Source organism: Pituophis catenifer, unplaced genomic scaffold, assembly GCF_029215685.1.
Source record: "Pituophis catenifer annectens isolate HBS135680 unplaced genomic scaffold, rPitCat1.0.hap2 SCAF_10, whole genome shotgun sequence".
Taxonomy (NCBI): Eukaryota; Metazoa; Chordata; class Lepidosauria; order Squamata; family Colubridae; genus Pituophis; species Pituophis catenifer.
Window position 1 is genome coordinate 10,150,707 of NW_027256890.1, and position 71,456 is coordinate 10,222,162.

The following is a 71,456-nucleotide window of genomic DNA, read 5'->3' on the forward strand; positions in this document are numbered from 1 at the left end:
CACTCAATTTTTTTTTTTCCTGGTGGGAAAGGCACCAATAAAAATATTTAAGAAGACATGACTGCTCGGGAATTGGGCAGGGAAATAAATATAAGAATAAACATTGCTAATGAAATAACCTTAATACATGATTTGGATTCTGCCTGATTAAAAGTTTTGGCATTTCCTTCATCACTTTGTTGACGAATCATTTTATAAGTAGTCTTTGACTTGCAACCATCCGTTTAGTGACTGTCCAACATTACAATGGCACTGGAAAAAATGTGATTTATATCTATTTTTCACACCTACGACCATTGCGGCATTCCCACGATCACATGATCAAAATTTGGATGCTTGGCAACTGTTTATATTTATACTGTTTATACTGTTCATATTTATGACGGTCACAGTGTCATCGGGGGGGAGTAGTGCGGTGGCCTAGAGATGGAGGTCTTGCCTCACAATCAGGAGGCTGTGAGTTCGATCCTAGGTAGAGGCAGATCTATCTCTCTGGGCACAATGAGAATTTATATGCTGAACAAAACTCCGCATTGGCGACAGGAAAGGTATCCGGCCATGAAAACACTCAGCTAGCTCTATTCAGTTGCCCAGACTCTACACCACAAGGGATTATGGGGTTGTTACATGAAGATGATGACAGTGTCATCGGAGGGTCAGGTGATCCCCTTGAGTGACCCTCCTGACAAGCATAGTCCACGGGGAAGCCGGATTCACTTAATGACCACTTGAACCAGTTAGTAATTTAACTTGTTGGTCGATTCAAAGCGATTCCTTCCCCTGCTTAAAGCGATTCGCTGCACCGCTGTGTCAAGAGAGGTCGTAAAACGGGTCAGAACTCACTTAACCACCGTCTCGCTTAAGCAACAAGAAATCTAGGTTCAACTACGGCCAAGTTGAGACGCATTAGAGACACTCTCTTTGAAATACGGGATTGGAACCTACACCCAGACAGCTTCTTTATTTATTTTTCTTTTTTTTTTCTGTAATAAAAAGCTTTATTTATTTATTTATTATTATTATTATTATTATTATTATTATTATTATTATTATTATTATTATTATTATTATTATTATTATTTGGTTAATCTTTAGTGAGATTCACAGCCTTTGATGCTGATTAATAGCTCAGCAGCTCGAGTCCTAACCAAGGACCTAGGAACTGTTAAGGTATTGTCGGAGGATGTTATTTTTAATATTTTTATTTTTATATTTTATTTTATTTTATTTTATTTTATTTTATTTTATTTTATTTTATTTTATTTTATTTTATTTTATTTTATTTTATTTTATTTTATTATTTTATTTTATTTATTTATTTTTATTTTATTTATTTTATTTAATATTTTTAATGTTGTTTTGTTGTTGTTGTTGTTGTTGTTGTTGTTATTATTATTATTATTATTATTATTTATTATTATTATTATTATTATTATTATTATTATTATTATTATTATGCTAGTTTTCATCCCGGCCAACGGGCGGTGGAAAGTCCTCGCGTGAACGACCTCAGGATTTCCCTCGCCTTCTGCTGTTACGACGGGAGGAGGAGCCAGAGAGAGAGAGAGAGAGAGAGAGAGAGAGAGAGAGAGAGAGAAGCTTCGATGGTCACGCCCACCGCCGCTGCCGCTGCGCGCGCCGCCTCCTTCGCCACGCGCCTATGCAAATGTAACCCCGCCCTCCTTCCCGGCTGATCCTCCTCCGCCCACCCCCCCGCTTCCCGGAGGCCGCTGATTGGCCGCGCGGCGGAGGGGGCGTGGCGCGGCGGCCGGGAGCGGCGGGGCGATGCGTCCGCCATCTTGCGAGCGGAGCTGCGGGCGGGCGGACCCCCCTCAGCGAGGCGGCGGCGGCGGCGGCTGAGGAGGCGGCTGAGGAGAAGGGGAGGAGGCGGCGGAGGCCTCGCGGGCTCCCCGAGGCGGCATCGTCGACGTCGTCGTTGTTATCGGCGGCCCTCCCCCTTTGTCTTCTCTCTCCCCCCCCCCCCGCCCCGTCCCGCGGGGTTTGATGTGGCTGCGCTGGGGGAGAAGGATGAACGGAGGATAAATGGTGCCCAAGGCGGACAGCGGCACCTTCCTCCTCCTCTTCCTCCTCGTGCTCAGCATCACCGAGCCGCTGCGGCCAGGTACGGTCGGTGGGGGGGGGGCGGGGGAAGAAGGTGGGTGGGGGGCATTGGGAAAGCCGGGAACTACATCGCCCATCATCCTCAGCTCTCAAGGGAGGCCATGAAGGAACAGCCCCCCCCCCCCACTCCCTTTGGATCTGTCCCCAGTCGCTGCCCTGAGGGGCTTTTGGGTGTTGGGGACCTCAGACGCGCTCTCCTGCCCTCCACAGCCCACTGTGTACTACATTGCCCATCATCTTCGGCTCGCCCAGTTGGCCTTTCCCTGAAGGACCCCCCCCCGTGTCACCCCTTTGGATCTGTCCCCAGCGCTCCCCTGAAGGGCGTTTTGGGTGTTGGGGACCCCAGATGCTCTCTCCTCTCCCTCAGACCACGTTGTACTACATTGCCCATCATCCTCAGGTCTCAAGGGAGGCCATGAAGGAACACCCCCCCCTACCCCCTTTGGATCTGTCCCCAGCCGCTGCCCTGAGGGGCTTTTTGGGTGTTGGGGACCCCAGATGCTCTCTCCTCTCCCTCAGACCACTTTGTACTACATTGCCCATCATCCTCAGCTCTCAAGGGAGGCCATGAAGGAACACCCCCTCCCACATCCCCTTTGGATCTGTCCCCAGCCGCTGCCCTGAGGGGCTTTTGGGTGTTGGGGACCCCAGACACTTTCTCCTGCCCTCCACAGCCCACTGTGTACTACATTGCCCATCATCCTCAGGTCTCAAGGGAGGCCAGCTGGCCTTTCCATGAAGGACCCCCCCCCCCCAACCACCACTTTGGATCTGTCTCATAATCTGCAGCCGCTCCCCTGAGGGGCTTTTGGGTGTTGGGGACCCCAGGTGCGCTCTCCTCCCACCCCACTTTGTATTACATTGCCCATAAGCCACCCCCTGCTTTTCAGATGAATCCTTGCTCTTTCTTATTACCCTGTAGAGAGTTAGGACTACATTGCCCACGCGCCCAAGGTCTTCCAGCTTCCTTGGTCCTTGTTTCCAGGGCCTCTCAGCGCTCCCCTGGGGGGGGGGCTTTTGGGTGTTGGGGACCCCAGATGCTCTCTCTCCTCCCCCCCCAGCCAACTTCGGATTACATTGCCCATAAGCCACTCCCTGCCGTTCAGATGGATCCTTGCTTCTATCAGCCTCTTGAAAGTTAGGACTACATTGCCCATGCGCCCAAGGTCCTCCAGTTTTGTTGGTCCTTGCTTCCAGTGCCTCCCACAATCCCCACAACTTGGGGGGGGCCTTCCAGATATTGGGGACCGCAGATGCTTTTTCCTCCCCCCACCCCACCTTGTATTACATTGTCCATAAGCCACCCCCTGTCCTTTGGATGGATCCTTGCTCCTATCGCCCTCTCTATAGAGAGGTAGGACTACATTGCCCATGCGTCCAAGGTCCTCCAGCTTCCTTGGTCCCTGTTTCCAGTGCCTCCCAGCGCTCCCCTGAGGGGCTTTTGGGTTTTTTGGGGGGGCACAGCTGTTGTCTCCATCTCCTCCCCCCCCCCCCACTTTGTATTACATTGCTCATAAGCCACCCTCCTGCCCTTCAAGATGGACCCTTGCTCCTATCACCCTCTAGAGAGGTAGGACTACATTGCCCATTCGTCCAAAGTCCCCCAGCTTCCTTGGTCCTTGCTTCTTCTCCCAGCTTCCATCCCCATTGATCCTCCCCCCCATTTATCCCCCCCCCCCCGCTTGGATAAGACAAGGGTCTCACTGGTAGGATCTAGATTAGGATCTAGATCTTGCTGAGGAAGGGTCTTTTCCGTAGAGACTTCAGGATAACGGGGACACATCAAGATGAGAAGATTGCCTGGAATCCAGTGGATTCTGCAGGCACTTGGAGTTTGGAGGACTTCCTTTGGGAGCATTTTTAATGGGATCACTTTTGGGGGTGACTCCTTTTGGGGTGCGAGAAGGACCTCTTCATCCTCCTAGAAGTGGGATGATGGGATGGTAAGATATATTTATTTTAACATATGGGGCCTGCACCAAGTAGCAACGGCATTGTCGTCTTCTACAAGGACCCGACGAATAAATATCTAGAACTTTTTTGCTGATCTTCTGGGAAAATCCTAACTTGTGTTTCCGTAGCGTGTGGTTATCCCGGCTCGCGAACAATTTTTGCAGCTCGGTTTTCGCACAACCTGCTAAGTTTTGGGTTGGGTTTTGTTCTGTTTAGCTAGCAAAGCAAATTGTGTGAAGCTGGAATCGTCTGGTTAATTTCCCGATGTGGTGTATTGTGCAAGGCTAGAAAATGTATTAATTCACTAAGCAGATTAAGGGTATGCAGGCCAGCTCTTGAGTATTTGGATTAAGGGGGCTGTCTTTAACCCTTTTCATAGTTTCCCCAGCAACTGTTGAAGTAAATTGCAAATATTTGGGCGATGGGGTTGTCCCAGTTGGCTTGAAACACTGAAGTAGAAATTCTCATTTGAGAATAGGAGCTGTTTGTGGCACCCTAGAAATTATTGAGCATTGCTTACTGGGGAAAAGACAGCTGGATTGTGCATCAAAGCTTTAGCAATGTGGGTGTGTTCCTGGGTTATTCAAAACCATCTCATTTGAGGCATTAGCATGTTTGAATCAGTCTTGCATCTATGGATCTTGCAAATAATTGGGCTTGCCCAGTTACCGAAACAATAGATGTGGTTTGCTATCTACAATGTTTGCAATTACAAGCTTTTGAAAAGAAGCTGGGAAGAAGTCCTTGAAAAGAAAATGTCTCCTTTTAAAAAAAACAAACAAACATAGGAAAAGGGGAAAGATTATCTTAAGGATTTTGAATATGTCAAGATTGGAACGTGTACCGAGAAATGTCAGCTTTCAACTGCCCAGATGAAGAGAGTTTCAGAAATTCAGTACTTGGGCCATAAAAATGGACGAAGAATTTTTTATGTAACGTAGGGGAAAAAAAAAAAAGAGAGAAGTTGATCTGGAAGATTTACAGTTCTTAAAAGAAAAGGAGAACTGAAATAACATTCAGGAATAAGAATAGAGAAGTCTTGGGAATGATTTTGAGGGCTTTGGGGATTGCTTAAAAAGAAAACTTTCCAGAAGTGTCCTTGAGTTAGGGAGAGGAAAGCAGCAACAAGTTGCCTAAGTTTTTTGTGATTTTGCGATTGTCTGTGTTTAACTTTCTGTTATCTTTTGGCTGCCGCAGGTTTCTTAGTGATTTCATTCTGAGAGATTTCTTATTGACCCCCTCAGGCCAAAAAATAAAAAATAATAATTGCCCTCACAGGGAGAAATGAGCCATGTGTTTGCTCTGTGTGTGTGTGTGTGTGTGTGTGTGTGTGTGTGTGTGTGTGTGTGTGTAGGTCATACTAACCCCTGTGGTAGAAGGTGTTCCTGTTCCTGATGCGTTGAGAGCGAGAGAGAGAGTCCAGAAAGCTCGTAATGATTTGTCTTCAAGCTGAGTCTCTCCAAGCCACCCATTTGTGTAAAGTCTCTGGGCGGCTTACAAGGATTAAAACAACAATATAAACAGTGTGGGAGAACACAGGCAGTGCTGTGTTGAGGGTGCGGGTAGGGGGAACATAATTATGAACAACAGTGCAGACAGATTTCAGTAGTGGCTTCATTGAATGCCCCGTTTCTAGTGTTTTAGGAAAGGTTTTGGCACTCTCTTGAAGAACGGTAGGATCAGACAGGTATGATGAATACGAGGATGGGGTTAGTATTGCTCTAGAGCTGGGGGTCTCCAAACTTGGCCACGTTAAGACTAGGGGACTTCAATTCCCCTGAATTCTCCAGCCATTCTGGGAGTTGAAGTCCACAGATCTTAAAAGTGGCCAAAGTTGGGACAACCATGCTGTAGAACCATGATGGCGAACCTATGGCACACGTGCCGGAAGTGGCACGCAGAGCCATCTCTCTGGGCACACGAGCTGTCGCCCGTTGCTCTTCTGGGTTATGGCGTGCTGGCCACCTATCTTCACGAGTGCGGGAACGCCGGAAACCGGAAGAGCAGCTACCCAGTGCGCATGCGCGCGTAGGGAAGGTGATCTTCCGGTTTCCGGTGCACACATGTGCACTGGCCACCTGGTCTTCTGGTTTCTGGGCCGCATGCGTGCGCAAAGACCAGCTGGCCAGTGTGCATGTGTGCCAGAAAATGGAAGATCATCTTCCCGGCATATGCATGCACACTAGGCGGCTGCTTTTCTGGTTTCCGGCATGCATGCGCTCCCGTTTCGGCACTCAGTGCCAAAAAGGTTCACCAACATTGCTCTAGAACTGTGATGGCGAACCTATGGCACGCGTGCCACAGTGGCACGCAGAGCCATATCAATAGGCACGCAAGCGTTGCCCTAGCTCAGCTCCGGCATGCACCAGCTGATTTTCGGGCTTTCTGGGCCCACCAGAAGTCGGGAAACAGGCTGTTTTCAGCCTCTGGAGGGCCTCCTGGGGGGTGGGGAATACCATTTTCGCCCTATCCAGGCTCCTAGAATGGCCCTGGAGCCTGGGGAGGGTGAAAAACAGGCCTAACGTGCCCACTGGGCCAAAAGCTATCCATCTATCCATCCATCCATCCATAATATCTATCTATCTATCTATCTATCTATCTATCTATCTATCTATCTATCTATCTATCCATCCATCCTCCACCCATCCTCTCTCTCTCGCTCATTCTCTCTCAAACCTTTTTTGTAATTAATTTACCAGTAGCACACACATTGGAATACGATAGGGCTGTGTCGTAAATGCATTTTTTGGCCTGATGGTGAACTTAAGGAAGTGGGAGGGAAGAAGAAAATCCAGAAGTTAAGGATAACTTTTTTTAAAAAAATCATCTGTTTTGTGAAACTATTTTTTGCCATATATATAACCTGGCTGCCAGTCGGATTTAACAGGACTGCAGCTCTCTTGTAAACAAGAATCCCGGATAGGATTTGAAGGATGAGCTTATCCAGAGCAAGTTGGCTCTTGTTGGTTGATGTAATCCTGTGCTTTTGTGTAACATTTAAGAACCTAATAGTAACATTAAACTTCTTTCCAACATGCCTTAGTTTGCTTTTGAAGATTATCTCAGAGTCTGCTATTACTGTTACATTGTTACCCGCTTCTTTTGTATCTTTCTTTTTGTTTTTGTTTGTTTTGAAAAGTTGATCTTTTTTAAAAAAACAACAACACCTTTTGCACAAGAAACCTTGTAGTTAGAAACTTTAATAAGGAGAGCAACCAAAACAAACGAGAGAGAGCTATTTGAGGACCTGTGGTTGCAAAGAGCTTAATTCAAATTCAAACCTGATTGAATTTGGGGGACATTCATCATCCTACAGAATTTCCCATTTTCACTTTGTTTTTGTTTTTAATCCAATTTTTTTAAATTTTATTTTGATTCAGACATCATCTTCCATTAAACAGTGTGTCATCTGGGTACAAATATTTTGTGCAAATGTTTTATTACAATAACAAGTCATATTATTTTATCTATTCTTAACTTAATACTAATAGTAATATATACCATACCTAATTACTATAACAGTCCTCTTCTTAACTTATTTAACTTTATTAAAATATTTTCTCTATTCCACTCCTCTGGTTTTTCCACTTTTCATATTTATTCTCTAACCATTGATAAAATAATTCCCATATGTTATAATAATCAAATTGTTCCTTCTCTTTAATTTCAAGTGTTAACCTATTCATTTCTGCACATTCTAATATTTTCCTGATCACATTCTCATCCGTAGGGATCTCTTCACTTTTCCAAATTTGTGCAAATACAATCCTAGCTGCAATTACTTGGAAGAGGCTGTAATATATTGTCATTGTACATCATATACATCATATATACAACGAAATTGGTTATCCACTGGGAATCCACTTGCCTGTTTGGCAGGGCCAGCGATGAAATTGCCACCTCCTAGTCACCTGCTCAGTTTCTAGGCGTGTTGTACATATATGTAAAATAGAGAAGATCCTTATCTAACGGATGAAATTAAATGGAAAAACCAGTGCTTTGAATTTGTTTATGTGATTGGTTCCTATGACATCCTGTTCCGCATGGATTTATTTCTCAGTCGAGCTTGGAAATTGCTAAAGGGAAGCCCCAGCGAGGTCCAAGAACGAAGTCTTTCCCGTACAAGTAGTCCTTGACTTAACGACCAGTGAAAGATTTGCTAAGTGAATTTTGCCCTGCTTTACGACCTTCTGTGCCACAGTTGTTAAGTGAATCACCGCAGATGTTAAGTTGCTAACATGGTTGTTGAGTGAATCTAGCTTCCCCATTGACTTTGCTTGTAAGGCAGTTGCAAAAGGGGATCGTGCGACCTGAGACACTGCAGCCGTCATAAATATGTTTCATTTCCATCATAAATATGTATCAGTTGCCGTGTTTTTTGATCACATAACCACGGGGATACCACGTGTGAAAAATGGTCATAAGTCCCTTTTTTCAATGTCATTGTAACTTTGAACCATCACTAAATGAACTGTTGTAAGTCAAGGACTACCTGTATTGTATTTTTTTTCCCCCCTCTGGACTTTCTTAAAAAACAAAATCCCAACCCTAACTTTTAAACCTGTTCCCTCGTTCCTCCGTGCCTCTTTTTAATCACGCGTTCCCAAACTTGGTTGGGTTGCAAAAATGAAAAAAAAAAACAAAACACCTTGGCCTCTGTCCATAGAGCTATGATGGTGAGCCTATGGCATGTGTGCCGGAAGTGGCACGCAGAGCCATCTCTCTGGGTACACCAGCCATCGCCTGTTGCTCTTCCGGTGCAGCTGGTCTTTGCGCGCGCAGGAGCTCTGGAAACCGAAAGAGCAGCTCCATAGTGTGCATGTGCACGCCAGGAAGCTGAGTTTCTAGTTTCCGGCATGTGTGCCGGTCAGCTGTTCTTTGTGCACACATGCGCGCCAGAAACCAGAAGACCAGGTGACCGGCGTTCCCGCATGTGCGCACCAGGGAGCTGGCTCTTCCAATTTCCGGCGTTTTCCCTCGCGCACTCCCATTTTGGCACTCGGTGCCGAAAAGCTTCGCCAACACTGCTATAGAGATTCTCTGTCATCAGAAATTATTAGGAAAATGTTGGATTGTGCCAAAATGAGTAAATTGATATTTGAAATAAGAGAGCAGGAAGGAAAAACGATATTATTTGATATGGGATTTATTTTATCCTTGGGTAGGTAATAAAAAATGGTGATATGGAAGTAAATGTTGAAATACTTTAAATGATGATACCAACTGATATATTTTATATAGGAATTAAGTTTTGGATATGTAGTGATATTGTGAAGAGAGGAGAGGGCACTAGGGATGCAAACCGACCGATGTACTGTCTGTACTTGATTGAATGAATGATGTTTGTATCATTCTTTTTTTTTTTGTTTTAAAATAAAAAATGATTTTGAAAAAAAAAAAAAGAGAGATTCTCTGTCATACAAATCATGGTTGTCCCAAAGGTGCTTTTTCCCAAGAGGCAGGTGGACTTTCTGGCTTCTCTTCAAAGACGGTTATTTATTTATTTATTTTTGCTTTAATTTATATGCCGCCCTTCTCCGGAGACTCAGGGCGGCTTACAATGCGTTAAGCAATTGCCTTCATACTTCTGTATATTTATACAAAGTCAGTTTATTGCCCCCACAATCTGGGTCCTCATTTCACCTACCTTTGAAAGGATGGAAGGCGGAATCAACCTTGAGCCTGGTGAGATTTGAACTTGCAGTAATTGCAAGCAGCAGATGTTAATCACAGTGCTTTAGTCCACTGTACTACAGGCTCCTTTGCTTCTCATCCAAGAGCTGAAGAAGCTTCTTGGATGAGAAGGGAAACGTCTTCCAAGAAAAACCAGAGAAAGTCCACTTGCCTCTTGGGGGAAAAACAAAAAAAAAAGGACCTTTGGGACAATTTTGGCCTCTGATTTCTTGAACCAAAACACTCTTTCTCTGCTTTATCTGGGCAGTTCAGTGCAGATATTAATTAACTGTATCCCAAAAGGCTCAAAGCTTTTTTTTGTTGTTGTTGTTGTCCTGGCAGTGGTTTTGTAACTGAACCGCTTGAAGGACATTTAGAACAAAAATGTTGTGATTTATTCAGTTTATCTTTCGCCTCTCTTCAGAGGTCCAAGGCAGCACGCAGAATATTATTCCCTCTCGATGGGGCCAAGGGAGAGAGACTGGTCCAAGGGCGGAGAATCTGGGCCTCCCTGGTGCCAGCCTGATAAACAATCATTCATTTACTGACCGTGAAAAAAGTGATTTACAAGCGTATTTTCAGACTTATGACCATTGCAGCATCCCTCTGGTCAGTAACAGTAACAGAGTTGGAAGGGACCTTGGAGGTCATCTAGTCCAACCCCCTGTTCATGCTGGAGACCTGTACTAGGGATTCGAACCGCCTTACTGCCGACCTTTCCGATCGACAAGCTCAGCGTCTTAGCCACCTAAGCCACCACCTAATCAAAATTGTGACGCATGGCAACGGATTCCTATTTATGACGGCCGCAGCATCCCGGGGTCACACGGTCCCCTTTTGCGACCTTCTGACAAGGCGAGTCAACGGGGAGACCAGGTTCACTTTAAGAACCATGTTCTGCGGTGATTCGCTTAACAACCATGGCAAGAAAGGTCGTAAAACGGGGCAAAAGTCACCACAGCTGTCGCGCTTAGCAACAGAAATTCGGGTCTCCGTTACGGTCATAAGTCGAGGACAGCCTGTACTTAGCTTCTGCCCTGCTCAATTGATGGCCCCATCCTCTTCTCTGTGCATCCAGATGCTCCCCCTAGGACGTGATCTCTCAGACACGAAGGGACACAGCTTGTTACAGGACGTGTGAGAGAATGCCAGGCAGAAGGAAATATTTCAGCGGTGGCAGAATTGAAAGATAAGACACCCAAGTAAGAGGGAGATTTATCCTTGAATGAGGAATCTTTGAGATCTCTTTCCCCGAGTCCCAAAACAATTAGCTGGCTTTTTTGTGAGTGCGGAGTTGCCTCCTGGGATGCGTATTAAGTGAAATAACAAATCAAAGCCAAACTGAGAATGCACGAAAAGCAGAACGATATTAGAGTGATGAAAGTCTGTATTTTGTTATGCTAATAAAACCAGGCAAGGAGAAGAGAGATTTATACTCTTAGTTGTGTGTTTTTTTTTTAATATTATGATGATGATGATGATCTTTAGTGTCTGTCCCTGGATGGTAGGAAATCTACCAAATGGGATTTCTCATCCCCTCTTTCACCCTGGGGCATTAGGAACCCACAATGGGCACCGATGGGCACATTTGGGAGGTCTGATGGCCTCATTTGGAATTTTGAGGCCATGTTGTCACAAAGTCCTGCACGTCCCATCCGCCTGTCCTTTTGCGAGAAAGGAAAACGCTTCTCGCCGCTTCCGCCACCCAAGGATCCCCTCTGCCACGTATCACCTTATTTTGATGCTTTCCCTCCCTCCCTTCCTTGTCCAAATTTCCTGGGAATGACATCAACCTCAAGTTGATGTTAAAACCCTGACATTTTGCTTTGATACGTGTTTATTCATTGTGTCCCTATTTCCTTTTTTCTATTCACCTGGCATGGCCTCGCCGTCTTGAGCAAGCCTGTCTTTTCCTTCCCTATGTGATTTCCCCCTCAAATGATTGCGAGCAGTCCTCGACTTACAAACAGTTCATTTAGTGACCGCTGAAAAAAAAAGCGACTGATGAGCCTTTTTTCACACTTAACGACCTTTGCAGCATCCCCATGGTCACATGATTTACATTTGTAAGTTTGACAGCTAGTTCATATTTATGATGGTGGCAGTGTTCTGGGGTGTGTGTGTGTCCCCTTTTGCAACCTTCCGGCAGGTAAAGTCAACAGGGAAGCTAGGAGATAAGGTAAGGTAAGGTAAGGTAAGGTAGGGTACGGTAGGGTAGGGTAGGGTAGGGTAGGGTTGAATTGAATTGAATTGAATTGAATTGAATTCTTTATTGGCCAAGTGTGATTGGACACACAAGGAATTTGTCTTTGATGCATGTGCTCTCAATGTACATAGAAAGAAAAGATACATTCGTCAAGAATCATAAGGTACAACACTTAATGATAGTCATAGGGTACAAATAAGCAAGCAAATCATACTAGGAAACAATATAAATCTTGAGAATGCAAGCAACAAAATTACAGTCATACACATAAGTGGAAGGAGATGGGTGATGGGAACGATAAGAAGATTAATAGTAATGCAGACTTAGTGAATAGTTTGACAGTGTTGAGGGAATTATTTGTTTAGCAGAGTGATGGCATTTCGGAAAAAACTGTCCTTGTGTCTAGTTGTTCCGGTGTGCAGTGCTCTATAGCGTCATTTTGAGGGTAGGAGTTGAAACAGTTTATGTCCAGGATGTGAGGGGTCTGTAGATATTTTCACAGCCCTCTTTTTGACTCGTGCAGTATACAGGTCCTCAATGGGAAGGCAGGTTGGTAGCCATGGTTTTTTCTGCAGTTCTAATGATCCTCTGAAGTCTGTGCCTGTCTTGTTGGGTTGCAGAATCAAACCTGTTACTGATTTAACAACTGACAAACGGGACAAGAAAAGTCGTAAAACGAGGCAAAACTCACTTAACAAATTTCTCACTTAGCAACATAAATTCTGGGTTCCATTGTGGTTGGGACCAGTCCCTGGTCCCCAAAAGGTTGGGGTGGGGGAGGGTGTCACTGCTTTAGAAGCATAGAAGCTAAGAGCAAGATCTGAAGGTGTTCCTGGAATCACCCCAAAGGTTGAGTCCTTTGCTTGGGAAAAGGGAATCCTGCGCATAACTGCCAGGAGGAGCAGTCAGAAAAAGCAACCCATCTTCTAAAGATGGTCTCCAGACTTTGGACAATTAAGACGGTTGGCAAGAGTTGATAACTACATGGACACCTCTGGAAGAAAAACTGCTCCTAGATCTTGAACGGCTACTGCAGGGCCGTAAGAGTTGGACCATAAGGAAGGTTGAGCGCTGAAGAATGGATGCCTTCGAATTGTGGTGCCTGAGAAAACTTTCTGAGAGCTCCTTGGACTGCAAGGAGATCCAATCCTGTCAATCCTAAAGGAAATCAACCCCGACTGTCCTTTGGTAGGACAGATCCTGTAACTGAAGCTCAGATACATTGGCTATCAAATGAGAAGGGAGGACTCCTTGGAAAAGACCCAGATGTTGGGAAAGATGGAAGGCGAAAGGAGAAGGGAGCGGCAGAGGATGAAATGGTTAGATAGTGTCCTCAATGCAATGAACATGGATTTGGGTAGACTCAGGGAGACAGTTTGGCCACCTAATGAGAAGGAAGGACTCACCGGAGAAGAGCCTAATGCTGGGAACAAAGGAGGGCAAAAGAAGAAGGGGATGGCAGAGAACGAGGTAGCTGGATGGAGTCACTGAAGCAGTCGGTGTGAGCTTAAATGGACTCCGAGTAGAGGACAGCAAGGCCTGGAGGAACATTGTCCATGGGGTCGCGATGGGTTGGACACAACTTCCCAACCAACAAAAAACAACAAGGGAGACAATGGAAGATGGGGGGGGGCGACCTGCTGTGGTCCATGGGGCCGCGAAGAGTCGGACAAGATTTAGAAATTGAACCATAAAGATCTGGATGGAGAATCTGGTTGGAACAGAAGTTTTGGACTTTTTGCAATGCATTCGTTGCTGTTGCTTAGGGAAGCTTACTATATTTTCAACTTCCTTTTCTCATGCGTGATCCCATGAGGAGAGAAGATCTAATTGGCCTAGTCTGACAGGCCTCTTAACATTCTGAGTAACCGTACAAACCACAGCCTTCCTTGTAAATTTCACCACAGCTCATTAAGCCGCTGAGATGTCTGAAGGGTTTTATCATAGCTGGTCACCTGGTTTAGCTTGTATAGATTGGGGCTTTATGGAGTAACATGCTTCTAGTCTATTTCCTGACCTATTGGCCTCGCTTTTTAGAAGGGATTTTACTCTTTTCATCTTTGCCAGGTGAAAATAAAAAAAAAAAGTTTGATTAAACCTCTGCTCCACATACTCTAAAATCCCAGGTTAAACCTTGGCTTCTGCAGATAATTTGAAACCTTGGGAAATTGCTGCTAGCCAATATAAATGAGCTGAAAGTGTTGCATCAGGAAATACCTAGCGCTTAGCAATTTGTAAACGTTTGTTGAAAAAAAAAATCAAGGCTGTAGCAAACTTTAAAAAGAGTCAATTGAATTTGTTACCCATTGTTATCAAACTCAAATGCTTGGTCTGGCCTGCTTCCATTTATTCATTCTTTTCTAAACTGATAAGTTACATGCTGGTTACTCCCTAGATCAGAATTCTTTTTTTTTTTTTGTTAAGTTTTTAAAACTGAATTTATTATAAAATTTTGATGTGTTATTTTGGGGGAAAAAAGACCAGCAATATCTTAGGAAAATGCTACTAAAAGAGGACAACAGACATGGCAGTGTTATAGAAATGAGCTACATTAATCCAATCCCTATGAAGATAAAATAATATTGCCATTCACCATTCAGAATAAGGTCTGTTATTAATATCCCTACAGATAATTGTCATTTGATAAGGATGCCCATCCTGGGCTCCAAGATCACCACAGATGGGGACTGCAGCCGAGAAATTAAAAGACGCTTGCTCCTGGGGAGGAAAGCTATAGCAAATCTAGATAGTTTACTAAAAAGCAGAGACATCACCCTGCCAATAAAAGTGTGTATAGTCAAGACTATGGTTTTCCCAGTTGCGATGTATGGCTGTGAAAGTTGGAAGGCTGAGCACCAAAGAATGGAGGCCTTTGAACTCTGGTGCTGGAGAAGACTCCTGCGAGTCCCTTGGACTGCAAGGCGATCCAACCGGCCAGTCCTAGAGGAGACCAACCCTGACTGCTCTTTAGAAGGCCAGATCCTGAAGAGGAAACTCAAATGCTTTGGCCACCTAATGAGAAGGAAGGACTCACTGGAGAAGAGCCTAATGCTGGGAACAATGGAGGACAAAAGAAGAAGAAGGGGACGGCAGAGAAGGAGGTGGCTGGATGGAGTCATTGAAGCAGTCGGCGTGAGCTTCAAGAGGACTCCAGAGGATGGTAGAGGACAGGAAGGCCTGGAGGAACGTTGTCCATGGGGTCACGATGGGTCGGATACGACTTTGCAACTAACAGCAACAAGGATGCCCAATTCCAAGACCTGGATGAAAAAAAGGAATGTTTTCGCAGTCTTTCAGTTGTGTGTATGTGTGTGTGTGTGTGTGTGTGTAACCAACATAATTTTAGATTTTTTTTGAAAGTGAACAAGCTGCTGCTGAAGTAGCCATCTCTGATTTGGGTATTTATGGCAGCCTCTTCTGGTTAAATTATACGTTGAACAAAATTCCACCATAACTTGATGGACGTTAACATAACTCTTAGAATACTGCATCCAGTTTTGGTCACCACGATCTTAAAAAAAGACTTGTTGAGACTCTGGAAAGAGTGCAGAAAAGAGCAACAAAGGCGCTTGTCAGCAGGAGGCTAAAACATATGGAGAATGCTTGCAGGAATTGGGTATGTCTTATCTAGTGAAAAGAAGGACTAGGGGTGACATGATAGCTGTATTCCGGTATTTGAGGGGCTGCCACAAAGAAGAGGGGAGGGGTCACATTATTCTCCAAAGCACCTGAGGGCAGGAGAAGAAAAAAATCGATGGAAACTTACCAAGGAGAGAAGCAACCTAGAACTAAGGAGAAATTTCCTGACAGTGAGAACAATTAACCAGTGGAACAACTTGCCTCCAGAAGTTGGGAATGCTCCAGCACTGGAAGTTTTTAAGAATATGTTGGATAACCATTTTGTCAGAAGTGGTGTAGGGTTTCCTGCCTAAGCAGGGGGTTAGACTAGAAGGCCTCCAAGTTCCCTTCCAGCTCTGTTATTCTGTTAAGTTTGCTAGTTCTTACCACAAACATCTGTTTCCATGTTTTGGAGATTGTAATATTTGAAACTGATCAGTGCTCCTTATGCTAATTAACAGCGGCTTTCAATGGGAGAGAAATCTATTTTTCTTCTCCACGCTTCTTAGAGTAAGATTAATAGGACTTGAACATTGTCTTATTTAATGACCAACGTGATCAAGGCAGGTCATCTTTCATCCGTTGAGCGTGCAGATTTTTTTTTTTTTGTTTGAAATTATTATTGCCAAGGGCATATGCATATTTTACACGTTCCTTTCGAGAACTATTACTGAGGAGTCGGGATTTTTGTTAAAAATAGGTTAGTTTTGTAAAAATATTAATTTACAAGAGCACCAGCATTTGTCTAGGGCCATTGTCCATTTTTTAGCAAATCATAGTCACCATTGCTATTTAATTGCATAGTCCCACTGATGCATAAATAATCAAGGTTACCTGAAGGAGGTAATTTAATGTTGTTAAAGTCATGCGTCTCCGCTAATAATCATCTGCAGGGTTGACTATTGCAGGGATAATTAAAACATTATTTCACCCTTGGTTTTATTTTTTTTTCATGAATCTTAATATATTTGGCTTCTGGTTTTATTGCAGCCATGTAGCATAGGATGCTCATGGTGGCTTGATTGACAGCCAAACATCTTTGCAAATGCTTCTAGCATTGCTGGTCTTCAATCAAGACCAAGTGAGCTACTAATACCATTCTATAAAGCCTTACTAAGACCACACCTAGAGTCCTGCATCCAGTTTTGGTCACCATACTATAAACACGATGTTGAGACTCTAGAAAGAGCTCAGAGAAGAGCAACCAGGATGATGATGGGACTGGAGGCTAAAACGTACTATGAATGATTGCAGGAACTGGACATGGCTAGTCCAATGAAGAGAAGGACCAGGGGGGAGACATGATAGCAGTCTTCCAATATCTCAGGGGCTGCCACAAAGACAAGGGAGTCAAACTATTCTTCAAAGCAACTGAGGGCAGGACAATTAACAATGATAGCAGTCTTCCAATATTTGAAGGGCTGCCACAGAGAGGAGGGGGTTGAGCTATTTTCCAAGGCACCCGAAGGCCAGACAAGGAATAACGGATGGAAACTGAACAAGGAGAGATTCAACCCGGAAATAGGGAGACATTTTCTGACAATGAAAGCAATCAACCCATGGAACAGAAGTTGTGGGAGCTTCATCTCTTGAGATTTTCAAGAAGAGATTGGATTGCCATCTATCAGAAATGGTGTAGGGTCTCCTGCTTGGGCGGTGGGGGGTTGGACTAGATGACCTACAAGGTCTCTTTCAGCTCTGTTAATCTGAATCTATCTAAGATTATCAAAGGCCTGGAGGCTAAAATGATGAAGAACGGTTGCAGGAACTGGGCCTGGCTAGTCTAGTGAAGAGAAGGACCAGGGGAGACAGGATAGCAGTCTTCCAATATTGGAGGGGCTGCCACAGAGAGGAAGGGGTCAAGCTAATTTTCCAAAGCACCCGAAGGCCAGACAAGGAATAATGGATGGAAACTGATCAAGGAGAGATTCAACCTGGAAATAGGGAGAAATTTTCTGACGAAGAGAACAATCAAGCAATGGAACAGAAGTTGCCTTCGGAAGTTGTGGGAGCTTCATCACTGGAAGCTTTCAAGAAGAGACGGGACTGCCATCTGTTCAGAAATGGTGTAAGGTCTCCTGCTCGAGCTGGGGTTTGGACTGGATGACCTACAAGGTTCCCTCCCAACTCTGTTAATCTGTTAAAAAGGTTATGACATGGATTGCTGGCCTGAGGGATAGGAGATCCGTCGATCCTGGCGAGGGAACCACCCGTGCTGTTAACACATTCTGGATTAAGAATTGACTGACACTATTATAACTTTTCGTCTTCTTTCCTTGCTTTAAGCTACTCCTCTCCAAATTCTGTGCGCAGGTAGACGTTGTGAAACCAGTAGAATCGGTTTGTTTAAAGGAAACCCTATTTCTAGCAAACTGTGCCTCTGGTGAAACAATATATTTCTTTCTAATGGGCCCTTCACCTTTTCCAGATTATGCAAAACGAAAGCCGTTTTAAGCCCTCTGTGCACATTAAGAGTTTCCACCTCTGGAAGAAGTTGCAGAAGCATTGCGTGTGCACATGTCTCCTGTTTATCAAAGCAACAACAAGAAGATTGGTCTTTCGAAGGCAGGAACCAAACCCAGTTTCTGCTTAGCACAACGGTTTAGGTTTAAAATTTTGAACCATTGCACGAGGACAGAAGCCCAAACGCTCAAAAAAAGAAAAAAAAAGAAAAAAAATAGTCCAGGGGTCCTTGCATTTTGCAATCGCCGACCTTTTTCAATAAAACGCTCGCTCCGTTTGAATCCAGCTGGTGGATTGTCTGTCGAGAAATATTCCCAGGACTAAGCGAAGCCTTGGTTTAAGCAGATTTGGACAATTGCCCAGGAAGCTTTGTTCTGGCCACCCACACAGTCCCTCCAAAGGCAGGTTGACGGTTCAGCCCCCCCTCCCTCCTCCCCCCCCCTTTTTGTGAGCAGAAATCCAAAGTCACACGCTCTCCATTTTGGCAACCTGCCTTTCAAATTAACCAGTTTTCCTACTCTCACGTACGCTACGGAGGTTAGCAACCAAAAGCGAAGCCAGTTGGTGTCCTTAAATTGGGACACAGAACTTTATTCGAGTAGCTGTTGGAGGCGGAGAAAACAGGGTGGGGCCGGGAGTAAACTAAATACAAGTTGGCCTCGACTTCATGACCCCAATTGAGCCCAACGTTTCCGTTGCTAAGCGGAACTCACTTTGTTAAGTGAGTTTTGCCGAACTTTTCTGCCACAGTTGTTCAGTGAAGCACAGCAGCTCTTAAATTAGTGACTCGGTTGTTAAGTGGCCTCTTTGCTTGCCAGAAGGCCTCAAAAGGCAATCCCACGACCACGGGAGACTGCAACTGTCGTAAGTATGAGTCAGTAACAGTAACAGAGTTGGAAGGGACCTTGGAGGTCATCTAGTCCAACCCCCTGCTCATGCAGGAGACCTGTCCTAGGGATTCGAACCGCCTGAACTGCCGACCTTTCTGATAGACAAGCTCAGTGTCTTAGCCACTGAGCCACCTGGTCAGGCACCTAGTGTCTGAATTTTGATCGCACGACCTTGGGGATGCTGCAACAGTCACAAGTGTGAAAAGTCCTTTTTTCCCCAGTAACTTTTGGTCGCTGAACCAACTGTTATAAGTCGAGGACTACCTACCTGTACAGTTGTTTTAGTTTAAATCCAGAAAATTAAAACATTCCCCGTAGGATCACACTTTCTTCTGTCCTAAGGATAGGCTGCTTTGCAAAAATGTAAAGCAGAGGTGTCTAACACAAGGCTCCGGGTGCCAGATCTGGCCCATGAGGTGCTTAAATCTGGTCCATGGGGCCGGCCTGGAAATAGCAACGGACTGGCCCTTCGGTGTCTCTGGCAAACAAAACAGGGCGCGGGAGGCCATGCGTGTCATCTCCGCACCGTTTTCAGCCTGGACGGCCTCCTGCAGCACCCTGCCAGCCAAAACGGGGCATGGGGAGGCTGTGCGCAGTCCCCCCTTGTACTCTGTTTTTGACCTGGCTGGTCTCCTGCAGCACCCTGGAGTCTGTGCAAGAGGCCGTCCAGGTTGAAAATGCCCCCCCCCTCCGTGCCCCATTTTGGTCGGCAGCGTGCTGCAGAATGCATGCGTTCCGGTCTCTCCCACCCACTCACCCGGGCCCACGGAGGAGAACTACAATGCCGATCCGGCCCTCGAAGAAATCCAGTTTGACACCCCCTGATGTAAAGCCATCCATTGAGAGTGTTCAGAGAGCCCCCCCAGATCCCCAAAAATGAAAATGAAAAAACGAACGCTCCTTTGCGTTTTTCATCTTCTTACGGCAGCCTTTTATTCAAGAGTTCCACCCCCCCCGTCCTCTCCCTCCCCTCCTTCGCTATCTATCATGTGGCAGTGATTTTCTAAGCTACCGGTTTTGTGAGTTGTGTCAGCCGTTCAGGGTGGGGGGTGGGGGAAAGGCTTGACGTGCCAAGACTTTACACGGAGGGAAAACTAATGTTGATTTATTTATTTATTTATTTATTTGGGGGGGGGGGTGTCCAGCATTGCGTAACCAGTTCTATTTTAACTGGGACAGTCTTGTGAGTTTTGGGTGTTTGGGCGAAGACGGGATGGGGAAGGGATTTCTTTTCGTAACTGGCATTTTAGGAAGCTTGGGAAAACACACACACACACACACACACACACACACACACACACACACACACATACCCACAAACCCTCCGTCAACCGGTGAAAAGATCTCTTGTTTAAATGTACTAAGCCTTCAGCAGCCAAAAGGGAATCCATGAAGAATTGTAGATTCATTCGCCAGGCTAAAAATGTCCTGATGTTCCGCCAAAGGGACATATTTATTTAGCTTCTTTGTGTTGATATTGCTGGCGCTTGCGTTTGGGACAAAAAAGTAACATTGCAAACGCTGAATGGGGACCCAGAGGTTGGTGGGATGAGGCTGGGTTCAAATTTCAAACGTTTCAATGGCTCGGGGGGGGGGGGGGGGCGGAAATCCTGTTTCAAAATTGTACCCGTTGATCTTTGTATAATTAGGAGAGGGTTTCTCAACCATGGTAATGTTAAGCTAGGATCTAATGTGGCAGTACAGGCCTGGTTCACCCCTTAAAAGCCATGTTTCTGAACCCTAGCAACGTTAAACTATGATCCAATATGGCGGTACAGGCCTGGTTCACCCCTCTAAAGCTGTGTTTCTCAACATGGCTACTTTAAGCTATGATTCAATGTGGCAGTACAGACCTAGTTCACTCCTCTAAAGCCATGTTTCTCAACCATGGCAACTTTAAGCTATGATGTAATGCGGTGGTATAGGCCTGATTCACCCCTCTAAATCCGTGTTTCTGGACCTTGGCTACTTAAAGCTATGATCTAATGTGGCAGTACAGGCCTGGTTCATTTTTCTCAACCATGGCAACTATAAAATGTCTGGACTTCGACTCCCAGAATTCCTCAGTCAGCAGGAAGGCAGTGAGATTATATACAGGTAGTCCTTGATTTACAACAATTCACTTAATTGTTGAACGAGGACTGAGATTCACAATGAGGAATGAGATTCACAAAATGGCTCAAGTGAGCATTTGAACTGGACACTATCTGGAAAGAAAAAGGAGATATCGCATGGACTTTGAAACTAGAAGTATAAGTAAATGAAAATAATAAATTGGAAAATTCTAACCTTCTAAAATGACAATATGGAGAATTGGGAGGATGAATGTGAGATATTAAGGGAGATGTTTGAAAAAATAAGAGAAGCGTTTAAGGGAAATAAGGAAGCAGAGGATTGGTTAGAATGCAAGAAAAAAGAAAAGATGAATGAGAAGCAAGAGAAACAAGGAGAAAATATTGAAAAGGAAATAAATGAAAATAAAGATAAAGATGATTACACTGCGATTAACAGTGATAGAATAAAAATGGATAAGAGAGAATACATCTCAAAACTGAAAAGAAGAGAAATAAATGGGGAAATATTAAGAGGGAAAATTAACATAGTGAAAATTAAAGAAAAGAGGCAGAAAGGGAGATATAAGAAAAGGAAGAGGAAGAAGGTAAGGGAACAATTCACTTAATGACCATTCGAAGTTACGACTTAGGGCCGTTTTTCACCCTTATGACCATGGCAGCATCCTCTCCGTCACGTGATATTTGCATTTGGACACTTGACAGCCGACTCACAAAATTTATGTTGCTAGATTCCTCCTAAGTTCCTTCCTAAGTTATGTTCCTCCAACACTGGAAGTTTTTAACTCCCAACACTGGAAGTGTTTAAGAAGAGGTTGGATAGCAGTTTGTCCGAAGTGGTGTAGGGTTCCCCGCCTAGGCAGGGGGTTGGACTAGAAGACCTCCAAGGTCCCTCCCAACTCTGTGATTCTGTGTTCTAAGTGAGAAATTTGTTAAGTGACTCTTGCCCCATTTTACGATTTTTCTTCCCATGTGTTACGTGAAACGCTGCAGTTGTTAAATTACCAACCTGGTTGTTAAGTGAATCCGGGTTTCCCCCAACTGACTTTGCTTGTCAGGAGGTCGCAAAGGAGGAATCACGTGACTTTACCCCGGGGGCACTGCAGCCGTAAGTCACTCTTTCCCCCCCCCCCGGTTCCTGTGTAGTTTTGAACAGTCCCCAAACAAACTCGGGCAGCCTTTGAATAACAGTTGCTGGAATTCCATTCTTCGTGTTCAGTTTCCTCTCTACTTTCTAAACATTTCTGCATGGAAAAGCAGAGCCGTTGTTAGCTCAAACAGATGTCCTCATCCAGTCATCGGTGTGAAGGACACACGTCAGCTGCCAAGATCTTTTAAGCTACTAACGTTGCGTTGAAGGACACGCTTCATCATAGTTTACTCAGAAGAAACACGGGGTGCTCCCGCTTGTTGAATCGGTGTGAGTGTTTTCCCGCTGAAATTGCACGAAACGAACGAGGCCACCGAAATGACGATGGGTGGAGATTTGGGGGATTTCCTTCGGCAGAATTATTTGTGGTTCTGTAAAAGCATCTCACCATAAGGAAGGCCGAGCGCCAAAGAATGGAGGCCTTTGAACTCTGGTGCTGGAGAAGACTCCTGCGAGTCCCTTGGACTGCAAGGCGATCCATCCGGTCAGTCCTAGAGGAGATCAACCCTGACTGCTCTTTAGAAGGTCAGATCCTGAAGAGGAAACTCAAAATACTTTGGCCTCCTAATGAGAAGGAAGGACTCCCTGGAGAAGAGCCTAATGCTGGGAACGATGGAGGGCAAAAGAAGAAGAAGGGGATGGCGGAGAACGAGATGGCTGGATGGAGTCATTGAAGCAGTCGGCGTGAGCTTCAATGGACTCCAGAGGATGGTAGAGGACAGGAAGGCCTGGAGGAACGTTGTCCATGGGGTCGCAATGGGTCGGACACAGTGGTGAAATGTAAAATTCGTTACTACCGGTTCTGTGGGCGTGGCTTGGTGTGGGGGGGTTTAATATGATTGAGTGGGCGTGGCCAACTTTTTTTTTTTTTAACTTTTAAAACCATTTTTTCTACAACCTTTTCGGCTGAAGAGGTTGTAGAAAAAATGCTTTTAAAAGCCTCTGATGATCCCAGCTGAGCCGCACGATCATCAGAGGCTTTTTTTTTTTTTTTTTAAACTTTTAAAAGCATTTTTTCGGCCAAAGAGGTTGTAGAAAAAATGCTTTTAAAAATAAAATAAAAAAAAGCCTCTGATGAGTGTGCGGCTCAGCTGGGCAATTGGGGGGAGAGGGGGGCAAGGATTTTTGCTACCAGTTCTCCGAACCAGGAAGGGCTTTGGGGTAAAAAAAAAAAAAAAGAGCACAAAATTCATCCTGTATTATTCCAGGCACTCAAAGGGAGTAAACATAGGCAGGTAGCCTTCGACTCACAACAGCTGATTTAGTGACCGTTCAAAGTTATAACGGCACTGACAAAGGGGACTTGGGGCCATTTTTCACACTTAACGACCATTGTAACAGCGCCCCCCAAGGTCATGTGATCAAAATTCAGACGTTTGATAACTGACTCATATTTAGGATGGTCGCGGTGTCCCCGGGGTTATGTGATCCCTTTTACGACCTTCTGACGAGCGAAGTCAGTGGAGAAGCCAAATTCACTTAACAACCACGTTACTAACTTAACGACTGCAGTGACTCACTCCACAACCGTGGCAAGAGAGTTGGCAAAATGGGGCGAGACTCACTTATCAACCGTCTTGCTGAGCAGCAGAAATGTTGGGCTCCATTGCGGTCATAAGTCAAGGACTCCCTGTATATAGTTCCAACAATTTGTAGAGGTCATAATTCAGTTGCAAAATATTTTTTGCATTATCCAAGACGTGCAAAGGGACAAGGCAGAACGTAAAATAAATCTCTTTGCTTTGTAGATGAGCAAAGCTGCAGTTGTTGACAAATGTTATGCCTCTATTTAATTCTTACTCATTTCAGTTGTTTTTGTATTCTATAAACAGGTTTGTGAGCCATCCAGAGTCACTTCCACGGTGAGATGAGCAGCCTATAAGTTTAATAAAAGCATAAATAGATGGAACAAATACATTCATAAATTAATTTAACACATAAATATAATGAGTTAACCATGATTTAAGGGACGCGGTGGCTCAGTGGCTAAGACGCTGGGCTTGTCAATTGAAAGGTTGGCAGTTTGGCGGTTTGAATTCCTAGTACCGCGTAACGGGGGGAGCTCCCATTACTTGTCCCAGCTTCTGCCAACCTAGCAGTTCGAAAGCACGTAAAAAAATGTAAGTAGAAAAATAGGGACCCCCTTTGGTGGGAAGGGAACAGCATTCCGTGTGCCTTTGGTGTTGAGTCATGCCAACCACATGACCACGGAGATGTCTTTGGACAGCACTAGTTCTTCGGATTTGAAACGGAGATGAGCACCGCCCCCTAGAATCAGGAACGACTAGCACATATGTGCGAGGAGAACCTTTACCTAATCACAACTTGCAAATCATATTTTTCATACTTTGAGCCTGAAGTGTGAATCAAGCTTTCTTATTATATCATAAAAAGAGGACTTGACCTGGGACGCTCACATTGCAGCACTGGTCAAAAGGGCCCCAGCAGAGATTATACTACCTGAGACTTCTCAGGAAACAACAACTGAATGAAAAACTGCTGGTGACCTTCTACAGCTGCACCATAGAGAGTATTTTAACTGTGTCTGGTTTGCCAACTGCACAGTGGCAGATAGGACAGCGCTCCAGAGGGTCAACGTCATTGCCCAGAGGATCATGGGTTGCCCTCTCCCCTCTTTGGAAGAGCTTTATAGCTCCCGCTGCCTTAAGAAAGTTCAAAACATTCTTAAAGATCCATCTCATCCTGGGCACCCTTTTTTTTTTGAACTATTACCATCTGGCAGACGGTACAGGATTAAAAAAAAAAAACAACCCAAGGACAAATAGGCTGAAAAACAGCTCCTACCCCAGAGCAGTAACTATATTGAATTCTACTGTATAGTGCAATATTAATGCAATATCAGGGGTTTTCAATTCAGTTGTAGAGAATGTGAAGGATGTGTGTTTTGTTTTATTTTTATAGTTATAATGTACACTGAAGATGGCATTTAATTTCGTTGTACGAGGTGCAATGACAACTCAACTATAAACTAAACTAAATGCTCAAGTTTAAGGGTGATGTTTTCTTGTATTTACCTTTTAAGAGATAATATCTATCAAGATTGTGGGGTAGTTTTGTCTTCAAATCTCAAGCTTTTATCACCGGGTTACTTAAGCATTTTGGAAAAAAATGTCTATTTTGAGCGCTCACCTCTTGGGGATTTGAATTGGTTTAGGTCAGTCACGGGGGTCTTAAAGAATAGAAGAATAAACAGGGAGAAAGGAATACAACAGGGTCGGCTTTATCCGGTAATATTAGCTTCGATATTATCTGTATCTGTAAACACCTGGCAGTTATTCTTATTAGAGATAGTCTTACATTCTGATAGATTCGACAACGGGATTGAAAGAAAGCCGAATGCAATGGGCAGTTCTGATTTAGGATGTTGATAGCTGCAATCTGGAACTTGCTTTTCTTTTTGAGGTGGAAGTGAACTGGGTACCTCCCTCTAGACACGCATAGGAATAGGGGGCTGTATGCTCACAATTAGCTTTGAGATAAAAACAGTAATATCCTATCGGAGCCCGATATTGCTTTATTTTTATTGCAAAGATAATTGTTAATATCACAGGCTACTTTCTACATGTTTTAGTGTGCAGGAAGTCCTCAGCTTATGACCACAATTGAACCCAAATTTTATGTTGCTAAATGAGAAATGTGTCCACGTTGGTTAAGGGACTCCCTACAGTTGTTTAAAACAGTCACACGGTTATTAAGCGAATCCGGCTTCTTGAGTTGTCAATTCTTCTTATTTCTAGGTTGAATCTCTCCTTGATCAGTTTCCATCCATTGTTCCTTGTCTGGCTTTCGGGTGCTTTGGAAAATAGCTTGACCCCCTTCCTCCTCTCTGTGGCAGCACCCCAAAGAACATCTGGGGGTGCTGCTTTGGTGACCCATCTATTCATAAAAGGACTGCCTGGGCATATCTTAGAAAGCATCCATTCACCGATGGTGACATTTCCTTCCAGGAAGTTGTCTACACCCCTGATAAGATCTCTACGAGGCCCAAAGGCCTTGTTGGAAGTAAATAATGACGCTAGCATTAGTTAGCCAACTTCCCCTTTATTTTTTTAAATCATTAAAATAATATATTTTTTCCCCTCCGAAGTCACAAAGGACAGGAAATCTAGTGAGCACCCAAGAAGGAATTTGGAACAGATCAGAGTGTTGACACGTTACCCAAAACAAAGCAGTCCATGTAATGGCTTAGCTGGGTATATTAAAAGGCCAGGATAATGTATTAATTAAGGTGTCACGAGTCTCTACTCAACCACAAAGCACTTGAGAAGGTAGGGAGTCAACTTCAGACCAGTTACTTTCTTGACCAACTCACACCATTTTTTTTTTTGATGTGAAGATAATAAGAATTAAAAAAAAAAATGCTTGTAATTACCTCCTAAGAAGATGCTGTGGCTTGAATGACCTAAAACCCTGAAAGGAGTCAGGCTACCTGTCTCAAAACATGTATGCCCTTCCTGCCATTTGTCCCCTGTGACATTATTTAAGAGAGAAACCGGATCTTCCTTGCTTCCACTCTGGACAGACGTGATTATTTTGACCTTGCCCTGTGCTCGATTTGTGCGGTGCCATTGTAATGATTTTTGGAAAGGGAGGAGCGCACAAACACACCGATCGGTGCTGTTTTGATTGTGGTGTAACCCAGGAAATCATCTCTCCCGTCGTCTTGAGTTCTTAGCTGTCACTATGCAAACCTGAGTGTTCCTTTTGAGTAATTGTGTTAAACAGGGTAGGCCTATTTTTTAAAAACTCCTTCCAGTTGACTTGAGCTAGCTTTCTGCTTGTGTTAAATTTATATTTTACCGACAGAGAAAAAAAGGGAGACTAATATAGATCTATTTCAAGCTATTTAGCTCTCGTCGAATTCGAACCAGATTCGAATCTGGGATGTTGGATGTTGGAGCCAAAGCCAATTAGAACTTTCCTTGATCCTTGCTTAATGGGGTTCAGAAGAGCCATTTCTCATTTGCCACTGCCCCGGGGGTGAGGAGGGGGAAGTGGGAGAGGAAGACACCTAATCCAAACTTTCTCCAGTAATAACAAAGATTTGGCGTGCTTCTCTCTCACCGCTCATCCCAACCAGGAGAAGAGGTTTAAATTTGGGCGCGCTCGCTCTCAAGCCAAGATGGGTTTTTTGTTGTGGCTGGTATTTTTTGGGTTCGGAAGCGTGAGCAACCTTCTCCCTCGTCTTTTGCAGAGCTGCGTTGCATCCCCGGGCAATTCACTTGCCGCAGCGGTTCAGTCCAGTGCATCCCTTCCAAGTGGCAGTGCGATGGGTGGCCCACCTGTGAGGATGAAAGCGATGAAGTTGGCTGCCCAAGTAAGTTCCCCCCACCCCCTCCAAAGAACACAGAACGTAAAGCATAGAATCCTAGGGCTGGGAGGGGCCTTAGAGGTCTTCTAGACCAACCCCTGCACAAGGCAGGAGACTTTATACCAGGGGTGTCAAACTCAAGGCCCAGGAGCTGGAGCTGGCCTGCAGAGTGCTAAGATCTGGCCCGTGGGGTGCTTAAACCTGGCCTGCGGGTGCTTCGATCTGGCCCATGGGGTGCTTATATCTGGCTCATGTAGTGCTTAGATCCGGCCTGCGGGGTGCTTAGATATGGCCCACGGGGTGCTTACATCCAGCCTGCGGGGTGCTTAGATGCAACCCATGGGGTGCTTAGATCCAGCTGGTGGGGTGCTTAGATTTGGCCCGCGGGGTGCTTAGATCCAGCTGGTGGGGTGCTTAGATTTGGCCCGCGGGGCGCTTAGATCCGGCCGGTGGGGTGCTTAGATGCGGCCCGCAGGGTGCTTAGATCCAGCCGGTGGGGTGCTTAGATTTGGCCCGCGGGGTGCTTAGATCCAGCTGGTGGGGTGCTTAGATTTGGCCCGCGGGGTGCTTAGATCCGGCCGGTGGGGTGCTTAGATGCGGCCCGCAGGGTGCTTAGATCCGGCCGGTGGGGTGCTTAGATGCGGCCCGCAGGGTGCTTAGATCCAGCTGGTGGGGTGCTTAGATTTGGCCCGCGGGGTGCTTAGATCCAGCCAGTGGGGTGCTTAGATTTGGCCCGCGGGGTGCTTAGATCCAGCTGGTGGGGTGCTTAGATTTGGCCCGCGGGGTGCTTAGATCCAGCCGGTGGGGTGCTTAGATTTGGCCCGCAGGGTGCTTAGATTTGGCCTGCGGGGTGCTTAGATGCGACCCATGGGGTGCTTAGATCCAGCTGGTGGGGTGCTTAGATCCGGCCTGCGGGGTGCTTAGATGCGACCCATGGGGTGCTTAGATCCAGCCGGTGGGGTGCTTAGATTTGGCCCACGGGGTGCTTAGATCCAGCTGGTGGGGTGCTTAGATTTGGACCGCAGGGTGCTTAGATCCAGCCGGTGGGGTGCTTAGATTTGGCCCGTGGGGTGCTTAGATGCGACCCATGGGGTGCTTATATCTGGCCCACGGGGTGCTTCGATCTGGCTTATGGGGTGCTTAGATCCGGCAGGCGGGGTGCTTACATCTGGCCCGCGAGGTGCTTAGATCCAGCCGGTGGGGTGCTTAGATGCAGTTTTTTATTCTAGGCTGTGCACCGCCCTGAGTCCAGCAGGAGAAGGGCGGTATAAAAATTTAATAAAATAACTAAATAAATAAACTGCCTCTACCCAGGAGAACGCAGTCAGTCTGGGGAGGTTCTTGTAAATAGATGATCAACAATAAAGTTCTTTTATCCTATGCATGGAGTTGTTTTGGTTCCTTGTCCCTGACAGTCTGCTAGGCTCCAGGACATTTTTTGTCAGCAAAAACTAGGGAGGAAATATAATTATACCGTCTGTCTCCCTTTTCTCCCATCTTATCCAGAAGCTTTTGTGTTAAACTTAGTTTGCAGCCCGGGGAGTGTAGGATTCAGATATCACAAAAGTGCCCTCCACATAAGCTGTTTGTCTACTCCTGAAAAGCATTTGAAATGCAGTAGTTGTGCAGCTGAAAAGTATTTCTGTGTTTCTTGCTTACTTTAGGATAGTTGGTGTTAGCTTTTATTTTCTTGTTTCAAAGTTTCCTTCTAAGTTTTTACATATATACATGTACAGCAGTGGCCAAAATTGTGGAAACCTTTTAGGAAAGGTGTATTTTTGAGGTTTGATGGCTAATAACACCAGGGTTTTTTTTGGAGCTTCAAGATCATCCTATTCCACTGCTGGAATGGCCTGGGAATAGCCCAGACCTTCACCCAATTGAAAATCTATGGAGCCGACTAAAGAAACTGGTTAGTCAGAAGCCACCCAGCAATAAAACCCAGTTAATAGAAGCCATCATTCAATCTTGGTTTCACATTATAGCAGCTGCAGAACTAAAAGACTTGGTTCACTCCATGGGAAGACGTTGTAAGGCCGTCATTCATGCTAAATACATGCTAATACCCAACGAAGTATTAACTGACATGGTGATCATTTTTGTATATCTCATTTTTTCTATTGTGATCAGTTTTGTATATCTTGTTTTTTCTACGTGTTTCACTTTTCTTCTTTATACTGTTAACTGCTATTCTAATAGCAAATCCTTCGTAAAAGTTATTGCATTACATTTTTGATTAAATTATCTTTCCATTGATATATAATTTTATGGTACTACTCCAAAAAAAAAAAAAAAAAAAAGTGGTGTCATTAGCTAGTTTTAGAAAACACACTTTTCCCAAAAGGTTTCCACAATTTTGGCCACTACTGTATATGTACCACAGCTTGAATAAGGAAGTGAGGACAGAATGAGCCCACATGTCCACTCCTACCTGTTGTGAGTTCAAATACCGCACACCCCTCTTAATCCATAGCCATTTTCTTGATGTACTTGAGAAACACTATGGACAAGTTTATTATCCATTTCAGGCAGCTCTTCCTCCCCGTTTCCCCCCCAGTTTAAATCAAGTTTAACTCTTATAGTCGTATTCTTGTTTTTTTGTTTTTTTTTAAACAAGGAAAGTCTCCTGCCTCCCCAAGGCCGAATAATATCCGCAGAATCTCTTCTGCTCCAAATGGGTGACCACTGCTTGTGTTTTCTGCCTTTCAGAGAGGCAGGAAATGTGAAAAGTTTACATAAGCTCCAAAACAAGATTAATGGTGCTTTGCAAGCCAAGATACTCCACACATCTCAGAAAAACAAAATTCCGTTTCCAGTGGGTCCCTGATTTTAAGTGTGGTCTTCAGCAGCAAACTCTTGCCCACCCCTCTCAAATCCAGCGTTAAAACCCACGGAGATGAATCCAAGCTCCACTTCATATAAGTGCAGCTGGGTTATTATTATTATTATTATTTTAATAAATTGCCTTTGACTGAACCTGAAAAACCAGAATGTTGAGTGACACTGGCAGAGAGAGAGAGGAAGCCTGCAGAACGAAGTTTCATACAATCGGAGTGGCCCAATAAGATTACATAAGAGGCATCTCTTTTAAAAAAACAAAAAAACCCCTTCTTTTTAATCATTGGCTTAAGTTTGCCAACTTGGATTCTTGGGCCTCGCCGTCGGTTTTGTCTTCGTGCAGTTAGCGAAATCAGTTTTGGGAGCCTGATTTCCCTCTTGATTTCAATGAAAGGGGTTTTTTCCCCCCCTTGATTTTCAACAAAAGCAGAACGGCATGTGTGCGGCCCTAGCAGGAAGTGACTCGTATTGCATGGAACAGGGGTCCCCAAACTTTCAGACCTCAGGGACCTCTAAATTCATAATTTTAAATCCCACGGACCACTAATAGGATCTGCCTAATGACCGGCTGGGTGGGCGTGGCTAGGTAGTCATGTGACTGAATGGCCATGGCTACTTACATCGAGGGGCACCTCGCTGGCCTCTACTCACCCCTCCTCTCCCAGCCACTCCTCGCCTCCCCCCCCCACAGGCTCCTTAGTGCCCCGATAGGAAGCAGCTGTTGGAGCTAAGCAGCTATCACGAGAAAGAGTTGGCAAAACAGCTCAGTTCAAATTGGATCTGACCAAGAAGGAGGCTCAGCAGAAGCACCTCACTGAGGACTAGGAGCATAGGCTTTTCAAGCAGAGGGAAGACTTGCGGGTGTGCAAGGCCAGCTACCAGCGCCTGGAGGCTCAGTGGGCTGAGATGGTCAGCCAGTTCCAGGCCATGATGCAGTCCCACTGGAACGAGGCCCTCCAGCTCTTTGCCACCAGCGGTGCTTCCCTCCAGCCTTCGCCCAAAGCCCCACACCAGGAGGCTGAAGTAGACCCCGAGTCGGAATTTCTGCCCGCCTCTGACCTACACAAAAGGACCCCGAAGGGGGAGACCCTCTGCAGCAACCCTACAAGATTTCGTAGCCTGCAGTCCCTTCTCTTGCAGATGGATGAAGTTGTTCTTCTTTGAACCCCTTTAGCATCTGATGGAGATCCAATTTGCTGCATTTTCTCAGCTGAGCGAGATCTTCGGTTGGTTTTTAATACAGCTGCTTTTCTGCTCCAGTGCTGCCAAAGAATCTAATCTACTCGGTGTTTTTACACAACCTTCGAGGTCTCCTTCCGACAGTTTCAATCTCCAGCCCTCATTTTACTCTCTGCTCCCAGCCTCTCTCTTTTCTTCGTTGCGTAACTTTTCTTACAGTTGAGCCTCAAATTCCCTTTACGGTATCTCGAGAACCAAATTAAATCAAAGCCTCAGAGCTACAAAGCCTTTGGGACCAGAAGAAAATTCTTGCCTTTGCCTCCAACTCTCCTTTCCTTTTTAAAAATAATTTTGTATTTATTTTTTTTCAAAATACAAACATTCCATCTTTCCTTAAACCCTGTCGTCTGGGTTCAAATATCTCCATGTGCCAACCTTCAACATTTACAACATCAGTATAACAGTATATTACAGTATAATTCCCTAATCTTAAAATTATAATATATTAAACAGTTAAACAGGGATGTGGTGGCTCAGTGACTAAGACACTGAGCTTGTCGATCAAAAGGTCGGCAGTTCAGCGGTTTGAATCCCTAGCGCTGCGTAATGGGGTGAGCTCCCGTTACTTGTCCCAGCTTCTGCCAACCTAGCAGTTCGAAAGCACGTAAAAAAAATGCAAGTAGAAAAATAGGGACCACCTTTGGTGGGAAGGTAACAGCGTTCCGTGCGCCTTTGGCGTTGAGTCATGCCGGCCACATGACCACGGAGACGTCTTCGGACAGCGCTGGCTCTTCGGCTTTGAAACGGAGATGAGCACCGCCCCCTAGAGTCAGGAACGACTAGCACATATGTGCAAGGGGAACCTTTATCTTCTTAAACAGTTAAACATTGTAAGTATTCATTTTTCCTCTTAACGTGTCTTCTAGTGAATATACAATAATAATAACATTACACGTAATTATCCTCCTCATCCTAATGCAACAATTATCATTTTATTTCTACCTCTATCTTAACGTGTTTTCTTTTCTTCTTTAATCTTTTATTTCCATTTCCCCTTTTTACTCTCTGACCATTGATAAAATACTTCCCATATCATATAATATTCAGTTCGTTCCTTCTCTTCGATTGCTAATGTTAACCTGTTCATTTCTGCATGTTCTTAATATTTTCCTAATCACCACCTCTTCAGTAGGAATCTTCACTTTTTCCAACGTTGTGCAAATACAATTCTAGCTGCAGTTAGAGAGTTTGCAGCCTCCAACTCTCCTTTCCGTTTCCCCCTCCCCACAACGCCCCTAACCCCAGTGATTTCCAGATCTTTGATCTCCTGCTCTGAAAGCAGGAGGCTCGCATGCTTGGCATTGCTTGCAGGATTTATGCAACAGGCAGGCCTGGAAGCCTCGGTCACACGGAATAAAGGCTCAGCTGCTTCGGAGGAATGAATCGCTTGGTTGGTTCGAGCAAGAACACCCAAGCTTCTTCAAAAGCCTCGAGGCTGGGGATTGCTACTCTGGGTGTGTGTGATGTTTTGAGGCGTTTCTCAAGCTTTTTCGGTGGTTGGGAGCGATGGGTTCTCTTTTGTGCATGCTTGGCAAACAGCACGTGGAGCTGCCGTGCGCCCACCTGCACTCCAGGAGCTCCCGCAAAGAAACGATTCTGCTAAGAAAAGACATTTTTCTCTCTTGCAGCTTCTTGTTCAGAAGAAACAGAAGTGGCTGTCAGGAACAGATATATTTTATTCATTGTCCTGGGTTATTTAAAAGTCGTCCTCCTCCTCCTCCTCCTCCTCCTCCTCCTCCTCCTCCTCCTCCTCCTCCTCCTCCTCCTCCTCCTCCTCCTCCTCCTCCTCCTCTTCTTCTTCTTCTTCTTCTTCTTCTTCTTCTTCTTCTTCTTCTTCTTCTTTCCTGCGCTAAGCACATTGGACTACAAACGTACACAACAGATCTCAGACTGCAACTACAGTCTCCACATCCTTCCATTTAAGATTGATATTTTTCAGATCTTCCTGAAAAATTGTCTCATTATTATTTTCCTTCCTTCCTTCCTTCCTTCCTTCCTTCCTTCCTTCCTTCCTTCCTTCCTTCCTTCCTACCTACTTACCTACCTACCTACCTACCCACCCATCATTGCCGACCATAAGTTTTTAACATGGTCATTTTGACTAAACCAGAGTTGGCTGAGTTTTCCCAAAACGTTAGATCAACAGAGGACTGCAAACCACATCATAACAGCTCAACATGAAATGTGATCTAAGGCTGTGCAAAAAATAAATAAATAAAAATGTTTGGAATCTGAAATATTTTGATATTTAAAACAGTTTGCTTTTGAGCTTGGGGGTATTCCGACTCTTTGAAGGCCTTCCAATTTAATTGAGAGAACCTGCATCAACTTGAAGCAATTGTTTCAGCCTCCGAGGAGAATGTCCCAACCTCAAAACATTCTCACTTTGGGATTTATTTATTTTTTTGTTGTTGTCTGTTCCAATCGGGAACCCAGCTACAGGTCTTAAATTTGTTTTCCTCTGGAGCCTGTGCTAGTTTGAAGCACATGCAACCTATTAATAAAAGAATATTTGTAGCTAATGGTTGACATGGGGGCTGCTCTCTCAGTTTGCTTGTCTAGAAAGTTAGTTATATGTTGAGATTCTAGAAAGAGTGCAGAGAAGAGCAACAAAGATGATTAGGAAAGTGGAGGCTAAAACATATAAAGAACGATTGCAGGAACTGGGTATGTCTAGTTTAATGAAAATAAGGACTAGGGGAGACATGATAGCAGTGTTAAATATCTCAGGGGCTGCCCCAAAGAAGAGGGAGTCAAGCTATTCTCCAAAGCCCCTGAAGGCAGGACAAGAAGCAATGGGTGGAAACTCATCAAGGAGAGAAGCAACCTAGAACTAAGGAGAAAATTTCCTGACAGTGAGAACAATTAACCAGTGGAACCACTTGCCTCTAGAAGTTGTGAATGCTCCAACACTGGAAGTTTTTAAGAAGAGATTGCACAACCATTTGTCTAAAATGGTACAGGGTTTCCTGCCTGAGCAGGGGGTTGGACTAGAAGACCTCCAAGATCCCTTCCAACTCTTTTGTTATTCTGAGAAATTTAACTCTTGATAGTACAGAACTCTTGATAGTACAGAGCCTTGATAGTACAGTGGTTTAGTGCACCCTGTTATTAACACAGCTGCCTGCAATTTACTGCTGGTTCGAATCTCTCCAGGGCTCAAGGTTGACTCAGCCTTCCATCCTTTCTAAGGTAGGTAAATTGAGGATCCAGTTTGTGGGGGCAATAAGCTGATTTTGTATAAATATACAAAAGAATGAAGGCTATTGCTTAACGCATTGTAAGCCGCCCTGAGTCTCCGGAGAAGGGCGGCATATAAATCAAATTAAAACAAAAACAAAAAAAAACAACAACTCCAGCTTTGGTCAGCTTCTCCATGGACTGCTGGAAACACAGTCCCATTTCCTCATTTCTGCAACTGATGGTGGAAATGAGAAGAAGTTGTTCTTGTTTTGCAGCAAATAAGACAACCCACTGGTAGTTTCCAAACATCCCCTTCCTTGAATGCTTCCCATTTTTTGAGGGGGGGGGGTAATCCTACGAGTTAGCTGCTTTACAGTCGTGCATTGGACTCTATTCCTCATCCTTTAGAGATGCTTTCGTTTCCGGTGTTTCAGTTCTCCATCCCAGCTGAGCAGTTTTAGTTGGCTGCCCCTGAGCTAAACTTTGCAAGATTATATTTTTTTGGGGTAGATTATTATTTAATCTAGGGCTAAACTTCCTACAAACATCGTTGTATCTTCCAGCTATCTCACTTAGGTACCTACCACGGTTCTCTGCCCCATCGGAGATGATTGAATGATGATATCTAACTAGTACATCGACTTACGACCACACTTGAGGCCAAACTTTCTGTTGCTAACCGAGGCAGTTCTTAAGTGGGGTTTGCCCCATTTTACGACTTTCCTCGCCACAGCCGTTAAGCAAATCCCTGCCGTTGTGAAGTTAGTAACACGGTTGTTAAGTGAACCCAGCTTCTCCATTGACTTTGCTTATCAAAAGGCTGCAAAAGGGGATCGCCTGACACCCCCCCCCGGACACTGCGACTGTCATAAATACGAATCTGTGGCCATTATCTGAATTTTGAGCCAGGTAACCACGGGGATGCTGCAAAAGTCGGGTGACAGCGGTCATAAACCCCTTTTTTCAGTACCGTCGTAATTTGAACGGTCACTAAACAAACTTGTCGTAAGACGAGGGCCACCTGTACAATTTCTCAAGCTGAGAGGGCACAGTAATTAACGTGACATCCAACATTGCAAAAAAACCTGTCTCAAAACCTCTTAGGAATACCTCAATAATACGTAGATTTCTATCGGCTGATTCTGTCTCTTTTATTTGGGTCAACGTACCTCCGCGGTCTTTTGAAGTGCGTTTGCCCACTGGTTTTTGAGCCAAAAATTTTGCTGACACCAGCAGAGTGATTTAAAAAAATCATTTTAACATCCAGTTAACAGTTTGCATGTATTCCCTTTTATCTCCGTTATTATATGCTGCTAACGAAAGCCAAAGTATAATAAGAATTCCCCCAGTACAGAAGAAACAACACGGGCAAAAATAATTTCACATTTTTTTAATCAAAGAAAGAAGGATATTAAGCGAATCTCGCAACGGTATAACAGTCAAAAGGATCAGCTGAATTGATCTAACCTTTGTATTCTGTCCACTTCCCAAGGCCCTTTTATGTATTTTCATGACTCAAAACACAAATTCATAGGCCTATTTGAACATTTTAATAATAGATAATTCTAAACTATTTTCTGGGGAAAAACTAATGGTTACTGTATTTTTCAGAGTATAAGACGCACCTACCTTTTTCGGGGAGGAAAACAAGAATTTTTTTAAAAAAATATTTGGAAATTTAATAAATATTATTTTTTTTAAAAAAAGAAAAAAAATCTGCCTCTGCCTCCCAGCAATTTGCCTCCTTGCGGCAAATGGGGCGCGTGGCAATAGGCAATGGCAATCCCTGCATCTTGAAACAGCTGATGGTTGGGAGGCTGATCTAACCAACAATCAGCTGCTTGTGCTAATCAGGCTGTGCTGAAGCTAAAACAGGCTGTTTGCTGCAAGGAGGCAAATTGCTGGGAGGCAGAGGCCAAAGGGTGGGGGCCGGTGGGTGGGCAGGGTTACATTCGTTGTATAAGACTTACCCAAATTTTCACCCTCTTTTAGGGGGGAAAAAGTGTGTCTTATATTCTGAAAAATACTGTAAATTAAATTGTGATTAAATATGGAGGGGGGGGAAATCCACCTGCTCATCCTTGCTTACCTGAAGCTTCCCCTGCTTACCTTTCTCCTAGACTATACAGGGGACCAACGAACTTATCACGGGAAGGAAAATGTGGACTCCAGGCACAATCGCGGAAGAGGAGGGGACACGACACGGTTCCACACCATCAACATGGCACAGCCGGTTCGATTTAGTAGTAAGTTGCAGACTTGGAAACAAGAACCAGATCTTGAGGGCATGGAGAAGAGCCTTGAAGGGCAGGGAGGAAATGCTTGTTACCAAGGCAACGATCAAAGAAAGAGGGGCTTCAGCTGCTTCTGACTTTGCGATCAGAAGAAGTTTGGAGGCTGTTCCTAAAGATACTTTGGGGATCTGGTGCCAATGTTGATCCCTGGTCAAGATTGAGAAGTCTGTACAAACATTACTTACTTCGTACTTAACATTAAACGAAACCTCCAAAGGAAGCGATTCCAATTAACTTCCCTTAGCGAGATAACAGCATAGTGAACGATTCTTGCTCTCCAGTCTTTTAAGGCTGCAAATAAATCCCCCTTTTTTTTGGAGAGTATAAAGCAAATGCAGCTTGGCTTTTCTCCAAAAGATATCGCAAACCCATTTTCTTCCCTGCGCCTACAATAAGCCGAAAATGTCTTCAAACGAGAACATCCGCCTCGATCTGATTACCGGAGGCAGAATAATATATGTAGAAGGAAAGGATTATAGAATCACGGATGTAGAAGCTGCTCTAGATTCTGAGTGGAGACTCATATGTTTGTTTTTTTTAAAACATCCATTTGCTTGGGCGGGTTGCTTAAAAGAACCTGGCGTTATTTTTTTTTATTTTTTTTATTTATTTTAACAAAATAGACACACGGAAAGGTAATTTCTCCCGAATCAAACCGTTGATCCATCCCTCCAGTTTGATACGTAACTCTGCCGAGCGTCAGCAGCTCTCTGGATGGCTCTACATCGTGATCCAGCGAGGCCTTGCCCACTATTAAGCCACCAATATAGGGTCCACAAGAATGAAAGGTTGTGTTGTGGCCCGCAGAGCAGTGAGGAGGTTGGGGAGGAACATGGGCCAGTCCTGGAGTCTGGGGAAGGCTCTGATGAGGGCTCTGCGTCGGAGGCAGAGAGGGGGCCAGGGCCGTCTGACAGTTATCAGCTACCTTGGGAGTTCAAGAGAAGTGGGGCTGAAGAACAGCTGGAGCCTCTTCCCGATGTGCGCATGCACAGAGATGTCAGGAGAAGGGAACAGTTAAGGAGCAGAGGTCGACTCAGGAGTAAAGGCACAAGGGGACGCTGAATGGCCCCTCCCATAGGGAATAAAGGGGGGCAAAAGGGGAGTAGTGTTTGCAGGAGACAATCAGTTCATTTAATAGTGTGAAGATTTGCTTATCTGAGTTGTGCCTCATAGAGACTCCTTTCCAAGTATTTCTTTGTATAGCGTTGGGTCAAGAAGCTCTCGATAAGGACCGATAAGGTCTCTGGTTGCAATTCACCCTTGAAAGACTGTTTGCCGGGACTTTGCTGGATGTGAATGCTAGGAATTCGCATTAGCCAAATGAAAAGGGTTTTTTTTTTTTTTCGGGGCAAGGAGTCTGTGTCGTACTTTGGTGAAGCCTAGGTCAGCACAGGTTGATTTTGATTTTCCAGGAAAGATTAGGAGTTGGTAGAAGATGGGCAGCTGTGTTTCTCGCAGCAGCCTTGTCCGTGATCATCCCGGATGGAGTCTGCATGTTTTGCATGTCAAGTCGAGAGCTTTTTCATTTCAGGCATTTCGAATATAAGCAGTTTTTAGAATGGCGCTCTTCCTGCATTGTGTACAGGAAGTGTTGTGACCCAGGCCCAAGTAGGTAGTAATCGATGCAAACAGTTTGAAAACAAACAGAGTTTATTATTATTATTGCTTAACGCATTGTAAGCCGCCCTGAGTCTCCGGAGAAGGGCGGCATATAAATCAAATTAAAAAAAAAAAAATTAGAACAGCTGAGAATTAACTCATTCTCAGCATAGACCAAACTAAATCAAACAAAGTCTTCATAAAGTCTTATCACCAACCTTGGTATAATTAGGCAAACTGCCAGAGGCTTCGCTTGACAAAAGTTCAGAAGCAGAGGACGCTGAGCAAGATAAGAACCAAGTTTATCAAGTTGTTTTCAGACAAAAAATCCAAGAGCCGTTGCTGGTCTTTTAAGCCTTATGGGAGGGGCCAATCATCTCTTGGCCTTACTCCCGAGTCGTCCTCTTTGCTTTAGCTGCTCCTGCCTTCTGGCAGCTCTTCTCATACGTGCATTAGGAACAGGCTCCTCCTGTTCCTCTGCCTCTCTACTGTCAGCCTCTGGAGGCTCCGAAGTCCGCACATCACTCCCCGATGGCCCTGGCCCCATCTCTGCCTTCGACGCAGAGCCCTCATCCGGGCCTTCCCCAGCCTCCAGGACTGGCCCATGTTCTTCCTCAGCCTCATCGCTGTCCGACTCTGCTGCCAGCCCTGCAGGCTGCTGGCGTACCACAACAGGAAGAGCTTTCCCCCCCAAAATCTCTTCTTTGCTAGATTTGAACTAAGGCTAATGCAGTGTTTCTCGACCTTGGCAGTTTTCAGATGGGTGGACTTCAACTCCCAGAATTCCCCCAGCCAGTTGAAATCCACCCATCTTAAAGTTGCCATGGTTGAGAAACACCAGCCTGAAGTTTTTAGAAATGACTAAAAACATACTTTTTGTGTGTCTCTCTGTGTGTGTGTGTATTGAGGTCCTAACTGGGTGGGGAATTGTTTTCCCTTCTCTCTTTCATGTTTCCTAGGGAAATGCCCATCAGGGTGGCACCACTACGAGGGCACTGCCAGTTGCTACCGGGTGTACCTAAACGGAGAGAACTACTGGGACGCTGTACAAACCTGCCAGAAGGTGAATGCTTCCTTGGCTACCTTTACCACCGACCAGGAGCTGAAGTTCATTCTGCAGCAAGAGTGGGACTCTGAGGAGAAGACCTTTGGCCGGAAAGATCAACGCCGGTGAGTGCGCCCAGAACATCAGCATTTTATTTTTTGGGGGGGAAAACACCCCACTTCTTCTTTTGGATTTGGGATGGACATGTCTCATTCCTTGGAGAGGAACTCCAGGGTTCCATTGGAGACATTGAGTTTCGCTTCTGGAGCTGCTGTTGTCATCGCCGGCATCCTATTTGTCAACATCAAACAGTCATCTACCACCTTATGTTTGCTTGTGCTTTGCTGCTATGTGGTGATAGACGGCCATGAACTGTGGGGAGGACGAAGCGAAAGTAAATGCTGTATCTCCTTGAGATGCTGCCTCAAGGACAGCCAGCTGGAAGGAGGGGGGCCGCCTAACAAACTGCGCTTGGACTGACCGTTATGAAAACATCTTGCATGAACCTGATTGGTTACATTAGGGTGGGCAATGAGAGATAGTTTAGGGAGAGAAAAGTAGAATTTGGGAATTTTGGCGGGCAATTCTCCGTTCTGGCTTTGCAATACCGCAGAACATTTGATCTCTAACAATGCCTTTCTCTGGGTATCGTTAATTTTGATACCAAATAGTAGTGATAGTATTGGTATTATTAATTGCAGTAATCCTACTCACATCGTTATTATAAGATTATAAATTTTGTTTATAATTGAAGTTTTTAAGGTATATACTCCACCTTGCGTATAATCCTTTATATACCGTATGTTTTGGAGTATAAGACGCACCTACCTTTTTTGGTGAGGAAAAGAAGAAAAAGAAATCTGCCTCTGCCTCCCAGCAATTTTGCCTCCTTGCAGCAAACAGCCTGCTTTACTTTCATTTTCGTTTTCAGCATAGCTTGATTAGCACAAGAAAAAAAAAATCTGCTCCCAGCAATTTACCTCCTTCCAGCAAGCAGCAGAGCCCTGCGCTAAACAGCTGAGAGCAAATCAGCTGAGAGTCGGGAGGCCGATCCAATCAACTTGTGCTAAATAGGCTGTGCTGAAGCTGAAACGAGCTGTTTCTTCTTGCTGCTTGCTGCAAGGAGGTAAACTGCTGGGAGGCAGAGGCCAAAGGGTGGGGGCCAGTGGGTGGGTGGGGCTACATTCGGTGCATAAGACGCACTTAAATTTTCACCCCCTTTTAGGGGGGAAAAAGGTGCGTCTTATACTCCGAAAAATACGGTATATATAAAGAATTCCTTTCTCAAGAAATGGAGCCAAAGATTGTTTCTATTTAGAGGCTTAAGTTGTGGCAGGTTCGACACAAACCTTGAACAGGTTTAATTTTGCCCAACTCACCCTTAGGTTTTTAGGATTGAGCGGTGCGTCAAAGATATTTTATGCCCTAAGTCATACCGGAAGGGAGTTTGGATATAACAATGAACCCTCGGTGCAGAATTTGAACCCGTTTCTTGTGGTGTGTTTTTTTTTAAAAAAAAATTTTGCATTAACTTTCTTCAATGCAGTCTTATCCTCGCTGAAGTGTTACAACTTGTCTTTTTTTTTTCTCTTAAATTTCCAATGGAAGGTTTTGGGTTGGATATCAGTTCGTCATCACCAACCGGAACAATTCTCTCGAAGGCCACTGGGAAGTCGCTTATAAAGGCAAGTCTCGAAATCGGAATCTTTGGGCTTCTTAAACTAAAACCAGAACCTTTTTCATGCAGCTTGAATGCACTTTTATGTCTCCTCGTATATTGAATAGCTTCCTACTTCTGATACATAAAATATTAAATACCTTCATGCCAACTTCCAGAGGGACCGGAAGGCACACCCAGAATTTCCAGGAACACCCCCCCCCCCCCCGCGAAGCTATAAACCTTAGGGGAAGTGAGTTACAAAAATGTGTACGCTAAAGAAGTATGAATAAGAATATTTTGCCCACTAGGAGAAACGCCAGGCTTCCTAATTCAAAAACCAAATGCCAACTAGCTAATGTATCAATGAGTGGACTCCTTGGTGCTCTTTGAGCTTGGTTGCAGATGTTTCATTACCCAGCTAGATAGCATCTTCAATGCTGGGAGTCGGATGTGCGGAGTGGAGGAGGAAGAGGAGGAGGAGGAGGACTTGGTCTTCATCCTTGGTGCTTTCTGACATTCATTGCTTTCTTGAAGACATTTCATGACCCAGCTAGGTAACATCATACGTGCTGGAAGGAAGGAGGGTTTGCTCTCTGCTTGTAACTCCCTTCTAATACTGATGATGCTCCCTAATTGTGCTGTGATCCCGACTCCCGAGCCTGTCCTAACAGAGGAAGAGGACTCAGAAGGTGATGGGGAGGAACTGACAAGGCCTCCCTCTCCAGGACCCTCCTTTCTGGCAATGCCTCAGGTTCCATCCGAAGGCCAGGAGGAACAGCCTGGGATGTGCCAAGAGGAAGGCATATCGGAGCACCAATTGATAGGGAGCGAGGATGATGAATCCTGGCTTGATCCCAGGCAGCGTCGGAGGGAGAAGTGTACGCAGCAACGGAAGAAGTGTGGGAGGGCCAGAGATTGAGTCACGGAGCCACGCCCCACCAGGAATAAAAGTGGGTGCGATTGCTCTTCAGGCTTTGTGACGGACAAAGTTAAACCCTGAAAGTCACATCGTGATCTCTGAAATTCGGCTTGGATATATTTTGGACTGGACATTGACTAAACTCTTGTCTCGTGGATAATTTGTTGCTCCTGGAACGGACTGAAGATAAGTCCTCTTCTGCTTTATGGGAGTGAAAACGGTCTTGGCAGGCATTCGGCAGTTTGCTGCCAAAACCTTGGTCTGCCAAGAATTCTAATCTGTTTACCTAATAAAATACTGGCAGGCGTGCTTGGTATTACGATTGCCTGTGTGAGGAAGGGGGACAGAACAAGTTGGGTCATGTCTGCAAGAAAACCACCCAGCTCAAAGAGCACCAAGGACCCCATAGCCGCCTCCTCCTCCTCCTCCTCCTCCTCCTCCTCCTCCTCCTCCTCCTCCTCCTCCTCCTCCTCCTCCTCCTTCCTCCCCTCCCACCTCCTCCAACTCCTCTCTCTCTCTAGCACTGATAATGTTACCTAGTTGGATCATGAAATGTCTCCAAGAAAACCACCCAGCTCAGAGAGCACCAAGGACCCCATAGCCTCCTCCTCCTCCCCCTCCCCCTCCCCCTCCCCCCCTCCTCCTCTATCACCACTACAAATCCCACTCTCTCCAGCACTGATAATGTTACCTGGTTGGATCATGCAACGCCTGCAAGAAAACCACCAAGTTCAGAGAGCACCAAGGACCCCCCATTTCAACCCTGAGCTACAAATACTCTCTTCTGTTTTGCATCAATAAGTGTCAAGCTCAATGAGCCAAAAACAACAACAGGAATTGCTTCTTTCTTTATTGTTCCTCGCCTGCAGACAGGAATCTTGCCCGATTAAAGCCCAAATCTGCCTAACTATCCCGTGCAAAGTTAGGGAGAGATCCACCCTGGCTCTCTTCCTGTATACCAGAGACTCCAGGCTGCGTTGCTTCTTCGCTCCTTTCAAAAGACCCCCCCCCTTTTCCTGTGATTCTAAGCCCTCCTTCCACCACAATGAGGAAAGTGAGATGCCGAATCAAAGGCAGCGCGGATCGATCTGTTTAGCTTTTAAGTGTTTTTATTTTCCAGCACGCGGGTTGACGCGGACGGACGGCACCGCACAGCGTGACCCAATCCTCATCTTCCTCCGTTTTTGTCGTTTCAGGCTCGTCGGAAGTATTTCTGCCCCCGAATCCTACATTTAGCACATCCCTCTCTGAAAACGAAAACATCCTCTGCGCCCAATTTCAGTGCTCCCATTTTCCAATTCTCCGGCACCACGGTTTTCACAGCTGGTACGCCGAGAACTGCTACGAAAAATCGTCCTTTCTTTGCAAGAGAAGTAAGCTAGTTACTCCCCCACCCCTATTGATAAACTCACTGAAACACACCTGAAGAGAATGGGCCAAAATAGAGATGGCTTTTTTTCCCCCTCCCCTCTCCCCCTGTTTCAGGTCAGACTTGCGTGGATATCAAAGACAACATTGTCGACGAAGGCTACAATTTCACACCTAAAGGGGACGACCCTTGCTTAAGTTGCACATGTCACAACGGTGAGCCGGAGATGTGCGTGGCGGCGTTGTGCGAGCGTCCGCAGGGCTGTCAGCATTACCTGAAGGATCCCAAGGAATGCTGCAAGTTTACCTGTTCGGATCCTGGTAGGTCCAGCTTCCCTCAAATCCAATCTTTATTGCAGTCGTAGAGCAGTGTAGGAGGGGTAAAATGCAAAGCGTTACGGATTTTTAAAAAACTAAAATACCGTATTTTTTGGAGTATAAGACGCACCGGAGTATAAGACGCACCTACCTTTTTTGATGAGGAAAAGAAGAAAAAGAAATCTGCCTCTGCCTCTGAGCAATTTTGCCTGGTTGCAGCAAACAGCCTGCTTTACTTTCATTTTCGTTTTCAGCATAGCTTGATTAGCACAAGAAAAAAAAAAAATCTGCTCCCAGCAATTTACCTCCTTGCAGCAAGTAGCAGAGGCCCACACAAAACAGCTGAGAGCAAATCATCTGAGAGTCGGGAGGCTAATTAGATTGTGCTGAAGCTGAAAGGAGCTGTTTTTTCTTGCTGTTTGCTTGCAAGGAGGTAAACTGCTGGGAGGCAGAGGCCAAAGGGTGGGGGCCAGTGGATGGATGGGGCTACATTCGGTGTATAAGACGCACCTAAATTTTCATCCCCTTTTAGGGGGGAAAAAGGTGCGTTTTATAATCCAGAAAATACGGTAAATAAGACATAAAACACACCTTCCCTCTCCCATTGGTTCACAAGGATGAAACCCGAGAGATTTTAGTCCTCCCATCACAGGGGTGATGACCCCCGTTCTCTTTTCCCTCTTGCAGACGGCAACAGCCTTTTCGATTCCATGGCCAGCGGCATGCGTCTCATCGTCAGCTGCGTCTCCTCTTTCCTCATTTTGTCCCTCCTGCTCTTCATGGTCCATCGGCTGCGACAGAGACGCCGGGAGCGCATCGAGTCTCTGATCGGAGCCAACCGTAAGTTTGTGCGGGTTCACCTTTTCTGAAGGACGCATGGGAAAAAGTTTGGGCGACTAAACAATTTCGGACTTGGCGGATCTTTTCAAAAGTTGGGGATAATAATAATAATAATAATAATAATAATAATTTTATTTCTATACCGCCCTTCTCCCGAAGGACTCAGGGCGGTGTACAGCCTATTTAAAAACACAAACAAAACAATGATATAAAATTTAAAATAATTAAATAAATGGCTCAAATTTAAAACCCCAATAAATTTAAATACCCCAATTTAAAACTATTGTATTGATAGTCCGGCCTGGCGGAACAACAGGGTCTTCAATGCGCAGCGAAACACCCGGAGGTCAGATATCTTACGAATTTCCGGGGGCAGTTCATTCCACAGGGCTGGGGCTCCCACAGAGAAGGCCCTCCCCCTGGGCGTCGCCAGCCGACATAACTTGGCTGACGGCACCCTGAGGAGACCCTCTCTGTGGGAACGAACTGGTCGGTGGGAGGCTATTGGTGGCAGAAGACGGTCTCGGAGGTACCCGGGTCCTATGCCATGGAGCGCTTTAAAGGTGGTAACCAACACCTTGAATCGCACCCGGAAGACCACCGGGAGCCAGTGCAGCTCGCGCAGGAGGGGTGTCACATGGGCATAACGGGCTGCGCCCATAACCACCCGCGCGGCCGCATTCTGGACCAGCTGGAGCTTCCGAGTGCTCTTCAAGGGGAGCCCCATGTAGAGAGCATTACAATAGTCCAACCGGGAAGTAACAAGGGCATGAGTGACCGTGCGCAGGGCGTCCCGATCCAGAAAGGGCTGCAACTGGCGAATCAGGCGAACCTGATAAAAGGCCCCCCTGGCCACGGCCGTCATATGCTCTTCTAAAGACAGCCGTGCATCCAGGAGGACACCCAGATTGCGAGCCCTCTCCGTGGGGGGCAAAGATTCACCCCCAATAGTCAGCGATGGCACCTGCTGACTATATCGGGGCGCCGGGAGCCACAGCCACTCGGTCTTGGAGGGGTTGAGTCTGAGCCTGTTCCTCCCCATCCAGGCCCGCACGGCCTCCAGGCAGCGGGACATCACATCAAGGGCATCGTTGGGGTGGTCTGGGGTGGAGATGTACAGCTGGGTATCGTCAGCGTACAGATGACACTTCACTCCAAAACCACGGATGATCTCACCCAGCGGCTTCACATAAATGTTGAACAGGAGGGGCGAGAGGACCGACCCTTGCGGCACTCCCCATGCGAGACGCCTCGAGGTCGACCTCTGCCCCCCTGCCAACACGAACTGCGAGCGGTCGGAGAGGAAGGAGGAGAACCACCGCAAAACGGTGCCCCCTATTCCTAACCCCCTCAACCGCTGCAGCATGATACCATGGTCGATGGTATCAAAAGCCGCTGAGAGATCTAATAGGACTAGGACAGAGGAACAACCCCTGTCCCGAGCCCTCCAGAGATCATCCACCAACGCGACCAATGCCGTTTCTGTGCTGTACCCCTGCCTGAAGCCCGACTGGTACGGGTCTAGATAGATAGCTTCATCCAGGTGCCGGGGAAGTTGTCGTGCCACCACGCTCTCAACAACCTTCGCCACAAAACGAAGGTTGGAGACTGGACGATAGTTGGCTAATTCAGCCGGGTCCAGGGAAGGCTTCTTGAGGAGGGGCCTCACTACCCGCCTCTTTCAAGGCAGCAGGAAAGGCACCCTCACCCAAAGAAGCACCTATAATCCCCTGGAGCCAGCCTCGTGTAACCTCCCGGGAGGCCAGTACCAACCAGGAGGGACACGGGTCCAATAAATGAGGATGCTTGCAGCCGGAAACTCCCCTTTCCAGCAAGTGTTGCCGGACACGGGTCCCCAGCTCCTGGTCCATGGATTGGCACCGGTCTGCAGCATGCCAGAAACCGGGCCCCCGTAAACAAGCGAAGTGTCAGCCCTGAAACCAATTTTCCCCTGGCACCTTCGGGGCTGACTCGGAGATGAGTCAAGCTGTGGGAACGGGAGGGAGGGGAGTGATCTGTCCCCATCCACACACACACACACACAAACACAGCCAGCCGAGGGTTAAGGAAACACTTTGGCACACACCCAGGTCTTTATCTCCAACTTGGCAGCGAATTACACACCGTCTGCCAAGTGCATTTATTTCCACAAAACAGAAAGATAAGATACTTAGCGTACAAAAGTCCAATCAGAATAATATTCCTCTCAGCAGTTTCCGGACGAGGCTTTAGTGACTATCCAAGGTTTACTTTTGTTCGTCACAGGGATCGCTGGCCACCACCCTTTATTATATAGTCTCTGGGGTGTGGTCCAGTGACTCAGTTCTAATCCCTAGCACGCCTCCTGAGCTGCTGCAATCGTTTATCACGCCTTCGGAGGCGTGCGTCCAGGAATGATGTCTCTCCCTCGCTCTCATCCGAGCCACCTGTCTCCCTACTAATCTCCTCTCCCTCGGCCGGCACCTGAGACAGTGCCAGAGGGGAGGGGCCTGGAGAGGGAGGCCTGGCTGACTCCTCTTCCTCATGCTCGGAGCTTTCTTCCTCCGATGGGACAGGCTCAGAGGGTGGGGCCACAACAGGGAGGTAGAGATAGCTGAGGATTGTAGCCAAAGTAAAATTCTTTCCTCTGAGAACCAAGGATTTTCCCATCAGGTGCAAGGAAGTGGGATATGACAGTAGTCACCAACTGGTGGTCCACGGACCACTGATGGTTGGTGAGAAAATATGGGTGGTCCGCAGAAAAATTACTTAACATTTTTTTATATTGCACTAAATACTACCGTGTTTCCCCGAAAATAAGACCCTGTCTTATATTTTTTTTGAACCCCGAAATAAGCGCTTGGCCTTATTTTCGGGGATGTCTTATTATTTTGGGGCGCATGGAGCATGACGGGGCTCCACTTGCCATCTTACCTGAGAGGGTCTCCTCAGGGTGCCGTCGGTCAGGCAATGTCGACTGGCGACCCCCGCCCTCCCCCGGGGAAGAGCCTTCTCTGTGGGGGCACCCGCCCTCTGGAATGAGCTACCCCCAAGGATATAATAATAATAATAATAATTTTATTTCTATACCGCCCTTCTCCCGAAGGACTCAGGGCGGTGTACAGCCAATTTAAAAACACAAGACACAACAATAATTAAAAATTAAAATAATTAAATAGATTTGGCCGATTTAAAACCCCAAAAATTTAAAATACCCCAATTTAAAATTATTAAGTTGATAGCCCGGCCTGGCGGAACAACAGGGTCTTCAATGCGCAACGAAACACCCGGAGGTCGGAGATCTTGCGTATTTCCAGGGGCAGTTCATTCCACAGGGCTGGGGCTGATGACTGATCCCAGACCTCCGAACCTTTCGCCGGGCTCTGAAAACGTTTTGATTTCGGCAAGCCGGGCTGGCTTAGAATTTTTATTGGTGAATTTTATGGGTAAGGGGTTTTTAAATTGGGGAAAGCCATTGGATTTAATTTTGTTTTAAATGCATTTTAATGTTTGTATTGGATGTTTCTTAATCTTGGCTGTTCACCGCCCCGAGTCCTTCGGGAGAGGGGGCGGCAAAATAACTAACTAACTAACTAACTAACTAACTAACTAACTAACTAACTAACTAACTAACTAAATAACTAACTAAATAACTAACTAAATAAATAATAAATAAATAAATAAATAAATAAATAAATAAATAAATAAATAAATTCATTCATTCATTCATTCATTCATTCATTCATTCATTCATTCATTCATTCATTCATTCCAGCTCTGTCCGGAAAATATGGTATAACTAAGTTTTAAACCTAAAGAGCAAAAGCTTCACAGTTCCGCTCTGAACTGGATTCTCCTTTGCAGAAGGAACGAAACGATGAAATTGTAACGATGATGCCCACGTGTCTTTTTATGTCCCTGCATCCCTTTTTTACAGTGCATCATTTTAACCTGGGCCGAAGGATGCCCGGTTTCGATTACGGTCCAGACGGCTTTGGAACGGGACTCACACCGCTGCATCTTTCCGACGACGGAGAAGGCGGAGCCTTTCATTTCCACGACCCGCCTCCTCCCTACACAGCGTACAAATACCCGGACATCCAACATCCAGATGACCCTCCGCCGCCTTACGAAGCTTCCATCAACCCGGACAACATTCTTTGTTCTCATCCAGGTATCGTTACTTGCTCCGAAATCTCGCCCAAAACCATCTTGTTGACTTCTGGTTTCAGCGTTTCCCATTCAGTAAAGAATTACGTGAAGTCTTTGGTGCTGTCTGAGCTTGGTTGTTTTCTTGCAAATGCTTCCTTACCCAACTAGCTAACTTCCCTCTGTGCTAGAAGGGAGTGGGGTTGGCGGAGTGAAGGAAAAGGAAAAGGGAGGAGGAAGAGGAAAAGGAAGAGAGTAGAACTGGACTCTGGGGTTCTTGGTGTAAGGAGTGAGGTTTGGTCTCCGATTATATTCTCGTGGCTTGTCCTGTCAATGTTGGTGAGATATATAAACAGAGACCAAACACAACTCCCATCTAGCACTGATGATGTTACCTAGTCGGGTAATAAAATGTCTTCAAGAAACAAGCTCAGAGACACCAAGAACCCCATAATCTTCCTCCTCCTCCTCCTCCCCTCCAGTACTCCCACCTAGCACTGATGTTACCTACTTGGGTCATGAAACATCTGCAAGACAGATGAAACATATGCAAGAAGTCAACCAAGGACCCCATAATCTTCCTCGTCCTCCTCCTCCCCTTATTCCCATCTAGCATAATTCAGCTGGGCATGGGGGGGGGGGGGAAGGAATTTTTGCTACCGGTTCTCCGAACCACCCGCCAGATCTGAACCCTAACCCTAATCCTAATCCATCACTACCGGATCGGGTGATCCGGTCCGAACCGGGAGCATTTCACTCCTGCTACTACTCCCCCCCAAAAAAGTGGTGTTATTAGCCAGTTTTAGAAAATACATTTTCTCCAAAAGGTTCCCACAATTTTGGTCACTCCTGAATCTGGGGCTCACTCACACAGGATCCCAACCTGCAAAAAAGTAAGCAGTAATGGTCTGGAAGTAGCTAAGGACCTCCAGGAATGCATTGATTTGGGCCTTGACGCTGTCCTGTATTTTCCCTTCCTTAGATGGGGTCCATTCTCAGACAGGCCCTAACCCTCCGCTGTCCTTAGGAAGTGCCGACACGTCTCCGCCGCTCCCCAACGACTCTCTTCCTCCTTCCGTGGGCCCGTCTCCGATGGACCTTGAAAACTCTGCTGACAGCAGCACCCTCCTTGTCCTACCAGACACTCCTTTAAGTGAAAATACTCTCTCAGAGAGCCTGGCTGGCAACCACCACAGCCACTGTTCTCTAAATACCATTGTATAAAAAAAAAAGGAAACACAATCAAAACGAGAGACATGCCCCCCTACCCCCCATTAACTGCCAGTCAGCAATAAATGTTGGGCAGCTGCTTGGCCGGCCCGATGTACGATGGGGGAAAATGCTGAATCCATGGACTGAAGTTCGGAAATAAAGAAAAACTCCCGTGTCTGGCCTTTTTCAGATTCTCCTTTTGAGTTTAGACTTGGCCTGGGCAGTCATGTCCCATTCTTAACCTGACCCTCTTCAGAAGAAAAACCAAGTTGTTAAAGACACTTTGTTTGTTTTTCTACCGGCAAATGGAAAAAAAGAGCAGAAGATGTCCAGTTTTTAATTTCTTTCTTTCTTTTTTTAAAAGCGGAGGAAAATTATGGATAGATTTTTTTTGGGGTGAGGGAGGAAGCAGATCGTAAAATCATGCGAGATGAAACATCAGGCAGTGTAGAAACTTCTGGAATGCCAGGGCGCTTAGGGATCTTCCAGGAACAGAGTGCAGTTGTTGGTTCTCCTGCTTTACCAGTCTTTGGTTAATCTTCAAGTCCAGAAGACTCGATGTTGGGTTGTTGGGTATTTCTGAACGACGCACAGGACCATCGTGGTTTGAAATACGAACCCAAGGAGAAAGAGACAGGCAATGGGTTCCATAAAGTCATCGTCTTCACATGGCTTCCAGTCTTGGTTGCAAAGAAGAACTACACGAGTTGGCCAAACACTTGTTCGCGTCCTGGAAGGAAGCATGTAAGGTTCAAATCTCGATCCAGTCGCTTCGCCGTAACCTGTTTTAATACTCGACTGGACCATTTCAACTCAGTGACTTGTATATGGCATTCCCCTCCTGACTTTTTCTCTTGTTATAAATTTGGGGTATTGAGTTTTTTTGGGGGACTGAGTTGGTGTGGGGATAATAGGATTTCCAAGTGGGGAAAAACAAAATTGTGATTGGACCAATCAGTCCGCCTTTAATTTTTCTCTTTATCTCTGTTCGTTTTGCTTTTCGTTCTCAATAGTTTAAGATTCCGAGCTTTCTTTATCCTTGCAGGATTCATTCGAACGCCTTATAACAGGAGACAAGCAAGGGAAATAATTTGGGGTTAGGAGGAAAAAATAATCGTACAGATCGTAAAAAATCGGTGACGTCACAAACCTAACCTCTTGATGTATTTGGAGTTTGGAATTTAGACCTGTTTGGAGATGGGTGATCAGTAGTAGTCCAGCTTGAATCTCTTCAGAAGGACATCTGGAAGGTACAGGGTTCTCTTCCCCTAGTGCTTCCTCTCACCCTTCCCACCGAGAGATCTTGGCGAGAACTTGTAAAACGTTGAATTGATTGCAACTTATAGCCAAGCCGATCTCGATCCATCGCTGCCCTCTTGCCTCCTGAGTAAGCATGCCCAGGTTTAATTAAGAGAAACTTCATACTTCCAGTCCTTCATTTGTGTGTTCCTGTTGCCTTATGAAAGGCAGGAGGCCTAGAAGGACAGGAGAAACACAATCCATGGTTCAGTACTTCAATGTAACAGGGTGCCTTCTCATTTCAACCCTTTTTTTCCTTTCTCATTCTTCTGCATTTCTTATCTACCCCCAGTGTAATATTGATGGTAGGTTAGGTTTTGGGCCGTTCTAGGAAAGAGAGTTCTAGCTCGGCCAATAACACTCCAGGGTTGTCCTTGCAGAAGACCGCAGATTTAATCTTCCACATGTCCAGGGATCGCTTGGGAAGACTCCAGCCTGAAAGGTGGGTCTCCCATCGGTGTAGACTTCAGAGACCCTGAAGCGGCTCAGCAGAAAAGAAACCCAAGTTGTACTTAACGTCGATTGGTGATAACCTGCTTGCAAACAATCACGGATCCATTCGTATCTCATTTTACGGTTCTACAATCGCGCCGCCAGGCCGTTGCATCTAGACAATGCTTTCCCCTTGGAAGTTGAGGTAGAAATCCACAATTCTGCTTCAGTGACCTCTTAGATCTTGCCCCACAAAATTCAGAAATCTGGTTTCAAAAAAAAAAAAAAGGGGGCCATGAAGCAACATCTTGAGAGAAAAACAACGATTTTGCCTAGAGGGAGACAGACAGAAACTTTGATCTCTCTTTGGAGGAGTGTGGAAATGGCTACGGGACACTGGAGGAAAAGCAATCGTGGATTTTCCCATTCATTACCGTATTTTTCAGAGTATAAGACGCAACCTTTTCCCCCCCTAAAAGGGGGTGAAAATTTAGGTGCGTCTTATACACCGAATGTAGCCCCACCCACCCACTGGCCCCCACCCTTTGGCCTCTGCCTCCCAGCAGTTTACCTCCTTGCAAGCAAGCAGCAAGAAAAAAACAGCTCCTTTCAGCTTCAGCACAGCCTAATTAGCAGAGGTTGATTGGATCGGCCTCCCAACTCTCAGCTGATTTGTTTTCACCTGTTTTGCGCAGGGCTCTGCTGCTTGCTGCAAGGAGATAAATTGCTGGAGCAGATTTTTTCCCCCCCTTGTGCTAATCAAGCTATGCTGAAAACGAAAATGAAAGTAAAGCAGGCTGTTTGCTGCAAAGAGGCAAAATTGCTGGGAGGCAGAGGCAGATTTCTTTTTCTTCTTTTCCTCACCAAAAAAGGTAGGTGCGTCTTATACTCCGGTGCGTCTTATACTCTGAAAAATACGGTACTTTCTTTCCTTCCTCCTGGCTGTCTCAGCCTGGTAACCAAGCAGCGTTCCCTCTCTCCTTCCCAAAGTCTGAGGTCAGAATTGGGGATCCAGGGCAGGTACTGAACGTTTCTGAAGTATGGGAAAAATAATAATAATAATAATAAAGAAATAAAAAGCGGGTTATGTGCGTTTTTAGCACACTCATCAGTTTTATACATTGTAGGTACGGACTTCTTCCTTTGGTTTTATATATGTAAGTGTGAATGGGCTTGGGTGATTGAGCGTTTACGACGAATGTTTTTCAACCTCGGCAACTGGGAGAGGACTGACTCCCAGAATTCCCCAGGCTGGGGAATTCTGGGAGTTGAAGTCCTCCCCCTCTTAAAAGTTGCCAAGATGGAGAAACGCTGGTTTTATGATCTTGAGCAAAGTATAACAGCGACACGGGATTGGAAGCTGATGGCCAAGCTTCCCGTCCATGTAAAGAGAGACGAATTTAGAAGGAGAAATACAGAACTAGGGGTCCTGTTACATTTTGAAATTTTATTTTTATTTTTATTTTTATTTCAAATTTATATACCGCGCCTTCTCCCGAGGGACTCAGGGCGGTGTACAGCCAGGTAAAAACGTACAATACAAACATTAAAAACAATTAAAAGAATATATATTAATTTGGCCCCAGTTTAAAATGACAAACCAATTAAAAATATTTAAAAATATGTTAAGCCAGCCCACCTTGCTGAAAAAAGAAAGTTTTAAGGGCACGGCGGAAGGCACTGAGGTCTTGGATTCTCCTTATCTTGGGAAAGGCAAACCTTTCCCGAAAATAAGACCCAACCAGAAAATAAGTCCTAACATGATTTTTCAGGATGCTCGTAATATAAGCCCTACCCCCCAAAATAAGCCCCAGTTAAGGATGCATTTAGTACTGTCATTTCCCCCAAAATAAGACCTAACCTTGTCAGTTCCTCACCACTTCAGTGTGAGCGACGACAGCTCCTTTAAGGTTCCCACGTAGGAATAAAACTTTTAAAATGCTTACTGCACCCTCCCACGGGAAGGATTGGGGTATGGTTCACACCACTCTCGGTCCATTGTCTGAAGCTCACTCGTGGCCATAGCTTGCCATTTCTTACCCTAAAGCAAATTTTAAAAGCTCCGTTTCCATCTCAATAAACTTCATTTGACAAAATGCCCTTTGGTATTTGATGTCAGCTTCCTAGAGGAGACGTTTCTCGCTGGGTGTGATTTTGAGTTTCATGTTTTGTGCTGTTTTTAAGTGAGGGCAATTAATAGCAGTTTATAGAAGTCAAGACTCCCCACTCCCCACTCAGTAAAACCTGGTTGTATGGCCTGAACGCATTTTTTGAAAAGCATTGCTGCCTAGAATCCAAATTTTTGTTTGTTTGCACCCTCAAATGGGTCAGATGTCCTAATTACGGTATGGAACTTGGAGACCTGTGGTTAAAAGTCCACCATTCATTTCAACCAGGCCGGTAACGGGGAGAAAGAAGTAGGATGGATTGTCCCAACTTCTAAATCTCAGGAGAAATGGACTAAATTTTATTTCAACCAGGTTGGAACAGCTGTAGAAGAAGGTGGATGGATTGTCCCAACTGCTAAGTATCAGGAGAAGTGAACTAAATTTCATTTCAACCAGGCTGGTACAGCTGTAGAAGAAGGTGGATGGATTGTCCAACTTCTAAGTATCAGGAGAAGTGGACTAAATTTCATTTTAAGCAGGCTGGTACAGCTGTAGAAGAAGGTGGATGGATTGTCCCAACTGCTAAGTATCAGGAGAAGTGAACTAAATTTCATTTTAACCAGGCTGGTACAGCTGTAGAAGAAGGTGCATGGATTGTCCAACTTCTAAGTATCAGGAGAAGTGGACTAAATTTCATTTTAGCCAGGCTGGTACAGCTGTAGAAGAAGATGGATGGATTGTCCCAACTGCTAAGTATCAGGAGAAGTTAACTAAATTTCATTTTAACCAGGCTGGTACAGCTGTAGAAGAAGGTGGATGGATTGTCCAACTTCTAAGTATCAGGAGAAGTGGACTAAATTTCATTTTAGCCAGGCTGGTACAGCTGTAGAAGAAGGTGGATGGATTGTCCCAACTGCTAAGTATCAGAAGAAGTGGACTAAATTTCATTTCAACCAGGCTGGAACAGCTGTAGAAGAAGGTGGATGGATTGTCCAACTTCTAAGTATCAGGAGAAGTGGACTAAATTTCATTTTAAGCAGGCTGGAACAGCTGTAGAAGAAGGTGGATGGATTGTCCAACTTCGAAGCTTTAGTGGAAGTGAACTAAATCGGTACTATTTGGTGAGAAACCAGTTTGCCCATTCAATCCTTCCACCTTTCATTATTTTTATTCCTCCCCCCTCCCCAAAAAATCAAATAGCTTATTGAAACCAAAAATCCCTTCTTGCTTCAAGGCTTTAGTAGGAAAGATAGAATTGGGAAAACCTGAAGTCAACCATTGGGGGGGGTCAAACAAACACGAAGTTCTACAAATTTGGAACTCCAGGCCCATTCGGGTGTGCCCAGCTCTTTTCTAGCTACATCATGCAAAGGGGGATGCCCCGACTTTCTGTACGCTTGAGAAAGGACGATGGGTGTGCATGTGTGAGCCAGTGTGCCAATCAAGTGAATCACTGCTTTTAAATTTTCTTTGGAAAGACATTTTCGGCTGAATTTGCCAGTCTCGTGGTGTCAATTTGTGGCTGAATTGAACCGTGGCATGTGTGTGTACAAAAAAAAAATAAAATAAAAGAGGGGGAAAAAAATTAAGATTTTTATATTTCATGGAACGGTATGCAGAAATGAAATTTGATACTGTAATAAGTTGGTCCCTGTGACATTTTTATGTTCTAATATTTTGATTTTTTTTTTTTTAAAAAAGGTTTTTATTTCAGGGGAAAGGGTGGAGAAGGGTAGGGGTTTTTTTTGGGACACTAATCTTTATTTTTTTTTTTACAAGATGCTGTGAGAGACATTCCATCTAGATGCCAAATAAATTGTGTTTTGTTGAGAGAAATCAATCTTCAACTTTTGTGTGTGTTTATTCTAAGGCAGGGGTCAGCATCCTTAAACACTCAAAGAAGCCCCCCATTCAATTCTGGAGCCAACCGGAAGTCCGATTCCCTCCGCCATAGAGGCAACTCCTAGTGGGGCGTCCTTTTTCCTCCGTAGACCGGAAGTCCAGTTTCCCTACCATAGAGTCTCCTCCTAGCGCGGCGTCTTTTTTCCCTTACCTCTCCTAACCGAAAGCCCTATCAATTGTGGAGCTGACCAGTGACAGGGAGCCTCAGCAGAGGGATGAAAGAGCCACATGCGGCTCCAGAGCCGCAGGTTGCTGACCCCTGTTCTAAGGGAAGGAAGGAGAACGCTCACCAATTCTAATGGCTCTCAAAAGGAGGTGCTCAGAAAGACTTTTATTATTAAAAGATTATTTTAACATGTCAAAATTGCAGATGTCTTTTCCAGCAGCCTTGATTTCTGTTCCAGAATGGGCAAGAAATCTGATCTGCTATCAAGCAATTACCTAGTTTCCTCTTAATCGGAGCTGGAGAACAATTTTAATTGGAAGTAGAATTTTTCTACCTTGGAGAGCTCCTGCAATACCCTTGTTGTAACTGCAGAGGGCAGTGGTTTCAAACATATTCTTAAACTATGAAGTTCTGTTAAGATTTCAAAAGCGATACCTTGAAAAGAAGTAACATGGAAGTGACAAAGAAACATGGCAGATTTTTGGCCCGTTAGAGGTGGGAAGAAAATTAAGGGACGTGAAGGAATTTGGAATTCGACTTGAAGAATGAAACGGAGAAACGAGAGAACAGGAGGGGTTTGAAGAGAAGAGATTACATGTTGGTTGACAAGGAAGGGTGAGAAAGAACCTCAAACAATCCTTCCCTTGATTTTGTTTAGTATGAATTCGGATAGAAAGAAATTTGGGACGGTTTCAATATTCTTGTAATATATCGACCACAATAAATTAGGATTCCTCCCCTCCGACCCCCTTTCTCTACCCCATCAGCTGAAGGTACAGTCTGAACCATGTTTATTCATTTGTATTCCATCTTGATTATTTTTTACAAATAAGGTGGCAAATATATTCAACGCACCTTCATCCTACTTTCCCACCCACAACAACTACCCTTTGAGGTGGACTGGAGTAGGGGAGTGACTGGTCTTAAGTCACCTATCTGGCTTTCGTGCCTAAGGTTGGACTAGAACTTATTGTCTCCTGGTCACTGGTCTAAAGTCACCCAGCTGGCTTCCATGACTAGAACTCACCTGATGATTGGCCCAAAGTCACCCAGCTGGCTTCCATGCTTAAGGTTGGACTAGAACTCATTGTCTCCTGGTCACTGGTCTAAAGTCACCCAGATGGCTTCCATGACTAGAACTCACCTGATGATTGGCCCAAAGTCACCCAGCTGGCTTCCATGCTTAAGGTTGGACTAGAACTCACCATCTCCTGGTCACTGGCCCAAAGTCACCCAGATGGCTTTCATGCTTAAGGCTGGACTAGAACTCATATTTTCCTGTTGATTGGCCCAAAGTCACCCAGGTGGCCTTCGTGCCCAAGGCAGGACTAGAAATCACAGTCGCCTGGCTTCTAGTCTGGTTTCTTAACTGCTAGATCGAACTGACTGTCACTAGATAGGTTTTCCCATCTAATTGAATGGAAAACATTGAGTAAAAAAAATACAGGAGAATTGGTTAATCCAGCACGGGCAGCGTTAACAATGGAGATACGTGGCCCTGGGAGTAAATTTCAATCTTCGCCCAAAACAATGGCTTTAAACAAATTGAGCTTCGCTGATATCATTCTACTTATTTGGAAGGATCCAACGATGTTCTCACATCCAACTGACACAGCCCTGAATTATTGGATTTGAAGCTAAGTAAGTCGGCTGTTTTGGGCTGACGACCAGCACAGCTGGTGTTTTGTCTGCCGCTCAAAATATACATTGTGAGCCTGTAGTACAGTGGACTAAAGCACTGTTATTAACAACTGCTGCTTGCAATTACTGCAAGTTCAAATCTCACCAGGCTCAAGGTCGACTCAGCCTTCCATCCTTTCAAAGGTAGGTGAAATGAGGACCCAGATTATGGGGGCAATAAACTGACTTTGTATAAATATACAAAAGGATGAAGGCTATTGCTTAGCGCATTGTAAGCCGCCCTGAGTCTCCGGAGAAGGGCGGCATATAAATTAAAGCAAAAAATAAAAATAAAAAAATCACTACAACACAGACCAGTGTTTTTTTTTCCCCCTTCAAACTTGGCCACTTTTAAGATGTGTAGAATTCAGCTCTCAGAATTCCCCACCCTGCATGTTGGGAGTTGAAGTCCATGCGTCCTGAAGTTGCCAATGTCGAAAAAAACTGGTGTGGACAAATGATTCTGGGAAGCACAAGCAAGCATCAAGACAATCTTCCTCCTCCTCCTCCTCCTCCTCCTCCTCCTCCTCCTCCTCCTCCTTCTTCTTAATACGTAAGATCTCCGACCTCTGGGTGTTTCGCTGCGCACTGAAGACCCTGTTGTTCCGCCAGGCCGGACTATCAACATAATAGTTTTAAATTGGGGTATTTAAATTTTTGGGGGTTTTAAATTTGAGCCAATTTATTTAATTATTTTAAATTTTAAATTGCTGTTTTGTCTGTGTTTTTAAATAGGCTGTACACCGCCCTGAGTCCTTCGGGAGAAGGGCGGTATAGAAATAAAATTATTATTATTATTATTATTATTATTATTATTATTATTATTATTATTATTACTACTACTACTACTACTACTACTACTACTACTACTACTACTACTACTTCTTTTTCTTTTCCTCCTCCTCCTCCTCCTCCCCCTCCTCCTCCTCCTCCTCCCATATCAGTTGGCAATCCTATTTTTGTCAACAGCCGTATGAAAAAATGCTGCAGAGTTTTCTCCAAACCACTCCCTTAGGTTTTTGAAGCCATGATCTTCTGCCTGGACCTCGTTTGCCTTCAATCTTTCTCTGGAGGAATAAGTGAAGGATGCCGTATTTTTCTGGGTGTCGGGCACCCATTACACGTCCAAAAAACTTTCATCTACATGACCAGATTGATGATTGATGGAAGTTGGAATGGAATTCTGGAAGTTGAAGTCCAGAAGTCATAAAGGGGGCATAGTTCCCCATCTCTGCTTAATTAGGGTACTAAAAAGGGTTAAAGAGGAAGGAGAAGAATTAAGATGGTAGATCATGGTTAAGATAGTACATGATAGTCATAATTTTAAATTTAGATTTTTTTTCAGTAGCTTTTTATAATTTTATGGCATTGAAAAATGCGAAGACATTTCTATAAAGTCAAATATTCATGTAACTTTGGTATTTGTGGATGCCTGTAAAAATACACATGTAATCTTTAGGAGAAACACCCCATGTTTTAAACATCCATATTTAGTAATTTCTACCCAGAATAATATTGGTCATTTAACAGAGTCACTTCAACAGGGAGATGGACAGCCTAATATGTACAATAAAGAAAGAAAAATTAAAATTGTACAGTTGAATGTCATCTACCTGAAACCAGGAGAAATGTAAAAGATTTGCCCTTGTGTATATATATATATATATATATTTAGTGATGAATGTTCAACATTACATTATTTGCAGTGCCCTTTGCTTCAGAAGCATTCTTGCTGAAGGCATCACAACAAACATAAATTTAAATAAATATTCCCTGAAAGCTGTCCCTTTTATGTTCTAAAAATCAATGTTTTTCACTCTGTTGGCAACTAAAATCTGGAATTTGTGGATCTTGGCTCGCTTGCTTAAGAGCCCACGTTCGAGGCAGCTGGCTGGTCCCCTAAAGCGTTTGAGATGAGATGGCTTTGATGGAGAATCACGAGAAGTTACCACCATCCTTTCTCTGGGATTAGTGAAGAAAACAGACCCCAAATCAGAAAAGTCCCTGTTACTGGGCTGAAGAGAAGACAGAAGATGGATTTCGGTTTGTTCGTGCATAGAGTTTTTCTCTTTCCTCATCCACTTGGTTCTATTTTCTACATCTCCTGCTTCATTAGATGTTTGGAGATGCCTTCCAGCTCTTCCTGAAGAATTTATTCACTATTTCTGAATCCTAGAATAGGGACACTTCTCTGGAGAGAGAGCTAAAGTCACTAAAGTTTCCAGAGTCTCTATTTCATCCATTGCTGTTCTGTTCTCCTCTCTCCAAAAACAGAAGGGATGTCCTCAGGGGTGGGCTTCAAAAATTTTAGCAAGGGGTTCTCTGCCCGGTTACTGGGTGGGCGTGGCCATGGTGGGCGTGGCCTAGTCGGCCTCCTGCACCATGGTGGAGGGGGCCCTTTTTGCCCTCCCTGGGTTCCAGAGGTTTTCCTTCAGCCTCCGGTAGGGTGACAACGGCCTCCCCAGGCTCCGGAGGCCCTCCGGAGGCCAGAAATGGGCCCTGAACTTCCGGTAGGCCCATTTTTCACCCTCCCCAAGCCTCTGTGTGTTTCCTGCACTTACCTTTATCCAAAACGGGCTGTGTGGGGACTCCTGGGAGGGGTGGGGCCAGGGTGGGAAGGGCCAGCCAGGAGTGGGATTTGGGGGGTTCTCCGAATTGCACAGAATCTTAGCTAGAGGTTCTCCCGAACCCCCAGCAGCCCCACCCTTGGGATATCCTTTTCTCCTAAGGTTTCTACTATAATCTCCCTGAAGGTCTTCAAAAATCTGAAATATCTCGTCCCACTCCCTCCCCGTCCCCCCCTTCCCTCCTTTGCATATCAGAGCTTTACAGATTTGGCTGCGTCTCTCACCATCTGTTCCAAGTCAAGTTGGCTAACGTTACGCTCGATCCGAGCAGGGGAATGTTCAGAGATATTCCCATCATGCATTTGGCTTTTCATCTTCCGGCGTATGCCCTTTCTTGCCAACATTATTTGGCCCCTGTTCTGACAATCCTCTGCTTGTCTTTTTTTTTTTTATATAAATTTCTTTTTCAAATATTTAGCACGAGCAGGTAATTTTCTCCCAACTTTAGGGGAATTGAAGACATGCAGGTGTCTTTTAAAAAATTTGTTCTGTTCTGACAATCCTCTGCTTGTCTTTTTTTTTTTTTTTATAAATTTCTTTTTCAAATATTTAGCACGAGCAGGTAATTTTCTCCCAACTTTAGGGGAATTGAAGACATGCAGGTGTCTTTTAAAAAATTTGCAATTTTATATCACTGTTGTTGTTAGTTGCGAAGTCGTGTCCGACCCATCGCAACCCCCATGGACAATGTTCCTCTAGGCCTTCCTGTCCTCTACCATCCTCTGGGGTCCATTGAAGCTCATGCCAACTGCTTCAGTGACTCCATCCATCCATCCATCCAGACATCCATCCAGTTCTCTGTCATCCCCTTCTTCTTTTGCCCTCAATCGTTCCCAGCATTAGGCTCTTCTCCAGAGAGTCCTTCCTTCAGGGAAATCAGGGGCTGCCCCAAAGAAGAGGGGAGGTCAACTTATTCCCCAAAGCACCTGTGGGCAGGACAAGAAGCAACGGGTGGAAACTCATCAAGGAGAGAAGCAACCTAGAACTAAGGAGAAACTTCCTGACAGAACAATTCATCAGTGGAACAACTTGCTTGCAGAAGTTATGAATGCTCCAACACTGGAAGTTTTTAAGAAGAGATTGGACAACCATTTGTCTGAAGTGGTGTAGGATTTCCTGCCTGTGCATGGGGTTGGACTAGAAGACCTCCAAGCTCCCTTCCAACTCTTGTTATTCGGTTCTTTTCTGATCAGTAATTTTTGTTAGATGAAATCATGAAAGAATTCTGATGACTGTTGGGATTTCAACCACAAACCCTAATCCAGATTCAAACTCTTGCTTGCTTCTCTGGTTTGTCCTACAGAAGAGGCTGGTTATCCTCTTCGTTTGAGAAGGAGGCTTTCCTTCCATCTGTTCCTTTTTTTTTTTGGCAGTTGTGTCATTTTGTTGTTATCTGTGTGAAGCCCACCTCCTACCATCAGGTGTGCGTGTTCTTGCTTCGCCCAAGGAGCAATTCCCCCACACCGTCAGCTGACAAAGACAGATTCCTTTCCCCCTGCCTTCGACTGCTTTCTTTCAACCCACATCTGTTGCGTTTGGCAGCAAAACTGTGGAATCTCTACTGCCTGCTGTTAAGCCAACTGCTCGATTTAGCTCATTTTGGGATTTGGAAGCCCTTTCTGAATCGACTTGTGCCATTTTCAACCGAGGTCAACTGGGAGAAGAACTGCGGTGAAGATCAGGGGTGGGCTTCCAAAATTTGAGCAAGGGGTTCTCTGCCCGGTTGCTGGGTGGGGGTGGCCGTGGGGTGTGTGGCCTAGCTGGACTCCTGCCCCACAGGGAGCCGCAGCAGAGGGATGAAAGAGCCACATGCGGCTCCAGAGCCGCAAGTTGCTGACCCCTGGACTAAAAGGTCTCTGTTCTGTCCCCCCACCTCACATAGGCAGGTACACGAGCAAAAGATGTCCATTATTCTACAAAGCACCAGAGGGCAAGACCTCAAAACAACGTTATAGGGCACTGCACACCAGAACAACTAGACACAAGAACAGTTTATTCCTGAATGCATCACCATGCTAAACAAATAATTCCCTCAACACTGTCAAACTATTCACTAAGTCTGCATTACTATTACTATTAGTCTTCTCCGCGTTCCTATCACCCATCTCCTCCCACTTAGGACTCTATGACTGTAACCTTGTTACTGGTATCCTTATGATTTATACTGACTGTTTCCTAATATGATTTGACTGCTTATTTGTAGTATGACTATCATTAACTGTTGTACCTTATGATTCTTGACGAATGTATCTTTTCTTTTATGTACACCGAGAGCGTATGCACCAAGAGAAATTCCTTGTGTGTCCAATCACACTTGGCCAATAAAGAATTCTCTTCTCTTCTCTTCTCTTCTCTTCTCTTCTCTTCTCTTCTCTTCTCTTCTCTTCTCTTCTCTTCTCTTCTCTTCTCTTCTCTTCTCTTCTTTGTGGGGTCCTGGATGCTCTCGGAGCTTGCTTGCAGACAGAGTTAGCTTGAACTGAAGACGTTGCCTAGTTGGGTAATGAAATGTGTGCAAGCAAACAACCAAACTATATATATATATATATATATATATATATATATACCTGACTAGGTGGCTCAGTGGCTAAGACACTGAGCTTGTCGATCAGAAAGTTCAGCGATTTGGCGGTTCGACTCCCTAGTACAGGTCTCTTGCGTGAGCAGGGGGTTGGACTAGATGACATCTAAGGTCCCTTCCAACTCTGTTACTGTTAAGCTCAGAGAGCATCCAGGACCCCACAAAGCCAGATAGATTAAACTAGATTAGAGTAGAGTAGAGTAGAGTAGAGTAGAGTAGAGTAGAGTAGAATAGAATTGAAGAGAAGAGAGAAGAGAAGAGAAGAGAAGAAAAGAAAAAAGAGAAAAGAAAAGAAAAAAAAGAAAAGAAAAGAAAGAAGAAAAGAAGAGAAGAGAAGAAAAGAAAAAAAAAGAAAAGAAAAGAAAAGAAGAAAATAAGAAAAGAAAAAAAAAGAAAAAAGAAAGAAAGAAAGAACGAAAGGAAAAGAAGAGAAGAGAAATAAGGAATAGAATAGAATAGTATAGAATAGAATAGAATAGAATAGAATAGAATAGAATAGAATAGAATAGAATAGGGAATATAGAGTAGAGTAGAGTAGAGTAGAGTAGAGTAGAGTAGAGTAGAGTAGAGTAGAGTAGAGTAGAATCGAAGAGAAGATAAAAGAGAAGAGAAGAGAAGAGAAGAGAATTCTTTATTGGCCAAGTGTGATTGGACACACAAGGAATTTCTCTTGGTGCATACGCTCTCGGTGTACATAAAAGAAAAAAAATCCAGATGGTTTAAGTCTTGGTTAGAACTTTTGTTGAGGCTCATCAATTTCGCTTTTTTAAAGTCTTCTGGAGAGATCACTGCCCAATTTCTGCTTCCAAAGAATTCTTGCTTGGGCCACCAGTCTTCTACTGCCTGGAGTCCTGGTTTCCTACAGGGGTCAACTTGTACCAAAAGAAGTACCAAGGACTCCACAATTCAACCCTGAGCTACATAAAAAAAAAATATGGAGTAGCTTTATAGTACCGCTGTGTATATTTGTAAGGGAAGAAAATGCAGAGTCCTTGGTGCTCTCTAAGCTGAGTTGTTTGTTTGCCGATGTTTTATTACCCAACTAGGTAACATCTCGCTGAGCTACATACAGTTATATTCTCTTCTATAGCCATTTGGCTTTGCTCACAGCTGTCCAGGGCACCAGTGAAGTTGGGGTGAGAAATACTCGCCCTCTAAAGAAGCCTTTGTCTGATTTTCAGGGCAGCTGCGAAAATCTCCGATCACCATGGCTGTTGAACACAAAAGAGTTTTTCTGGGGAAAAAAACCCAGGGAGACAAGAGACTAGAAGAAACCAAACTTCCTCTATTTTTCAGATCATTGGTACCTTCCAGATGTAATGGAAATACATTTCCCAGCATCCCTGTCTGTCTGCTTCAAAAAGTCAACCTCCAGGCTCCTCGAGTTAATGAAAATAGCAAAGTTGGAAGGGACCTAGGAGGTCTTCTAGTCCAACCCCCTGCTTAGGCAGGAAACCCTACGCCACTTCAGACCAATGGTTATCCAACCTCTTCTTAAAAACTTCCAATGTTGGAGCATTCACAACTTCTGGAGGCAAGTTGTTCCACTGATTAATTGTTCTCTCCTTGATTAGTTTCCACCCATTGCTTCTTGTCCTGCAGTATCCTTCTCCTGGAGTGGGGAGGGAATGGAGATTTTGCAACATCCTTCCCCCAGGAGCGGGGAGGGAATGGGGATTTAGCAGTATCTTCCCCTGGAGTGGGGAGGGAATGGAGATTTTGCAACATCCTTCCCCCAGGAGTGGGGCTTTTGCAGTATCCTTCTCCTGGAGTAGGGAGGGAATGGAGATTTTGCAATATCCTTCCTCCAGGAGCGGGGAGGGAATGGGGATTTTGCAGTATCCTTCCCCTAGAGTAGGGAGGGAATGGGGATTTTGCAGTATCCTTCCCCTTCTCCTTCGCCCACCAAGCCACACCACGCCCACCAAGCCACAGCCACAGAACCGGTCGTAAAAAAATTTGAATTTCACCACTGCATCCAATATAGTTGTAGAATTTTGACCAAACGTTCTAAATAAAGAAAGAAATGAGAAATAGAAAGAAAAGAAATGAGATCGATGAGAAAGAAGCAATATCTCGGGGAAGATCAAAAGCCTGGACCGAAAAATGGTTGACTTTTCAGGAGTAGACCACCTCTTCTCGGCTGAGGGGGTATACTTGTATTATTCCCACCCTTCCTTCCAAGATCTTAGTCGACTGCTGTGTGAGAAAAGAGTTGGTACTAAAGGAATACTAACACACGCAGCATGGAAGGTCCCTTCAGGGTAAACGAAACGATCCAAAATCAACTCAAGGACAATTAAAAAAATAAAAAATATTGGAAAAACCCAGGGAGATCAAACAAGGCAAGAGGAAAATCCCAGGGGATCCAAGCACCGAAGCGACTTCAAAGTACAGAATGAGACTGTGTCTTGTTCAAAGGCAAGTTCTTAAAAGCCCGCCTCCCACCATTCCAGCGCAAACGAGTGAGAAATGAAGAAAAAGCCAAAATCCATGATATTATTTATCTGTATCCCGCCTTTTCTGTTTCTATACATAGCTCGACGTGGCAGATATATCCTCCTACTTTCCCCACAACAACAACAACCTTGTGAGTGGCGGGAGGGGGGGTTGGGCTGAGAGAGAGGGACTGGCCCAAAGTCACCCAGCTGGCTTTCATCTCTAAGGCAGGACTAGAACTCACCGTCTCCTGGTGATTGGCCCAAAGTCACCCAGCTGGCTTTCATCTCTAAGGCAGGACTAGAACTCACCGTCTCCTGGTGATTGGCCCAAAGTCACCCAGCTGGCTTTCATCTCTAAGGCAGGACTAGAACTCACCGTCTCCTAGAGATTGGCCCAAAGTCACCCAGCTGGCTTTCATCTCTAAGGCAGGACTAGAACTCACCATCTCCCGGTGATTGGCCCAAAGTCACCCAACTGGCTTTCATCTCTAAGGCAGGACTAGAACTCACCATCTCCTGGTAATTGGCCCACAGTCACCCAGCTGGCTTTCATCTCTAAGGCAGGACTAGAACTCACCGTCTCCTGGTGATTGGCCCAAAGTCACCCAGCTGGCTTTCATCTCTAAGGCAGGACTAGAACTCACCGTCTCCTGGTGATTGGCCCAAAGTCACCCAACTGGCTTTCATCTCTAAGGCAGGACTAGAACTCACCGTCTCCCGGTGATTGGCCCAAAGTCACCCAACTGGCTTTCATGCCTAAGGCGGGACTAGAACTCACCGTCTCCTGGTGATTGGCCGAAAGTCACCCAACTGGCTTTCATCTCTAAGGCAGGACTAGAACTCACCGTCTCCTGGTGATTGGCCCAAAGTCACCCAGCTGGCTTTCATCTCTAAGGCAGGACTAGAACTCACCGTCTCCTGGTGATTGGTCCAAAGTCACCCAGCTGGCTTACATCTCTAAGGCGGGACTAGAACTCACCGTCTCCCGGTGATTGTCTCAAAGTCACCCAGCTGGCTTTCATCTCTAAGGCAGGACTGGAACTCACCGTCTCCTGGTGATTGGTCCAAAGTCACCCAGCTGGCTTACATCTCTAAGGCAGGACTAGAACTCACCGACTCCTGGTGATTGGCCCAAAGTCACCCAGCCAGCTTTATATACCTAAGACGGCACTAGAATTCACCGTCTCCTGGTTTCTAGCCTGGTGCCTTCCCCTCTAGACCAAACTGCCTCTTTATATAGACAGCAAAAAGGTGACATTCTTTTCATTCATTCTTGCATTCTGCAAGAGACTGTGAGTTCTAATCCTTCCTTAGGCATGAAAGACGGCTGAGTACCTGTGGGCCAATCACCAGGAGACAGTGAATTCTAGCCCCGTCTTAGACATGAAAACAAGCTGGGTGCCTTTGGGCCGCTCTCTCTCTCTCTCTCTCTCTCTCTCTCCCCACCCCCATCTCTCCCTCCCTCCTCCTTCCTCCTTCCTCTCTTCTCCCTCTCTCTCCCTCCCCCCTCTCTCCCACCCACCCTCCCTCTCCCTCCCTCCCTCTCTCTCCCTCCCTCTCTCTGCCTCTCTCTCCTGTTCCCTTCCCCTCCCCTCTGTTGCTCCTTCCCTCCCTCCCTCCCTCCCTCTTTCTCTCCTTCCCTCCCCACCCTCTCAGCCCACCCTACCTCTCAGGGTTGTCGTTTGTGGGGAAAAGAAAAGAAGGAGGAAGTTGTGCTGAATATGTTCGCCGCCTCGAGTGATGTATATATAAAAATAATAATAATAATAATACAGGCAGGATATAAATAAATAATGAGTAATAATTTTTTTTAAAAAATATTCTTGTACATTTTTAAGGCTGCTGGTGGGGGGGGTGGGGATAAAGCAGAAGATTCGTGCCAAACCTTCCTCGTTTTCCTCACCGCCTTCCCTTCCCACCTCCGTGCAATCTTGGCTAGCATCCTTTCCCCCCCCCCCCCGTCCCTCTCGACATCCATCCCCGGTCCAGGAAACAGGAGCTCCTAAGGAAAAACCCCCTCCTCCTCCCCCAGATGTCGGCCTCTTCTCTCGCATCCAAGGCAGTTCCTCTTTAGGGTTCCCTCCCCTATAAATATAAATAGACACCCGCCCCCCACCCCTCATCTTTCTTTCTTGCTCTCCCTCCATCCCTCCGTTCTCAGGAGACAAGGAGTTAAAAAAAAGAGCCACCGTTCTCCCTGCGATGAATATTGAACAGGCACCAGGCTGAGCCTCCGGATTTCTTCTCAGTGCATTTTATTTTTTTTTGGACAGCGGCGGAGGCTGAAGGATCAACCTCCATCCCCTTTCAGGGGGTTGAAAACGACCCCCCCTCCCAAGGACGCATCGCTCTAACCAGCCAGCCCATCTACGCCATTCCCTTGGGATCTGCCGAGTTGGGAAACCCAAGGACGCACGCCTGCCTAAAAAAGCCTCTCCCTGCTTTGCCTCTTTGGTGGAGTCTCCCTCCACATCTGGAATTCCCACAGAGTTTTTTTTTTTTCCCCCTGAGGTCTTTCCAAGCATCGGGAGCAAAATGCCAGAGCTTCTGGGAATCACTTTCCTGGCTCTTTCTTGGATGGTCCATGCAGGGACAACAACAGGTGAGTTTGAAGGATGGAGTCGCTTTTACCGTCGGGTGCAAACTTTGAGAGTTTGAGAGGAGTGGGGCCCAGTTGTTGCAACCCACAGGTTGATGGGTTCCTTTTTTGAAGTCTGGACCTCAAGTTCTCTCAAGCGGAGTTCAGGGACACCCCCTGCCCCCCCTCCCCAATTTACTTGGAGTAGAATCGTTTCGAGTTCAGGAATCAAGTCCCTCCCGTAGAAAGCTTTCGTGGTTCCTCCAGAAACTCTGGCTTTTGTTTCCTCCAGGCGTTCTTCACTTCACTAACAAAATTTGGGGATGGGTAAAATCATTTTTATTAAGTAACTTTTTACTCAATCATTTTTACGAAGTAATTTTTACTGAATCATTTTTACGAAGTAATTTTTACTCAATCATTTTTACGAAGTAATTTTCACTAAATCATTTTTGCTAAGTAAGAACTAAGGAGGAATTTCCTGACAGTGAGAACAATTCATCAGTGGAACAACTTGCCTCCAGAAGTTGTGAATGCTCCAACACTGGAAGCTTTTAAGAAGATGTTGGATAACCATTTGTCTGAAGTGGTGTAGGGCTTCCTGCCTAGGCAGGGGGTTGGACTAGAAGACCTCCAAGGTCCCTTCCAACTCTTGTTATTCTATTCTGTTCTGTTCTGTTCTGTTCTGTTCTGTCCTGTCCTGTCCTGTCCTGTCCTGTCCTGTCCTGTCCTGTCCTATCCTATCCTATCCTATCCTATCCTATCCTATCCTATCCTATCCTATCCTATCCTATCCTATCCTATCCTACCCTACTCTACTCTACTCTACTCTACTCTACTCTACTCTACTCCCTTTCCATATTCTATTCTATTCTATTCTATTCTATTCTATTCTATTCTATTCTATTCTATTCTATTCTATTCTATTCTATTCCTATTCCTATTCCTATTCCTATTCCTATTCCTTTTCCTTTTCCTATTCCTATTCTTTGGGTGCCGCTGAGGTGTTAAGCCATTGTGAGCTGGAACTCTTTGCCGAGATCCGCTTGAGGAGAAAAAAGGAGATCTACAAAAATGATCATCATAGAAAAACCGAGATCTTGTCACCATAGAAAAAACGAGATCTACAGAAACGATCACCATGTCAGTTAATACTTAGTTGGGTCACCTTTAGCGTGAATGACGGCCTTACAACGTCTTCCCATGGAGTGAACCAAGTCTTTTAGTTCTGCAGCTGTTCTAATGCGAAACCAAGATTGAATGATGGCTTCTATTAACTGGGTTTTATTGCTGGGTCGCTTCTGACTAACAAGTTTCTTTAGTCGGCTCCATAGATTTTCAATTGGGTTAAGGTCTGGACTATTCCCAGGCCATTCCAGCAGTGGAATAGGATTATCTTGAAACTCCAAAAAAAAGGTGGTGTTATTAGCCATCAAACCTCAAAAATATACTTTTCCCCAAAAGGTTTCCACAATTTTGGCCACTCCTGTACTATTAACGCTTGTAATCATCATAGTAGCAATGAAATACAGGAAGTCCTTGACTTACGACAATTCATTTAGTGACCGTCCAAAGTTGCAACGGCACTGAAAAAAGTGACTTAGGACCGTTTTTCACACTTGTGACAGTTCCAGCATCCCCCTGGTCACGTGATACAAATTCAGACGCTCGACGACTATGACAGTAGCAGCGTTCCCCGCGGTTACAGCGTGATCCCGTTTTGCGACCACCTGACAAGCAAAGTCAATGGGGAAACCGGATTCACTTAGCAACGGCAGCGATTCACTTAACAACGGTGGCAAGAAAAGTCGTAAAATAGGGAAAAAAACCTCACTTAACGAATTTCTCACTAAGCAACATAAAATTTCGGACTCCATTGTGGTCGTTACGTTGAGGACTACCCATCATGATAAAAGCAATGTATATTGATCCACTTCCAGTTATGGAGGCCGCGGGAGTAGATTGGCAAAAATGAATAGAATCTGCATTTTTGCTCTCAGCTGTTGAAACTTTGGTTGGTTTCCAGCTTGGGTTTCCTGGAGAGCGTGCTAGTTCTGGTGTTATGATTTTTGAGAAAAGCTTTAGTAGAGTGGTGGAATCTTCCCTTCAACCAGTGAAGTTCACTTCTTCTTGTTTTTGGGAAGAGCTGATAGTCCACAAATATCTGTTAGTTCATAAAGACAAGACAATACTTCTATTCTATTCTATTCTATTCTATTCTATTCTATTCTATTCTATTCTATTCTATTCTATTCTATTCTATTCTATTCCATATTCTGTTCTGTTCTGTTCTGTTCTGTTCTGCTCTGCTCCTATTCTATTCTATTCTATTCTATTCTATTCTATTCTATTCTATTCTATTCTATTCTATTCTATTCTATTCTATTCTATTCCATATTCTGTTCTGTTCTGTTCTGCTCTGCTCCTATTCCCTATTCTATTCTATTCTATTCTATTCTATTCTATTCTATTCTATTCTATTCTATTCTATTCTATTCTATTCCATTCCTTATTTCTATTCTATTCTATTCTATTCTATTCTATTCTATTCTATTCTATTCTATTCTATTCTATTCTATTCTATTCTATTCCATTCTATTCCATTCCATTCCATTCCATTCCATTCCATTCCATTCCATTCCATTCCATTCTATTCTATTCTATTCTATTCTATTCTATTCTATTCTATTCTATTCCAGTCTAATGCCTTAGCCATTGGACCAAAATAGCTCTCTGATCACTGGACCTTTGCAAATTTTGATTTGTCCCTGGCTCATCTTCTCTATGCCATGAGGCTGGGGCATCTCACTTCTGTGCTCCTGAGTTGCCAGGAAAACCTAGAGATAAATGAATGCAGCATTCGTAGCTTGCCACAGTTCAATTGATATCGCTTGGCTTTTTGACTGCAAAGCATATTTGCTTACTGCCAAGTGGAATAGGATCGTTACTCAGAAGAGATTCTCTCTTTCCCTTTCTCTCTCTCTCTCTCCACCTCTCCCTCTTCCCCTCTCCCTGTCTTTCTTCCCCCTCTCCTTCCCTTTCCCTCGCTCCCTTTTCCTCTCTCCCTCTCCCTCTCTCTGTCTCCCTCTCCCTCTCTCTGCCTCCATCTCTCCCCCTCTTCCTTTCCCCCTCTCCCGCTCTCCCCCTCTCCTCTCCCTCTCTCCCTCTCTCCCTCTCCTTCTCTCCCTCTCCCCCTCTCTCCTTCTCCCTTTCCATCTCCCTAATCCTGAAGTAGTAATTGGGTATGGCTTGTCTAGAGACTAGACTAGACTAGACTAGACTAGACTAGAATATGGAATGGATTGGAATAGAATAGAATAGAATAGAATAGAATAGAATAGAATAGAATATGGAATGGATTGGAATAGAATAGAATAGAATAGAATAGAATAGAATAGGGAATGGAATGGAATGGAATGGAATAGAATAGAATAGAATAGAATAGAATAGAATAGAATAGAATAGAATAGAATAGAATAGAATAGAATAGAATAACAGAGTTGGAAGGGTTAGGGTTAGGGTTA

General features: G+C 45.0%; 1 protein-coding gene across 3 annotated transcripts; it reads left to right on the plus strand.

Moving 5' to 3' along the window:
- The first annotated feature begins 1,860 nt into the window (after positions 1-1,860).
- DGCR2 (DiGeorge syndrome critical region gene 2) lies at positions 1,861-59,040 on the plus strand. 3 transcript variants are annotated; one of them, XM_070950299.1, is made up of 10 exons: positions 1,861-2,122; positions 27,362-27,484; positions 36,859-36,984; positions 39,582-39,801; positions 41,285-41,361; positions 43,452-43,628; positions 43,741-43,944; positions 44,629-44,781; positions 48,698-48,934; positions 58,678-59,040. In XM_070950299.1, exons 1-10 carry the CDS (start codon positions 2,044-2,046, stop codon positions 58,683-58,685), a joined length of 1,404 nt encoding a protein of 467 aa, XP_070806400.1. In that variant the 5' UTR covers positions 1,861-2,043; the 3' UTR covers positions 58,686-59,040. The 3 variants fall into 3 exon arrangements, with proteins under 3 accessions (XP_070806400.1, XP_070806399.1, XP_070806398.1); XM_070950298.1 differs by lacking the exon at positions 58,678-59,040 and adding an exon at positions 49,892-55,767 and having other exon boundaries at positions 39,591-39,801; XM_070950297.1 differs by lacking the exon at positions 58,678-59,040 and adding an exon at positions 49,892-55,767 and having other exon boundaries at positions 1,862-2,122.
- The last annotated feature ends 12,416 nt before the right edge of the window (positions 59,041-71,456 follow it).

Coding starts and splice junctions, on each gene's coding strand:
- DGCR2 (XM_070950297.1), top strand. CDS start 2,044: ATGGTGCCCAAGGCGGACAGCGGCACCTTCCTCCTCCTCTTCCTCCTC. Junction 36,985..39,581: donor ACAGCCGGTTCGATTTAGTA/GTAAGTTGCAGA, acceptor TCTCTCTTTCAT/GTTTCCTAGGGAAATGCCCA. Junction 48,935..49,891: donor CATTCTTTGTTCTCATCCAG/GTATCGTTACTT, acceptor TCCCTTCCTTAG/ATGGGGTCCATTCTCAGACA.